The following is a 72,089-nucleotide window of genomic DNA, read 5'->3' on the forward strand; positions in this document are numbered from 1 at the left end:
CTTTCTGCGCCGACCAACGATGTCACAGCAGGATCTTGATCGCTACTGCGTGTCAAACACAACGATATCGCTATCCAGGACGCTGCAACGTCAAGGATCGCTAGCGATATCGTTGTTAAGTTGTCCAGTGTGAAGGTACCTTAAGCCATAAGCTACATCACATATAGGCTATGTGCACACGTTCAGGTTTTTTCGTGTTTTTTTGCGCTAAAAACACTATAAAAAGTCATTAAAAACGCATACATTATGCATTCTATCATTTAGAATGCATTCTGCAGGTTTTGTGCACATGGATGCGTTTTTTTCCGCGAAAAAAATGCATCGCGGTAAAAAAATGAGCATGTTCATTATTTTTGCGGATTTTCTGCATTTTTCCCGCAATTCTATGCATTTTGGAAAAAACGCGAAAAAAACACATGCGGGTTTCTGGCAGAAATGTCCGGTTTTTGTCAGGAAAATTTCTGCAAGAAATCCTGACGTGTGCACATTCCCTTAAGCATCACTCCAGCATTTTTTTTTAATGTGACTGCTGGAATGGCGTGTCAAGGGTATGTGCACACATTGTGGATTTTGCTGCGGTCTGCAGCAGTTTTCCATGCGTTGTACAGTACCATGTAAACCTATGGAAAACAAAATCCGCAGTGCACATGCTGCGGAAAATTCCATGTGGAAATGCTGCCGTTTATGTCAATTCTTTGTGAGGACTCTGCAGCATTTTACGCCTATTCCGTAATAGGAATCCGCAGGTGTAAAAACGCAGGCGAAATCCGCACAAAACCAACAAAATCCGCAGTAAATCTGTGGGGAATCCGCAATGTGTGCACATACCCTAAGAGGCGCAGTTACAGCTGCTGCTCTATACTCAGAGCGGTGACTGAAACCGTGCTGGCGCCGTCCCCGAGGCTGCAGTGAGGAATAAAGCTAATTTCCTCCTGGCAGTGTGACTCTCAGTGCAGGAGACACAGTGTCAGAACACTATTAACTATTATACTGTGTTTTGGGGGATCATTGAGGACATCATTCTATGTATAGGGGAACTCTAATGAACATCATAATGTATGTACGGGAGCTGTGGGCCCATCATACTGTGTATAGGGGAGCTGTGGGGACATCATATTGTGTAGGGGGGGCTGTGGGTTCAAAATATTGTGTATAGGGGAGCTGTGGGGGCATTATACTGTGCATAGGAAAGCTGTGGGCCCACCATACTGTGTATAGTCAAGCTGTACATCAGGGGTGTCAAACTGCATTTCTCGAGGGCTGCAAACAGGTCATGTTTTCAGGATTTCCTTGTACTGCACAGGTGATAATTTAATCACCAACTCATTATTTGTGTAGGTGATTCAAATTATCACCTGTGTAGTACAAGGAAATCCTGAAAACATGACCTGTTTGCAGCCCTCGAGGAATGCAGTTTGACACCCCTGCTGTACATGGAGGCTACTTAGGGGACATTATTAAATGTTAAGTGGGAACTTAAACATTATTGTTATATGGGCACTCAGTACTGAGACCATCAAAATTTCATATGTGGTATTTTTACTTTTTAGAGACAAAATGTGGAGGGCACTAGCACAGGGCATTAATGTTTTCTAGGGGTGACTTTTATTATCTAGAGAGCACAAAAGTCATTATTACTATGTAAGGGGCACAGTGGTGGCATTCAGTGGCGTAACTACAAAGTTAGGGGCCCCGGTGCGAACTTCCAAATGGGCCCCCCCCCCTGCAGCCCTGCCATACAACTCAATGTAACCCCCATAGAATAATGGCCACACATGATGCTCAATACTGTATAACGGCCACCACACATGATGCTGCATACTGTATAATGGCCACACATGATGCTCCATAGTGTATAATGGCCACACATGATGCTCCATAGTGTATAATGGCCACACATTGCTCCATACTGTATAATGGCCAGACAGTGCTCCATACTGTATAATGACCACCCACACATAGTGCTCCATAGTGTATAACGGCCACACAGTTCTCCATACTGTATAATGATCCCACATAATGCTCAATACTGTATAATGACCACAAATGATGCTCCATACTGTATAACGGCCACACATGATGCTCAATACTGTATAATGACCCCCCTCCTGTATGCATGGCTCATCTCCCTCCTATCCCATATACATAGCTCATATTACCCCTCCTGCATGCATGACTCATATCTCCCCATGTATGCATGGCTCATATTCCCCCCCTGTATGCATGGCTCATATTCCGCCCCTGTATGCATGGCTTATATTCCCCCCTGTATGCATGGCTCATATTCCCCCCCCTGTATGCATGGCTTATATTCCCCCCTGCATGGCTTATATTCCCCCCTGTATGCATGGCTCATATTCCCCCCCCCTGTATGCATGGCTTATATTCCCCCCTGCATGGCTTATATTCCCCCCTGCATTGCTCATATTCCCCCCTGCATGGCTCATATTCCCCCCTGCATGGCTCATATTCCCCCCTGCATGGCTCATATTCCCCCCTGCATGGCTCATATCCCCCCCTGGATGGCTTATATTCCCCCCTGCATGGCTCATATCCCCCCCTGCATGGCTTATATTCCCCCCTGCATGGCTTATATTCCCCCCTGTATGCAGGCTTATCTCTCCGCTCCTGCTCGGCGCGCCGGCTTATGTCCTCCTTCATCCCCCGTCCCCCCGGCCCTCATACTCACCTGTCTTCCCACTGCACGGCCGTGCCGACATCCCTCGCGCTCTGTCCCGACTCCAGGCGGCGGCGCCGGCGCAGCACCTTCTTCCTGCTTGAGCGGTCATGTGACACCGTTCATTAAGATCATGAATATGCGCATATTCATGATCTTAATGAGCGGTGTCACGTGACCGCTCAAGCAGGAACGAGCTGCAGTGCAGACGCCGAGACCATCGCTGGAGCAGGGTGAGTATTCAAGGCAGCGGCGGCGGCGGGGGGGGGGGGGGCCCTGGAGCGGGGGGAGGCACTGCCAGTCCGAGCCTGCCTGCCGGGCCCGGGCCCCTGACCTGCCGGGCCCGGTCGCACTGGCGACCGCTGCGACCGCGGTAGTTACGCCACTGGTGGCATTGCTATGTGGGGCGGCACCATTATTGTACCAGAAAACAGGTGCTGTAGGACACATACGGCAACAGCGGCTCAGTATTGGGGTATCAGGTGCAGTAATAGTGACACATACGGCAGCAGCGGCTCAGTATTGGGGTATCAGGTGCAGTAATAGGGACACATACAGCAGCAGAGGCTCAGTATCGGGGTATCAGGTGCAGTAATAGGGTCACATACGGCAGCAGCGGCTCAGTATTGGGGTATCAGGTGCAGTAATAGGGACACATACGGCAGCAGAGGCTCAGTATCGGGGTATTAGGTGCAGTAATAGGAACATATGGCAGCAGTGGCTCAGTATTGGGGTATCAGGAGCAGTAATAGGGACACATACGGCAGCAGAGGCTCAGTATTGGGGTATCAGGTGCAGTAATAGGGACACATACGGCAGCAGAGGCTCAGTATTGGGGTATCAGGTGCAGTAATAGGGACACATACGGCAGCAGAGGCTCAGTATCGGGGTATCAGGTGCAGTAGTAGGGACACATACGGCAGCAGCGGCTCAGTATCGGGGTATTAGGTGCAGTAATAGGAACATATGGCAGCAGCGGCTCAGTATTGGGGTATCAGGAGCAGTAATAGGGACACATACGGCAGCAGAGGCTCAGTATTGGGGTATCAGGTGCAGTAATAGGGACACATACGGCAGCAGAGGCTCAGTATTGGGGTATCAGGGGCAGTAATAGGGACACATACGGCAGCAGAGGCTCAGTATTGGGGTATCAGGTGCAGAAATAGGGACACATATGGCAGCAGAGGCTCAGTATTGGGGTATCAGGTGCAGTAATAGGGTCACATACGGCAGCAGGGGCTCAGTATCGGGGTATTAGGTGCAGTAATAGGGACACATACAGCAGCAGCGGCTCAGTATTGCGGTATCAGGTGCAGTAATAGGGACACATACAGCAGCAGTGGCTCAGTATTGGGGTATCAGGTGCAGTAATAGAGACACATACGGCAGCAGCGGCTCAGTATTGGGATATCAGGTGCAGTAATAGGGACGCATACGGCAGCAGCGGCTCAGTATTGGGATATCAGATGCAGTAATAGGGACACATACGGCAGCAGCGGCTCAGTATTGGGTATCAGCAGAATGAGGAGTTTGTGCAGGTTGGGGATAGATGGGGACGGGGCTGGAAATGTGAGAAGTCTGATGTGTCATCATAATTTCTGCAGACGAGTCCTGGTGGAGAAGTTGTCTTGTTGGGCTGGGCCAGATGGAACAGACAAAAAAAGTGAACGATTCCATCAGAAAGAACGTCATCTGTAAGTTATTATCTATAACTGTGCTGTGATCTCTTATATGGTCTGTAGAACTGGTATCTACCAATATATGGTCCTCATATAATAGTATCAGTGTTTATTTTTGTATATAGATCTATTTTCAGTCACAGTGCGGTCATCTACTGATGTTCCCCTATGCTCACAATTAGGGTGCACCATGTAGCTGTAGTCAGGGGTACCTCGTTAGGGGCCCACTCAGATTTTTCGCCCCCCCTAAGCTGAAACCCTAGCTACGCCTCTGGCGTGCATAAAAACGATGTCAGCCACAGTTTTGTGCACTTCTGAAAAAAGAACATCTCTGAATAAAGGTAACTCTCCTGCCTCATTAAAATGAATGGATCCTTCGTGGCTTTCATCTGAATCACGTCACTTGGAGATGTAGATGGAAACACTAAAGTAAGTGCTCAGCATAGAGCGCAGGATAAATGTGATCCCAAACTTATGTAACATGTTCCCAATAAAAGCTTCAACTCAGGTTCAGAATCTGTCACTGGAAATTTAGTAGGCTTCCACATTACTGGTAGCAGAAAGACTCTGAAAAAGCAAAATGGCTCTCCCCTCAAAAGAAGTTCAGCAAATTCTGCAATCCCAAATCCAAGTGCCACTCTCCTTTCTGAGCCCCAGTGTGCCTAAACCACATTTAGCGTCCACATGTTTTGCATTTCTGCAACAATGAGAGCCCACCTAATTTACGGGTGTGTGTCTCCAGAAGCATGAGCTGGGCACAATCTACTGGTCACTACAATGTACTGGTCACTACAGCGGCAGTTTGAAATTTTCACTCAGCAACATCCACTGCTGCTTGTTTCTGGAAAAATTGTCACTACACCTGTAGATAAATTCCCAAAAGGGTATAATTTACAAAATAGGGTCACTTGAGGGAGGATTTTGCTCTTCTAGCACTTAGGGGCTCTGTATATCAAGTCCACAAACTGTTCTAGGAAAATCAACACTCCAGAAGGCAAATAATGCTCCGTCCCTCGCCATATGGCTAAGCAGTACTGTACAACCATATACAGGGTATTTCTACATTGAGAAGAAATTGTGAGACAAATTTTGGTGCCATTTCTTCCCCATTTTACAGTGTGGAAATGTAAAATCTGGGGCTAAAACAAAATTTTTGTGGTAAAAATGTAATTATTTTTTCTTCACGGCCCAAAGGTATAAAATTCTGTGACCCACTTGTGATGTCAATTTGATCACTACACTCCTAGATGAATTCATTGAAGGTGTAGTTTGTAACATGGTGTCTCTTATGGGAGGTTCTGCTGTTCTGGCACCTCAGAGGCTATGCTAATGTGATATGGCACCCTCAAACCACCCAAGCCAAATCTTAACTTCAATATCGCGCCTATTCCATTCTGAGCTTTGCACTGTGCCTCAAAAGTAGTTTTCGACCATATATTGGGTATTGGCCGTGTGAGGAGAAATTGCACAACAAATTTTGGAGCCCATTTTCTCCTTTTACCCTTGTGAAAATGAAAAATTTGAGGCTAGAATAACATTTTTGTGAAAAAAATGTGATTGCTTTTATTTTTACTACTCTATGTTATAATCTTCTGTGATGCACGTGGGGGTTCAAGGTGCTCAGCACACATCTAGATAAGTTAAGTAAGTGGTCTAGTTTAAAAAATGGTGTCATTTTTGGGGAGTGTCCACCGTTTAGGCACATCAGGGGCTGTCCAAAAGCGACATGGTGTTCGCTAATTATTGCAGCAAATTTTGCATTCAAAAAGTCAAATGGCGCTCCTTTCCTTTCAGGCCCTGTCATTCACCCAAACAGGAGTTTTCCCCCACCTATGGGGTACCGGTGTACTCAAGAGATATTGCGCAACAAATTGTATGGTGCAATTTCTCCTGTTATCCTTGTGAAAATGCTAAATTTGGGGCTAAAAAGCATTTTGTGGGAAAAATTAGATTTTATTTTATTTTCAAGGCTCAATGTTATAAACTTTTGTGAAGCACCTGTGGGGTTTGAGGTGCTCACCACACATTTAGATACATCCTTTGAGGGTTCTAGTCTCCAAAATGTGGTTACTTGTGGGGGGTTTCCACTGTTTAGGCACATGAGTAGCCTTCCAAATTCGACATGGCATTCACTAATTATTCCAACAAATTTTGCGTTCAAAAAGTCATATGGCGCTCCTTCCCTTCCGAGCCCTGCCATGCACCCAAACAGAGGTTTTCCCCTTTATATGGGGTATTGGCATGCTCAGGAGAAATTGCACAACAAATTTTGGTATCCATTTCTTCCTGAAAGTCACTTCAAATTTGTTGTGGTCCCTAAAAAAATGGGTTTGTAATTTTTTTTTAAATAAATGAGAAACCTCTGGTAAACATTTAACCTTTATAACGAAAAAAAATGATGTTTAAAAAATTATGCTGATGTCAAGCAGGCATGAGGGAAATGTTATTTATTAACTGTTTTGTGTGACATAACTCTGATTTAAGGGCACAAGAATTGCAACATTTTCAAAATTTTTGCCAAATTTCTGCTTGTTTTTTTCACAAATAAATGCAAGTCATATCAAAGACATTTTACCTCTATCATGAAGTACAATACGTCACAAGAAAACAGTCTCAGAATTTGTTGAAGCTTTCCAGAGTTATCTCATAAAATGTCACTGGTCAGAATTGTAAAATTTGGCCTGGTCATGAAGATGAAAACAGGCTTGAGGACTGTAAACTTTAATTTTGATAACATTTTCCCAATTAAACATATCAAAGTGTAATGTGTAAGAAAAGTGCACAGCAGGATCAGAGGTGTAATTAAGAATTCTCCTACCATGGTTGTGAACTTAATCAATTTTGCAACCTTAAAGGGGTTGTCCAGGATTGGAACAAAAGGCTGTGGTCTCTCTATGTGACTATATAATGACATTGTGCAGTGCACACACTGTCATTATTCTCCTGTGTTTCTGGTGCAAGCAGACACTAAAGTGACTGCATGTATGCAATTTACATACCTGTGATCATGAACCAAGTAACCTCATCTGGCTTCTATCAATTCACTTTTGTTGATAGGAGGTGAATGTGTCTAGTCGTACGTGACTACAAATATCCAAATTGTTTACATGCAGTCAGGTGACCACCGACAAGCAAAATTAACCGCTTTCCGACATTGGGCGTAATAGTACGCCCACGGTGGAATTCCTCCCTTTGATGTGGGCTCCCGCGCTGAGCCCACATCTTTCCTGGCACATGTCAGCTGTTTTGAACAACTGACATGTGCACCTAAAAGCCGTGGGTGGAATCGCAATCCACCCAGGGCTGTTAACTAGTTAAATGCCACTGTCAATCTCTGACAGTGGAATATAACTCCAGCTTTCCTTACGCGCATCGGAAATCCCACCCATCGGTGACCCCGCCACGTGATTGCGGGTTACTTATGGGTTGGCATGACAACCAGAGGTCTTCAACAGACCTCTATGGTTTTCATAGCCGGTGGTCGGCGCTCATAGCAGATGAGCATTTCTGCTACACACAAGTGATCTGATCACCGCCTGTATGTAGCAGAGCCGATCAGACAACTGCAGCTTCTAGTCTCCCATGGAGCCTATTGAAGCATGCCAAAAGTAAAAACAAGTTTACAAAAATATTAAAAAAATAAAAACAATATAAAAGTACAAATCACCCCCCTGTCAGCCCATTCAAAATAAAACAATAAAAAAATCAAATAGACAGATACAGCTCTGGCAAGCAATACTTTTTGAATTTTTTTATCTGACAAAGAAAATGGTCAAAATATAAAAAAAACAGTGCTTTCAGACCTTAAATAATGCAAAGAAAACAAGTTCATAATCATTTAGAAACAACAATACTAATGTTTTAACTCAGGAAGAGTTAAGAAATCAATATTTTGTGGAATAACCATGATTTTTAATCACAGCTTTCATGCGTCGTGGCATGCTTTCCACCAGTCTTTCACACTGCTTCTGGCACAAAAATTTAAGCAGTTCTTCTTTGTTTGATGGCTTGTGACTATCCATCATCCTCTTGGTTACATTCCAGAGGTTTTCCATTGGGGTTCAGGTCTGGAGATTGGGCTGGCCATGACAGGGTTTTGATGTGGTGGTCTCTTAATGTTTGCCACACCTGTATTTGCTATCGCTGAGTTCAGAATCACCTGATCTATCAATATAAAAAAGAATTAACCCAATCACTAAACAGCGTAACGAGAAAAAAATTCAAAACATCAGAATTATGATTGTTTGCTCACCTCTACATTGCAATTAAATGCAATAACGGACGATTAAAAGATTGTATCTAAACCAAAATGGTATCAATAAAAATGTCAGCTCGGCGCTCAAAAAATAAGCCCTCACCCAACCCAAGATCACGAAAAATGGAGACGCTACAGGTCTCGGAAAAAGGCCTTTTTGTAACCAAACTTTGGATTTTTTTTTCACCAGGGAAATAAAAAAGAACATACACATGTTTGGTATCTGTGAACTCATAATGACCTGAAGAATCATAATGGCAGGTCAGTCTTAGCATTTTGTGAACATGGTTAAAAAAAAAAAACTGTGGAATTGCACTTTTATTGCAATTTCACCGCACTTAGAATTTTTCCCGTTTTCCAGTACACGATATGTTAAAATCAATGGTGTCATTCAAAAGTAAAACTCATCCCGCAAAAAACAAGCCCTCACGTGGGTCTGGGAGGAAGGGGAGCAAAAACGAAAACGCAAAAACAAAAATACCTGTGGTCTTTAAAGGGTTAATATCGAGAAATTGTGACAGCGTGCGCACCTCATGCTGTTACAATTTGGCAGGTTGAAGACTTTTCTCCCAAAACAAACTCTTTAACATCTACTGCGCTGTTTTAGACTGTTTATTAGCTCTTTATTGATGAGTACTATCGCAAGATATCAATCATTAACTAAAACACTGCAGCCAATACTCATAAATGTTCCGCTGTCAATCATTCTATCATATTAATATTCCATGATGATGACATAGTGAAACACTGCTGCTCAGTGTGGGGAGGCTGAATTGGTGCATGGTTTAGGATACATTGGGTTCACTCCACACTTGATCATAATGTCTGTAGAATATTTATGGGAATAGAAAACTATCCAGATGACTCAGCATTGTACGGTACAGTGAATTTCCCGAGGCAGATGTACTGTACTCAAAATGAACAAAAAGAATGTCCTTTTCACATGTGTTTTGGAGAAATATGTCTGGAAGGATTCCTTTATGAGTACTGAAAAGAGTAGGCTACTAGAGGTGACCGGATTATTGGGTGATACATGAAGCATGTCCATTTCACCTCTATCACACTGAATACATAGTATTTTCTATGTCTTACTGTCAGGGATGGCAGATTGCAGTAGATAAATGTAACAGAGAAGTGCAATTGCAACCCAGGGGCTACCGTGCAGAGATGCACACAGCAAGCGATTGCTAGCACGCACTGAATTGAACATCACTCAGTGAACTACACACGAAACTGTATCACTCGCACACAGAAATAGAATAGATGCTCAGCAATTGAGCTGTGTCACTCACACACAGTAACTGAATAGATGCTCTGCTATAGAGCTGTGTCACTCGCACACAGTAATGGAATAGAAATGACACTAGATACGATCCCTGTTAACCTCACAGGGGATTGAAACCCGCACACGGGGTAAATAGCAAAAAGTGGTCACACAGCCAGCAAAAACATTCAGCCAATTCCTCTCAAGAGGTGCCTGAATTCTAATAGCTAAAAGCCATCCCTGAATTCACTCATACAAACTCCTCTCCGGAGGTGCCGGAATTCTATCGGCTTACCGCCGACCGTGAGCACATGCTGACAAAGACCATGCTGTAGCAATGTCTCATACACACAAGTAAAATGGTTGATACTAGCACACCGGTGTGCGCATCTTAGAGCATTTTGTACGTAAAGCTTAAGTCCAGTCAGACAGGACCTTGCCCGTGGACAAATCTGGAGCTGCCACATCACCAGAGCAGCTAACAACTGACCACCAATGAGACGTCGCCACATCACGAGCATGCTCAGTAGGGTGATTTCTGGACTTAGTCTCCTACCGCTGGTTACCATAGGCTTGGCTGAAGAGTCAGCAGTAACCAGACGAATAGCACGAGCCTGAGCAAGATGCTGGGACCAGCATCTATGCTTAGCAGCACCTGCAGCAGCCAAAGCTGGATGGGAGACCGCAGATGCAGTCAAGGCTTGGGATCTACCTCCTGCAGTGGGAGAATCCCAGCACCTAACACTTACTATCCTTCAACAGTCCAGTTCTTCAGATTCCCCCGACCTAGCATTTGTAGTTACAGTAAACTATGGTAGTCACTATTTATATGGTTAATACAGGGGTGGACATATCATTGACGGAACTTGTGCAGGGGTACAAGAGGTAATGCGGCACAGTTCTAAATTCCTCCAAAGCAGCACATAAAGGAATTAATTATTATGATGAAATATTGAACTCCAAACAGACTAGTTCTTACATAGGACCCCACCTCTGTCTCTTTCCACCACTGCATACAAAGATCCCCTTTGTACCTCATATTAGGGATCATTCAGTGCCCATCATTGTTCTTAGGCTGTTGTAAACGAGCACAAAACAATTGTATATGTTTGATTGGTGCTAATTAATGAGGCCCAAATTAACATGTCTAATGTTCTGCAACATATACTGTCCAGCAGAAAATACTTTGGTAATAACATTCCTAGAATTATATTAAATTCTGGTTACATTTGGCTATGTTATTTACTAAAATATTCTCTAGATCTTTTGATGAGTGCACGCTTTGCTATTGATAGTCAACTGACATCTGTTGATCATGGAAAGCAAGGAAAGTATCTGGTATCTGTAAATGCCCCCAATTGTTGTATTTTACAGGATTTCAGCCACAATTTTCCCTACAGCTGTCGTAGTAAATTCCAGCATTTGGTTGCGGTCTGGAAGCACTAGTCTCTACACAGGGCGTTGTGCACTTTTGGAGCTCTGTACACGCCCAAAGATCTTTCGAAATTATGGTCTCATAAAGAAAAGCTTAGCGTCCTGTAATATCCCTGAGATTAGAGGAGATCAGAATAACATTCAGGCCTCCGGGAGGGAATATATAAACCACCTCAACAGCTCGATAATTTACAGAGTTACTTAGTGATTGCCGGCGAAGCCTTAATCATATGTTACTGCTGCTTAATAGGCACATGTGAAAGCGTATGAACAGATTGTCCTTCTGGAAAGGCTCAGGGATAATGCCGGGTATACACTACAGTCTATGGACGAGGAAAGCTGTGTGACCCAGGATCGCATTTTCCAATTCTTCATCTTTGTCATCTTGCTGTTGTTTCCAGCAGCTGCATTCTAGATAAATTGCTTACACTTGCATTATGTTTTCTACAGCCGCGCAAAATCTGTGTCCTTTAGGGTACGGCGATCCTGATATCTCACACAGGGAGTTGAGAACAGAACAGGCTTATTTCATTCTGCCATACTGGAATTGAAAACGTCACAATAATGGCTTGGCTATATATTAGGCTGGGGCTACACGGTGACTTTGGCCATGGCAAAGTTCGCTAGGTATCGCTGATATATCGCAGCGCAGTGCAATTCAATGGAGATGCATTTTGACCCAGAGGGAACTGCAAGTGCGACAAAAGTCAAATTTTTTGTCAAATTTTTTGCAACTTACTTGCCACAGTGCCATGGGGTTCGCAGTCTGACCCCATTCACTTGCATTGCGCTGCAATGTAGCAGCAACACTTAGTGTATGTGCCTTTATGATGTAGCAGAGCTTTCTCCTTATGTTTGCACAATGTTCACATTTCCCTTTGCAGATTCAGTACACAGAAATGGTTTATGTATGTATAGAGTGATGGACGTATTACGTTCTGCCATCAGGATGTTGTTAAGAGTTAACAAAGCAGCCCTGCTTATCATATATAGCCACGAGGTCACATGGTTAGACCACATGACCGGGTCCTGGGCTACCACTGTTAGAGAAGGAGACATTTTGTGTGCACAGTGAGTTGCTCAGGAAAAGTAAAGAAACAGGTAGTAAATGAGCAGAACTCATGTAAAAGAGAAACCACAGCCTCAGCTCAGACAGTTGTGAGATAAGGATTGTGCATATAAGCGGACGTTGGAGCTCAGGAGTTACTGCGCCATTGTTATATCTGCATGAATATATCGGAAAGTACCGGAAAGATTGCCGCATTGGAATTAAATCTCTGTTCAATCATCGTTTGTATGGGTGTATCCGTGTATTCAAGCAACAGGTAAAGTTTATTAATAGCCTCCCTGTTTTCTGGACTATTTGGAGTGCACCACATTACATCACACTGCAAGGATGCAAAGGAAAGTAAAGTGCACCCTGACATCATGAACTTTGTTTTCTTTTATTTTTGTCAAAGCCATAACAAAGTGATACCATCACATGTGTTACGCTCACACCCTGACTGGTGGGCGTGAGCTCGGGGGGTTTGTGGCCCCACTGTGCCACAAACCAGACTACCCTGGAAGGGGCGTGACTATGACAGCTGCCTGGGTTTTCACTGGAGCCTCTGATGGTGAGGACAGGCTTGTGCAGCAGGCAGCTGCCAGGTGCTACTCCAGGGTGGTGTCTGGCTGTGGCTGCTGATCCCACTTGGGAGACAGGAACATCAGGATTGGTGCGGGCATTAGGCAGGACTGGCAGAAGAGCACGGCTGGAACACAGACGAGAAGGCTGGCACGGCTGAGAAAGGGCTGGCAGAGACACGGCAGAGAACTCAGGGCTGGCAGAGACACGGCAGGAAACAGGACTGGCTAGGACAGCAGGAACACAGGCCTGGAAGGCAGGGCAGGACTGGCAGGAACACAGGATTGGGAGGCACGGCAGAGAACACAGGACTGGTTGATGTGGTATATGAAGGAACAGGTAGGGGCCTGTTCACACTGGAGGTGCAGGTGCAGATATATAGTTTGGAGGAACAGGTAGGGACCTGTTCACACTGGAGATGCAGGTGCAGATATATAGTTTGGAGGAACAGGTAGGGACCTGTTCACACTGGAGGTGCAAGAACAGATATGAAATATGAAGGAACAGGTAGGGACCTGTTCACACAGGAGGTGCCGGAAAGGAAACAAGCAGAAAGGAATGAGGTATGAAGAAACAGGTAGAGACCTGTTCACACAGGAGAGGAGTGCAAGACTGCAGATAGGAGTGGAAAAGCAGCAAGAGATAGCGTAGCAACAAAAGCTGAGCAGAGCCACAAAGAATGTGGAGAGAAGCTGCAGCAAGAGATACCGCAGAAGCTAAGCAGAGGTGAACCGCAAGGATTGCAGAGAGGAACTGCAGCAAGAGGTTTCTGCAGCAACGGGAGCGGAGCAGAGTAGAACGGAGGAGAACTGCAGGAGTGCGGAGCAGTGGTAAAGCCACTAAGATACAGAGCAGGCAGAGCCGCAAGAGTGCGGAGTGTAAGCAGACTGAGAACACAAGGAAAAACACAGCAGGGAAGGAAGCCACAGACAAGGAGACCGAGATAAGACTAAGTACAGACAAGGCAATGGAACAAGACACAAGGACAAAGACACAGGGACCAGGATATTCTGCCTCCTGGAGGGCAAACAACAAGATCAAGGCAATAGCACAGAGAAAAGCCTCCAGAGAGGGAGTAACTCAGAGCTAGACCTGGCAAACTCAGAAGCTAAACACTAACTGAGCTAACACATTGCACAGGCCCAGACCACAGGGTGGAGCTGCACTATATACAGGAGGCCTCTTGGTAATTGGTCAGGAACTGATTAGTCAGATGCACCTGATTCCTATAAGAACCAGAGAGTTCAGGCGCCGGCCCCCTATACACATAGCCATGAGGCATGCAGAGAGCAGAGACACAGAACATGGAGCTGGCATGAAACAGAAACCACATCATGACCTGGAGCAGTGGGTAAGATGGTGTGAGAGATGCGAGGCCATGACGTGATGCCAGCAGAGTTGTTACAACATGGAGCGTGACCTATGGCATAGTAGTGCATCATAGCATTACAGTAGCACAACGGGTGTTACCGTGTAGCCCTAGCATTTTGTAGAATTTTTTTCAATGTTTTCATTGGCTTTTTGGGTCAGATGTTACTTTATAGTGAAATATAAGGCACGCTTGCATACAAAGCATTTTGGTTTGTGGAATTTCTAAGGGTATATATTGTTTTAATCCGTTCTTTACATCTACTGTACATGTTCTTGTTTGGAGCAGGCTCAGGAGCTGAGCCTGTACAATTCAAGGCAAATGTCAGTATTGTTTGCTGCTTATCCTTCTACATTCTGCTGTCAGTCTCTGACAGCGACATTTAAGTGGCGCAATCCCAGTGAGCCCCCGAAGCAAATGTACTTCTATAAAGGCCAAGAGTTGTGTGAGAATGATGAATATAAAAATAATTGAATTTAGAAATATTTTATGGTATACTGATACATGAAAGATATATATCTTGGTACTGTGTTAGCCAGTGGATAGAAAAATATTTAGAATTGAGAGTCCTCAGTGGTTGAACTTGATACCTTTTAATGGCTAACTGAAAAGATGGTAACAAATTGCAAGCTTTCAAGACTACTCAGGTCTCTTCATCAGGCATAGACTATAAGAAATTCTGAAGAATCACATATTTATGCACAACACATGACAGAAAAATGCCATAGATAAGACATGTGACATGAAGCAGAATTACCATTATGTGAGTGATAAACAGTTATGTCCATAAATACAGGAACAGTTCAAAGATAAGGAATGTTTTATTGTCCTCTGATTGGGGTCTGGGGAAGTGACGAAGCTGAAAGTACCTGGGATCTTGTAGTCCTGATGTGAATTGCGGATCTTTATCTTGTCCGTGGTCTTTATAAATGCAGAGGTTTTACATTTTTTCTGGTTGCAAGGAAAGGTTCTGCAGCTGTTAGAGAGGACAGCGAGCTTCTGACAATGATACTTCTTAGATTTGGGGGCTGCCTAAAACACAGTAGTGGGGGGTCTGGAAAAATGGAATGTAAGTGGGCATCTTTTTGTAGTAAAGGTTGGGGAGACAAGGCAGAAACTGAGAACAAGGATGAACTCTCATACAATAAGAGAAAAAAGAATGGATCTACCTGTGGCAATACATTTTTGTCTCCCCAATCATAACATTATGGACATGAAATTACTTGTATTAAAAGGTAACTTCAAATCTCAGAGACAGAAAAGTATGGGAATATAAGCTGATGATAACCTTTGACACTCTCAGTGCAGGAATGAATGTGTCGCATGGATTTATGTCTTTTTACATCAACTAAGGAATTTGCCCCTCAGACCATGTGGGGTCATCATAACAGAACCAGACCCCAATCAGAGGACAATAAAACATTCCTTATCTTTGAACAGTTCCTGTATTTATGGACATAACTGTTTATCACTCACATAATGGTAGTTTTGCTTCATGTCACCTGTCTTATCTATGGCGTTTGTGTGTGATGTGTTGCGCATAAATATGTGATTCTTCAGAATTTCTTTTAAGGTACCGTCACACTTAGCGACGCTGCAGCGATACCGACAACGATCCGGATCGCTGCAGCGTCGCTGTTTGGTCGCTGGAGAGCTGTCACACAGACCGCTCTCCAGCGACCAACGATCCTGAGGTCCCCGGTAACCAGGGTAAACATCGGGTAACTAAGCGCAGGGCCGCGCTTAGTAACCCGATGTTTACCCTGGTTACCAGCGTAAAAAAACAAACAGTACATACTTACATTCAGCAGTCTGTCCCTTGCCGTCTGGTTCCTGCACTGACTGCTGGCCGTAAAGTGAAAGTGAAAGCACAGCACAGCGGTGAGTCACACAGCGGTGACTCACCGCTGTGGCTGTGCTCTGCTTTCACTTTACGGCCAGCAGTCAGTGCAGGAACCAGACGGCAAGGGACAGACAGCTGAATGTAAGTATGTACTGTTTGTTTTTTTACGCTGGTAACCAGGGTAAACATCGGGTTACTAAGCGCGGCCCTGCGCTTAGTTACCCGATGTTTACCCTGGTTACCAGTGAAGACATCGCTGAATCGGTGTCACACACGCCGATTCAGCGATGTCTACGGGGAGTCCAGCGACGAAATAAAGTTCTGGACTTTCTTCCCCGACTAGCGATCTCCCAGCAGGGGCCTGATCGCTGCTGCCTGTCACACTGGACGATATCGCTAGCGAGGACGCTGCAACGTCACGGATCGCTAGCGATATCGTCTAGTGTGACAGTACCTTTAGTCTATGCCTGATGAAGAGACCTGAGTAGTCTCGAAAGCTTGCAATCTGTTACCATCTTTTCAGTTAGCCATTAAAAGGTATCTACCACTGTGGACTCTCAATTCTAAAAATTTTTATGCTATACTGTGCAGAAAAAATGTTTCTTGAGCTGAGAGCTAATGGACTGGCTGGTATAACCTTGCCTGTTACAGTTTTTATATAGGTTCATATGTATCAATTATGTGTGCCTTACTATTTTTGTTGCATTTTTTTTATAGTTAATCATACACAGTTTGTTAAATTTATCACATTTAGTATTGGAGAAATTAGGAGTTGTTGGTTTACTTTTATAGCTTAGATTTGAAGTTAGCTGAAAAATGTCAAGAATTTAGTTCATAGAATAATTCTTTATACGTGCACAATTAAATCACCTTATAATATAGAAATCAACGTATATTATAGCATTGTTTTTAATGTATTATATGGTGGCACACTGATTTCTTACAGCTCCATACTGGAAAACTGCACAACATCCATGTGCTCCTATGATTCCTTATAACAGTTATCCCAGAAAGATTGATTTTTCTGACTACTGGATTTGCTGTTTACAAACTGCTAAGCATATAAAAACTGTTCTGGTTTTGTGTATTAAAGCTGAGCATTTCGGTTGTAGGCCAAACTTCTATCTATGGCTTTTGTCCCGGGCAGTTGCTTGTCCTGTGTGTCTCTTTCCAGAGTGAATTCCAATGCAGGGTGTGTATTTGCCTTTAGTCTATGTACATGGTTTCCTTAGATTTTGGTCACTTCTTCCTCTTATCATTTTCCTTTGAAATTACTGTATGAAAACCTACATGAGAACATTATAATTTCCTTAACTGTAACAACTGGGGATTATATGGACATTTTGAATCACACCATTGCTGAAAAAAATCTTTAAGATATAGCCTCAACATTTTTCTTCAGGAGCGTGCTACTCCCTAGCCTCCTGACTCTTTTGTTGCTGGAGGACAGGCATTGCTGAACTGAATGTGCTTCTGTAATAGTCAGTGAGCTTGTTCTGAGAATCCATGGCACAATGCACAGCATTTAATGATCATTTAATAACCTGTTTAAACTGTCAAACCGGGCTGAGGATGCACAGTGAACGATCTATAAAAGTTCATTCTGAGTGCATACGATTGCATTGTACTTGGAAGAGCAAGTCCTGTTTACACAGGAAGTTGCGCTGCCTACCATTTTTATTGTTAGTTGAATTATGGGCAGACTGTTTATTCTGTATAATATAAAACGAGCATTCTTAAAAACACTCGGTCACAATAATTGTGAAGTATACAGTGGGTACAGAAAATATTCAGACCACTTTACATTTTTCACTCTTTTTTCATTGCAGTCATTTGGTAAATTCAAAAAAGTTCATTTTTTTCTCATTAATGTGCACTCTGCACCCCATGTTGACTGGAAAAAACAGAAATGTAGTATTTTTTTGCAAATTTATTAAAAAAGAAAAACTGAAATATCACATGGTCATAAGTATTCAGACCCTTTGCTCAGTATTGAGTAGAAGCACCCTTTTGAGCTAGTACAGCCATGAGTCTTCTTGGGAATGATGCAACAAGTTTTTCACATCTGGATTTGGGGATCCTCTGCCATTCTTCCTTGCAGACTCTCTCCAGTTCCGTCAGGTTGAATGGTGAACACTGGTGGACAGCCATTTTCAGGTCTCTCCAGAGATGCTCATTTGGGTTTAGGTCAAGGCTCTGGCTGGGCCAGTGAAGAATGGTCACAGAGTTGTTCTGAAGCCACTTCTTTGTTATTTTAGCTGTGTGCTTATTGTTTTGTTGGAAGGTGAGCCTTCTGCCAAGTCTGAGGTCCAGAGCACTCTGAAAGAGGTTTTCATCCAGGATGTTTCTGTACTTGGCTGCATTCATGTTTCCTTCAATGGCAGCCAGATGTCCTGTCCCTGCAGCTGAAAAACACCCCCATAGCATGATGCTGCCACCACCATGTTTCACTGTTGGGATTGTATTGGGCAGGTGATGAGCAGTGCCTGGTTTTCTCCACACATACTGCTTAGAATTATCACCAAAAAGTTCTATCTTCATCTCATCAGACCAGAGAATCTCTCTATGTGGGCTGTTGTGAATTCTGTTGTCGGGCTCCCTCCTGTGGTCATGAATGGTACTTCGGCTGGTTCTGTCCATGGACTTCCTCTGGTGGATGTTTCTGAGTTTCACAGGTGACGAGGTTAATTCGTTAGCTGCTGCTCTATTTAACTCCACTTAGATCTTTGCTCCATGCCACCTAGTCTGTTCACTCGTGGATCGTTCTTGTGACCTGTCTTCCCATCAGAAGCTAAGTTCCAGCTTGTATTTCTTTGGTTTGCTATTTTTCTGTCCAGCTTGCTATTTAATTTGTTGTCTTGCTTGCTGGAAGCTCTGGGACGCAGAGGGAGCACCTCCGCACCGTGAGTCGGTGCGGAGGGTCTTTTTGCGCACTCTGCGTGGTCATTTTGTAGGTTTTTGTGCTGATCGCAAAGTAACCTTTCCTATCCTCGGTCTGTTCAGTAAGTCAGGCCTCACTTTGCTAAATCTATTTCATCTCTGTTTGTATTTTCATCTTTACTCACAGTCATTATATGTGGGGGGCTGCCTTTTCCTTTGCGGAATTTCTCTGAGGCAAGGTAGGCTTTATTTTTCTATCTTCAGGGCTAGCTAGTTTCTTAGGCTGTGCCGAGTTGCATAGGGAGCGTTAGGCGCAATCCATGGCTATTTCTAGTGTGTTTGATAGGTTTAGGGATTGCGGTCAGCAGAGTTCCCACGTCCCAGAGCTCGTCCTTATTATCAGTAACTATCAGGTCATTCCGTGTGCTCTTAACCACCAGGTCCATTATTGTCCTGACCACCAGGTCATAACAGTACAGGTGGCCCAAAGTACTAATGCATCTCAATAGAGGGATAAGAGAAGTTCTGAGACCATTTTTTTTTCTTTGCAGTGTGTTTTGTCTCTATTTTCCCCTTTACCTCTGGGTGGTTCAGGACACTGGTATAAACATGGACATTCAAGGTCTGTCCTCTTGGATGGATAATCTCACTACAAGGATACAAAACATTCAAGATTTTGTGGTTCAGAATCCGATGTCAGAGCCTAGGATTCCAATTCCTGATTTGTTTTTTGGTGATAGATCTAAATTCTTGAATTTCAAAAATAATTGTAAATTGTTTCTTGCCTTGAAACCTCGCTCCTCAGGTGACCCTGTTCAACAAGTTAAAATTATTATTTCTTTATTACGTGGCGACCCTCAAGACTGGGCATTTTCCCTTGCGCCAGGAGATCCTGCATTGCGTGATGTTGATGCGTTTTTCCTGGCACTTGGATTGCTTTATGATGAACCTAATTCAGTGGATCAGGCAGAGAAAATCTTGCTGGCTCTGTGTCAGGGTCAGGATGAAGCGGAGATATATTGTCAGAAGTTTAGAAAGTGGTCTGTGCTCACTCAGTGGAATGAATGTGCCCTGGCAGCAATCTTCAGAAAGGGTCTCTCTGAAGCCCTTAAGGATGTCATGGTGGGGTTTCCCATGCCTGCTGGTCTGAATGAGTCTATGTTCTTGGCCATTCAGATCGATCGACGCTTGCGTGAGCGTAAATTTGTGCACCATTTGGCGGTACTATCTGAGCATGGGCCTGAGCCTATGCAATGTGATAGAACTTTGACCAGAGCTGAACGGCAAGAACACAGACGTCGGAATGGGCTATGTTTTTACTGTGGTGATTCCACTCATGCTATCTCCGATTGTCCTAAGCGCACTAAGCGGTTCGCTAGGTCTGCCACCATTGGTACGGTACACTCTAAATTTCTATTGTCTGTTACTCTGATTTGCTCTTTGTCATCCTATTCTGTTATGGCATTTGTGGATTCAGGCGCTGCCCTGAATTTGATGGACTTGGAGTATGCTAGGCGCTGTGGTTTTTTCTTGGAGCCCTTGCAGTATCCTATTCCATTGAGAGGAATTGATGCTACGCCTTTGGCCAAGAATAAGCCTCAGTATTGGACCCAATTGACCATGTGCATGGCTCCTGCACATCAGGAGGATATCCGCTTTCTGGTGTTGCATAATCTGCATGATGTGGTCGTTTTGGGGTTGCCATGGCTACAGGTTCATAATCCAGTATTGGACTGGAAATCTATGTCTGTGTCCAGCTGGGGTTGCCAGGGGGTACATGGTGATGTTCCATTTTTGTCTATTTGGTCTTCCACTCCTTCTGAAGTTCCAGAGTTTTTGTCGGATTATCGGGATGTATTTGATGAGCCCAAAGCCAGTGCCCTACCTCCTCATAGGGATTGCGATTGTGCAATTAATTAGATTCCTGGTAGTAAGTTTCCTAAGGGCCGATTGTTCAATTTATCTGTGCCAGAACACGCCGCTATGCGGAGTTATATAAAGGAATCCTTGGAGAAAGGCCATATTCGCCCGTCGTCATCACCATTAGGAGCAGGGTTCTTTTTTGTGGCCAAGAAGGATGGTTCTTTGAGACCTTGTATTGATTACCGCCTTCTTAATAAAATTACAGTCAAATTTCAGTATCCTTTGCCGTTGCTGTCTGATTTGTTTGCTCGTATTAAAGGGGCTAGTTGGTTCACCAAGATAGATCTTCGAGGGGCGTATAATCTTGTGTGTATTAAACAAGTCGATGAATGGAAAACAGCATTTAATACGCCCGAGGGCCATTTTGAGTACCTGGTTATGCCATTCGGGCTTTCCAATGCTCCATCAGTATTTCAGTCCTTTATGCATGACATCTTCCGAGAGTACCTGGATAAATTCCTGATTGTGTATTTGGATGATATTTTGGTCTTTTCGGATGATTGGGAGTCTCATGTGAAGCAGGTCAGAATGGTGTTCCAGGTCCTTCGTGCGAATTCCTTGTTTGTGAAGGGGTCAAAGTGTCTCTTTGGAGTTCAGAAGGTTTCATTTTTGGGGTTCATTTTTTCCCCTTCTACTATCGAGATGGACCCTGTTAAAGTCCAGGCCATTTACGATTGGACTCAGCCGACATCTGTGAAGAGCCTGCAAAAGTTCCTGGGCTTTGCTAATTTTTATCGGCGCTTCATCGCTAATTTTTCTACTGTTGCTAAACCGTTTACTGATTTGACCAAGAAGGGTGCTGATGTGGTCAATTGGTCTTCTGCGGCTGTAGAGGCTTTTCAGGAGTTGAAGCGTCGTTTTTCTTCTGCCCCTGTGTTGTGCCAGCCAGATGTTTCGCTTCCGTTTCAGGTTGAGGTTGATGCTTCTGAGATTGGAGCAGGGGCTGTTTTGTCGCAAATAAGTTCTGAGGGCTCGGTGATGAAGCCATGTGCTTTCTTTTCTAGAAAGTTTTCACCTGCTGAGCGTAATTATGATGTTGGTAATCGTGAATTGTTGGCCATGAAGTGGGCATTCGAGGAGTGGCGTCATTGGCTGGAAGGAGCCAAGCATCGCGTGGTGGTCTTGACAGATCACAAGAATTTGACTTATCTTGAGTCTGCCAAACGGTTGAATCCGAGACAGGCTCGATTGTCATTATTTTTCTCCCGTTTTGATTTTGTGGTTTCGTACCTTCCGAGCTCTAAGAATGTGAAGGCTGATGCCCTGTCAAGGAGTTTTGTGCCTGACTCTCCGGGTGTTCCTGAGCCGGCGGGTATTCTCAAAGAGGGGGTAATTTTGTCTGCCATCTCCCCTGATTTGCGGCGGGTGCTGCAAAAATTTCAGGCTGATAGACCTGACCGTTGCCCAGCGGAGAAACTGTTTGTCCCTGATAGATGGACTAGTAGAGTTATCTCTGAGATTCATTGTTCAGTGTTGGCTGGGCATCTTGGAATCTTTGGTACCAGAGATTTGGTGGCTAGATCCTTCTGGTGGCCGTCTTTGTCGCGGGATGTGCGTTCTTTTGTGCAGTCCTGTGGGACTTGTGCTCGGGCTAAGCCCTGCTGTTCTCGTGCCAGTGGGTTGCTTTTGCCCTTGCCGGTCCCGAAGAGGCCCTGGACGCATATTTCTATGGATTTTATTTCGGATCTCCCCGTCTCTCAAAAGATGTCGGTCATTTGGGTGGTTTGTGATCGCTTTTCTAAGATGGTCCATTTGGTACCTTTGTCTAAATTACCTTCCTCCTCTGATTTGGTGCCATTATTTTTCCAGCATGTGGTTCGTTTACATGGTATCCCGGAGAACATCGTTTCTGACAGAGGTTCCCAGTTTGTTTCAAGGTTTTGGCGATCCTTTTGTGCTAGGATGGGCATTGATTTGTCTTTTTCCTCGGCTTTCCATCCTCAGACAAATGGCCAAACCGAACGAACTAATCAAAGTTTGGAAACATATTTGAGATGCTTTGTTTCTGCTGATCAGGATGATTGGGTGTCCTTTTTGCCATTGGCTGAGTTCGCCCTTAATAATCGGGCCAGCTCGGCTACTTTGGTTTCGCCGTTTTTCTGCAATTCTGGTTTCCATCCTCGTTTCTCTTCAGGGCAGGTTGAGTCTTCAGACTGTCCTGGTGTAGATACCGTGGTGGATAGGTTGCAGCAGATTTGGACTCATGTGGTGGACAATTTGACATTGTCCCAGGAGAAGGCTCAACGTTTCGCTAACCGCCGGCGCTGTGTGGGTCCCCGACTTCGTGTTGGGGATTTGGTTTGGTTGTCGTCTCATTATGTTCCTATGAAGGTTTCCTCTCCTAAGTTTAAGCCTCGTTTCATTGGTCCGTATAAGATTTCTGAGGTTATCAATCCTGTGTCATTTCGTTTGGCCCTTCCTGCTTCTTTTGCCATCCATAATGTGTTCCATAGGTCGTTATTGCGGAGATACGTGGCGCCTGTGGTTCCATCCGTTGATCCTCCTGCCCCTTTGTTAGTTGAGGGGGAGTTGGAGTATGTGGTGGAGAAGATTTTGGATTCTCGTGTTTCGAGACGGAAACTCCAGTACCTGGTCAAGTGGAAGGGTTATGGTCAGGAAGATAATTCCTGGGTTTTTGCCTCTGATGTTCATGCTGCCGATCTGGTTCGTGCCTTTCATTTGGCTCATCCTGGTCGGCCTGGGGGCTCTGGTGAGGGTTCGGTGACCCCTCCTCAAGGGGGGGTACTGTTGTGAATTCTGTTGTCGGGCTCCCTCCTGTGGTCATGAATGGTACTTCGGCTGGTTCTGTCCATGGACTTCCTCTGGTGGGTGTTTCTGAGTTTCACAGGTGACGAGGTTAATTCGTTAGCTGCTGCTCTATTTAACTCCACTTAGATCTTTGCTCCATGCCACCTGTCAATGTTCCAGTATTGGTCTGTTCACTCCTGGATCGTTCTTGTGACCTGTCTTCCCATCAGAAGCTAAGTTCCAGCTTGTATTTCTTTGGTTTGCTATTTTTCTTTCCAGCTTGCTTTTTAATTTGTTGTCTTGCTTGCTGGAAGCTCTGGGACGCAGAGGGAGCGCCTCCGCACCGTGAGTCGGTGCGGAGGGTCTTTTTGCGCCCTCTGCGTGGTCTTTTTGTAGGTTTTTGTGCTGACCGCAAAGTAACCTTTCCTATCCTCGGTCTGTTCAGTAAGTCGGGCCTCACTTTGCTAAATCTATTTCATCTCTGTGTTTGTATTTTCATCTTTACTCACAGTCATTATATGTGGGGGGCTGCCTTTTCCTTTGGGGAATTTCTCTGAGGCAAGGTAGGCTTTATTTTTCTACCTTCAGGGCTAGCTAGTTTCTTAGGCTGTGCCGAGTTGCATAGGGAGCATTAGGCGCAATCCACGGCTATTTCTAGTGTGTTTGATAGGTTTAGGGATTGCGGTCAGCAGAGTTCCCACGTCCCAGAGCTCGTCCTTATTATCAGTAACTATCAGGTCATTCTGTGTGCTCTTAACCACCAGGTCCATTATTGTCCTGACCACCAGGTCATAACAGCGGGCGTTCATATGTCTTGCACTGAAGAGAGACTTCTGTCGGGCCACTCTGCCATAAAGGCCCGATTGGTGGAGGGCTGCAGCGAACTTTCTGGAAGTTTCTCCCATCTCCCTACTGCATCTCTGGAGCTCAACCACAGTGATCTTGGGGTTCTTCTTTACCGCTCTCACCAAGGTTGTTCTCCCACAATTACTCAGTTTGGCTGGATGGCCAGGTCTAAGAAGACTTCTGGTGGTCCCAAACGTCATCCATTTAAGGATTATGGGGGCCACTGTGCTCTTATGAACCTTGAGTACTGCATACATTCTTTTGTAACCTTGGCCAGATCTGTGCCTTGCCACAATTTTGTCTCTGAGCTCCTTGGCTAGTTCCTTTAACCTCATGATTCTCATTTGGTCTGACATGCACTGTGAGCTGTGAGGTCTTATACAGACAGGTGTGTGCCTTTCCAAATCAAGTCCTATCAGTTTAATTAAATACAGCTGGACTCCAATGAAGGAGTAGAACCATCTCAAGGAGGATCACAAGGAAATGGACAGTATATGACTTAAATATGAGTGTCTGAGGAAAGTGTCTGAATACTTATAACCATGTGATATTTCAGTTTTTCTTTTTTAATAAACTTGCAAAAATTTCTATATTTCTGTTTTTTTCAGTCAAGATGTGGTGCAGAGTGTACATTAATGAGAAAAAAATGAACTTTTTTGAATTTACCAAACGGCTGCAATGAAACAAAGAGTGAAAAATTTAAACAGATCTGAATACTTTCTGTACCCACTGTATATATGCTAAGCCTTACTTCCCCACACATATAGAATATATAGAGCCAAGCACCACTCCCTGGCTAAAAACCTGACATTTTAACAGGCATGTTTAGATTTTATACATTTGCTGTATATATACTGTCTTGACATTTTTACATGGTTCTTTAAAATCTAAAATCGAGGTAAAATAAGAAGTGAGTTTAATTAGCATTTGATTGTGTTATTGCATATACAGACTGCAATGTCTGGATCGACTGATTGTCTCCTGAACTTAACTCAATAGCCTAATTTATGCTTATGACTTTTGAGCTGTTAAGTATTGGTCACGAGGCCCATGGTTGCAGGAAATATGGCCATCTAAACCCTGCCTAAGGCCAGTCTCACACGTCCAGATAATTCCGTTACCGGAAAAGTCAGTACCGGAATTATCTGTGTCCGTGTGCTTACATTGAACATCAGTGTGGCACACGTGCGGCAGCCGTGTGCCGCCCGTGTGCCGACTGAGGACCACACAAAACGTGCAGGAGACAGCGCTAGAGTTAAGCGCTGTCCCCTGTGTGCGGTGCTGAAGCCGGTATTCATCCCTTCTTCCCAGCAGCGTTCGCTGGAAAGAAGGAATGAATAATCTTTTTTTTATTTATTTTTGTTTTTAAAATAAAGTTGCCGGTAATCTGCCCCCTCCCACCCCCTGTGCTTACCCAGCTCCTCGGCGCTTACATCCTCTCAGCGTCGCAGCTCTTCCTGTAGGAGCGGTCACTTGGGGCCGCTTATTACAGTAATGAATATGCGGCTCCACCCCTATGGGAGGTGGAGCCGTATATTCATCACTGTAATGTGCGGCACCACGTGACCGCTTATACAGGACAAGCAACGACGCTGAGAGGATGTAAGCGCCGAGGGAGCCGGGTCCATTTCCTCGCCCGCGGTGGCTTACACTTTTTATTACACCCTTCTCAGCTACATTTACCAAGAAGCCATGGTAAATATGCACATATACCAACAGCGCTTGGTTAAAGGCAGATGTTCCATCTTCACACCAGATATTTCTGACCTTTACCAACGCTGTTGAGAAATGTTAACATTTACCAAGACTTCACTGGTAAAAGTCCAATTTTACTTTTCATTTTGAGCTTTTACCGATGGCCTCGGTGAATGTCCAGATTGACCAGTAAATCCTAGGTTTTACCGTCCTTCTGACTTTTACAGTAACATATGCATTAGAAAACTATCAATAAGCGTTTCCACAGGGTTTTATCTTGCAAAAGGTGCTCCAATCATGATCTCTCAAAAATCCTAAATTATCACATTTTTATAAACGGGCGCATTTGTAATATTATATTCAAATGCTTCTTTAGAAAATACTCAATAATGTCCATTACAACAGAATGGCATCAGATAGTATAGATAAATAATCACCTATGTGTATTTCCAAGGAATTTTCCTTTTGCTGCAAAATTTTAGAGTTTGCAGACGCTAAAGTCAACATAAGCTTCTGCATCTGTAGCGATGATTCGGGACATGCACCTTTCTCAAGCTTGTGGTTTCCAAGTTCATTAAGGGTTTAAATCGTAAAACCCATGTGACCACCTCCACCAATAAAAATATTCCAGATAATTCTAGTATAACCATTTGAACACTATATATACAGATCAAATACTTAATAATACTAGAGAAAACCTTTTTCGAACAGTATTCCCATAGTGATTACACTATTAATATGTTCAAGTAATAATCCTATACTCTAAAAAAAGAAAAAGGAGCGCACAAATGCAAACTACAGTAAAAAGCGGAAGATCCATGTTTTGTGACAATTGACAGGTCTTTAAATATTGTAAATTAAATAGCACTATAAAGGTGGAAATATGTGTTTATTATCACTCCAATTAAATTTAATAGAGGGAAATTAATTTGTAATTTTAATCACATAATTATATTACTACAAAGCGCAATTTATGTCCATTGATAAATCATAGAATTGTATCATGCAGAATATGTTAATATTAATTCTTTGCACTGCTGATTTTATCTTCTGTTATTTCTCATCTGATATGAATGGTCTCACAAGTCTGATCTTCATGTGTTTATCCCTGTGTCTCCTCCCTACACTGTCAGTTCACTTGCAGCAGTAGATGCGAGGATAGGATTAGGCATATTACCAGATTGGGAAAGGTTCGAGTGTGGGTTGAGGTCAGACCGGGGACACTGACTGTCAGTATAGCAAGACTGCCCTAGTTTTAATTATTGACTACATGAATTACCAAGAGCATCTACTGTTAAGAATTCAATGTACAGACGCTGCAACAATATTTGTTACACATCAAAGCCAATCTAAACCAAATATTTGTATGACTGTTATTTTACAGGTTGTTTAATTCAATGATATGAACTGAAGTGTTATTCTACAGAAAATATAAGTATACACTGTGCAATCTGTATAGGTAATTCAGATTTTACAGAATTAATTACACATAAAGGGTTTGGGTTTTGGGGATTTTCTTTAAGAAGTTCTCCGTGAAGAAGGAAGAGAAAAAGAAAATAAATAAAGAAGATGTCATTATAAAAATATCCTAAATACCTTTAACTGATATATCCCACTCTTTATTTTTAGGGAGGTAATAACTCTATGATTAAAATTGCCAATGCATTGTTACACTGAAGTAAACCTGCCCTAGAATATTAATAGATCAGGTGACTGTGAGCATGCACAGTTGGAAGTTTCTTCCCCCTCAGTTCCTCCATTCATGTGTAGGCAGAAGTGCTCCTAGTGAATATTCTAATCTAGTAGAGGAGAAACCTGGGTGCTGAGGTAAGAAGAGGCTGCTCACATTTATAACCATCCAGTCTTTCTCATCTAACACGGGAGATACCAGGGATGATGTGGTAAGAAGAGGCTGCTCACACTGCTGTCCACCCTATCTGATCTATTACTGGAGATACCAGGAGTGTTGAGGTAAGAAGAGATTGCTAACACTGTTGTCAACCATGTCTTTCTGATTTAATATTGGATATTTCAGAGGTGTTGAAGTAAGAAGAGACTGCTCACACTGCTGCCCACTATGATATTCTGATCTAACACCTCAGATACTAGGAGTGCTGAGGAAAAAAGGGCAACTCACACTGCTGTCCACCACCATATCTTTCTTATTTAATATTGAAGAGATACCAGAGGAGCTGAGGTAAGAGGCTGCTCACACTGCTGTCCACCCTGTCTTTCTCATCTAACACTGGAGATACCAGGGATGATGTGGTAAGAAGAGGCTGCTCACACTGCTGTCTACCCTGTCTATCTGATCTGTTACTGGAGATACCAGGAGTGTTGAGGTAAGAAGAGACTGCTCACACTGCTGCCCACCTGTTGTGAATTCTGTGGCAGAGTTCACTCCTGTGGTCACAAGTGGTACTTCGGCTGATTCTCTCTGGGATCTTCCGTTTGTGGAGGAAAGTGGTACTGCAGCTTCTGAGTTTCCTCCCCCAGGTGATCTGGTGAGCTCGTTAGCTTCTTCTCTACTTGACTCCACCTGATGCTTTGATCTATGCTTCCTGTCAATGTTTCAGTGAGGGACTTGTTTTTCCCCTGGATCATTCCTGTGGCCTGCTGCTCTGCAAAGCTAAGTTTTGCTTATGTTATTTTGTTGCTATTTTTCTGTCCAGCTTGCTTTATTGGTTTTTCTTGCCTGCTGGAAGCTCTGAGACGCAGAGGGACCACCTCCATACCGTTAGTCGGTGCGGAGGGTCTTTTTGTCCCCTCTGCGTGGTTTTTTATAGGTTTTTGTGCTGACCACAAAGTTATCTTCCCTATCCTCATTCTGTTCAGCTAGTCGGGCCTCACTTTGCTAAATCTGTTTCATCTCTATGTTTGTGTTTTCATCTTACTCACAGTCATTATATGTGGGGGGCTGCCTTTTCCTTTGGGGAAGTTCTCTGAGGCAAAGTAGGCTTATTTTTCTATCTTCAGGATTAGCTAGTTTCTCAGGCTGTGACGAGGCGCCTAGGTTCTGGTCAGGAGCGTTCCACGGCTACCTTTAGTGTGGTTTGATAGGCTTAGGTATTGCGGTCTGCAGAGTTCCCACGTCTCAGAGCTCGTTCTATTATTTTGGATTATTGTCAGTTCACTGTATGTGCTCTGACCTCCATGTCCATTGTGATTCTGAATTGCCTTTCATAACAGTACAGGAAGCCAAAAGTGCTAATGATTCTCAATAGAGGGAAAAAAGAAGTTCTGAGACCATTTTTTTTCTTTGCACTGTGTTTTGTCTTTTTTTCCCCTAGACATTTGGGTGGTTCAGGACACAGGTGTAGCAATGGACATTAAAGGTCTGTCTTTATGTGTGGATCAGCTCACGGCAAGAGTTCAAAATATTCAAGATTTTGTGGTCCAGAATTCTTTGCTTGAACCGAGAATTCCTATTCCAGATTTGTTTTTTGGAGATAGAAATAAATTTCTGAGTTTCAAAAATAATTGTAAACTATTTCTGGCTTTGAAACCTCGCTCTTCTGGTGACCCAATTCAACAGGTTAGGATCGTCATTTCTTTTTTGCGCGGCGACCCTCAGGACTGGGCGTTTTCTCTTGCATCAGGAGATCCTGCATTGAGTAATATCGATGCGTTTTTCCTGGCGCTTGGGTTGCTGTACGATGAGCCTAATTCAGTGGATCAGGCAGAAAAAAATTTGCTGGCTCTTTGTCAGGCTCAGGATGAGATAGAGGTATATTGTCAGAAATTTAGAAAGTGGTCCGTGCTCACTCAATGGAATGAATCTGCGCTGGCAGCAATATTCAGAAACGGACTCTCTGAAGCCCTTAAGGATGTCATGGTGGGATTTCCTATGCCTGCTGGTCTGAATGAGTATGTCTTTGGCCATTCAGATCGGTCGACGCTTGCGTGAGCGTAAACCTGTGCACCATTTGGCGGTATTACCTGAGCTTAAACCTGAGCCTATGCAGTGTGATAGGACCTTGACCAGAGTTGAACGGCAAGAACATAGACGTCTGAATGGTCTGTGTTTCTACTGTGGTGATTCCACTCATGCTATCTCTGATTGTCCTAAGCGCACTAAGCGGTTCGCTAGGTCTGCCACCATTGGTACTGTACAGTCAAAATTTCTTCTGTCCGTTACCTTGATCTGCTCTTTGTCATCATATTCTGTCATGGCATTTGTGGATTCAGGCGCTGCCCTGAATTTGATGGACTTGGAATATGCTAAGCGTTGTGGGTTTTTCTTGGAGCCCTTGCAGTGTCCTATTCCATTGAGAGGAATTGATGCTACGCCTTTCGCCAAGAATAAGCCTCAATACTGGACCCAGCTGACCATGTGCATGGCTCCTGCACATCAGGAGGTTATTCGCTTTCTGGTGTTGCATAATCTGCATGATGTGGTCGTGTTGGGGTTGCCATGGCTACAAGCCCATAATCCAGTATTAGATTGGAAATCCATGTCGGTGTCCAGCTGGGGTTGTCAGGGGGTACATGGTGATGTTCCATTTCTGTCAATTTCGTCATCCACTCCTTCTGAGGTCCCAGAGTTCTTGTCTGATTACCGGGATGTATTTGATGAGCCCAAGTCCAATACCCTACCTCCGCATAGGGATTGTGATTGTGCTATCAATTTGATTCCTTGTAGTAAATTCCCAAAAGGTCGATTGTTTAATTTGTCCGTGCCTGAGCACACCGCTATGCGCAGTTATGTGAAGGAATCCCTGGAGAAGGGGCATATTCGCCCGTCATCGTCGCCATTAGGAGCAGGGTTCTTTTTTGTAGCCAACAAGGATGGATCGCTGAGACCTTGCATAGATTACCGCCTTCTTAATAAGATCATGGTTAAATTTCAGTACCCCTTGCCATTGTTATCTGATCTGTTTGCTCGGATTAAAGGGGCTAGTTGGTTCACAAAGATAGATCTTCGTGGTGCGTATAATCTGGTGCGAATTAAGCAAGGTGATGAATGGAAAACTGCATTTAATACGCCCGAGGGTCATTTTGAGTATCTCGTGATGCCGTTCGGACTTGCCAATGCTCCATCAGTGTTTCAGTCCTTTATGCATGACATCTTCCGAGAGTACCTGGATAAATTCCTGATTGTGTACTTGGATGACATTTTGATCTTCTCGGATGATTGGGAGTCTCATGTGAAGCAGGTCAGAACGGTTTTTCAGGTCCTGCGTGCTAATTCTTTGTTTGTGAAGGGATCAAAGTGTCTCTTTGGTGTGCAGAAGGTTTCATTTTTGGGGTTCATCTTTTCCCCTTTTACTATCGAGATGGATCCTGTTAAGGTCCAAGCCATCCATGATTGGACTCAGCCGACATCTCTGAAAAGTCTGCAAAAGTTCCTGGGCTTTGCTAATTTTTATCGTCGCTTCATCTGCAATTTTTCTAGTATTGCTAAACCATTGACCGATTTGACCAAGAAGGGTGCTGATGTGGTCAATTGGTCTTCTGCTGCTGTGGAAGCTTTTCAAGAGTTGAAGCGTCGTTTTTCTTCTGCCCCTGTGTTGTGTCAATCAGATGTTTCTCTTCCGTTCCAGGTCGAGGTTGATGCTTCTGAGATTGGAGCAGGGGCTGTTTTGTCGCAGAGAGGTTCTGGTTGCTCAGTGATGAAACCATGCGCTTTCTTTTCCAGGAAGTTTTCGCCTGCTGAGTGTAATTATGATGTGGGCAACCGAGAGTTGCTGGCCATGAAGTGGGCATTCGAGGAGTGGCGTCATTGGCTTGAAGGAGCTAAGCATCGCGTGGTGGTATTGACTGATCATAAGAACTTGACTTATCTCGAGTCTGCCAAGCGCTTGAATCCTAGACAAGCTCGTTGGTCGTTGTTTTTTGCCCGTTTTGACTTTGTGATTTCGTACCTTCCGGGCTCTAAAAATGTGAAGGCGGATGCTCTGTCTAGGAGTTTTGTACCCGACTCTCCGGGTTTATCTGAGCCGGCGGGTATCCTCAAGGAAGGAGTAATTGTGTCTGCCATCTCCCCTGATTTGCGGCGGGTGCTGCAAAAATTTCAGGCTAATAAACCTGATCGTTGCCCAGCGGAGAAACTGTTTGTCCCTGATAGGTGGACGAATAGAGTTATCTCTGAAATTCATTGTTCGGTGTTGGCTGGTCATCCTGGAATCTTTGGTACCAGAGAGTTAGTGGCTAGATCCTTTTGGTGGCCCTCTCTGTCGCGGGATGTGCGTGCTTTTGTGCAGTCCTGTGGGATTTGTGCTCGAGCTAAGCCCTGCTGTTCTCGTGCCAGTGGGTTGCTTTTGCCCTTGCCGGTCCCGAAGAGGCCTTGGACACATATCTCTATGGATTTTATTTCTGACCTTCCCGTTTCTCAAAAGATGTCAGTCATTTGGGTTGGTCTGTGATCGCTTTTCTAAGATGGTCCATCTGGTACCCTGGTCTAAATTGCCTTCCTCCTCTGATTTGGTGCCTTTGTTCTTCCAGCATGTGGTTCGTTTGCATGGCATTCCAGAGAATATTGTTTCTGACAGAGGTTCCCAGTTTGTTTCGAGGTTTTGGCGAGCCTTTTGTGGTAGGATGGGCATTGACTTGTCTTTTTCCTCGGCTTTCCATCCTCAGACTAATGGCCAGACCGAGCGAACCAATCAGACCTTGGAAACATATCTGAGGTGCTTTGTTTCTGCTGATCAGGATGACTGGGTGTCCTTTTTGCCTTTGGCTGAGTTCGCCCTTAATAATCGGGCCAGCTCGGCTACCTTGGTTTCACCGTTTTTCTGCAATTCTGGGTTCCATCCTCGTTTCTCTTCTGGACAGGTTGAGTCTTCGGACTGTCCTGGTGTGGATACTGTGGTGGACAGGTTGCAGCAGATTTGGACTCAGGTAGTGGACAATTTGACCTTGTCCCAGGAGAAGGCTCAACTTTTCGCTAATCGCAGACGCCGTGTGGGTCCCCGACTTCATGTTGGGGATCTGGTTTGGTTATCTTCTCGTCATATTCCTATGAAGGTTTCCTCTCCTAAGTTTAAACCTCGTTTTATTGGTCCGTATAGGATTTCTGAGGTTCTTAATCCTGTGTCTTTTCGTCTGACCCTTCCAGATTCTTTTTCCATAATAACGTATTCCATAGGTCATTGTTGCGGAGATACGTGGCACCTATGGTTCCATCTGTTGAGCCTCCTGCCCCGGTTTTGGTGGAGGGGGAATTGGAGTATATTGTGGAGAAGATTTTGGATTCTCGTGTTTCAAGACGGAAACTCCAGTATCTGGTTAAATGGAAGGGTTATGCTCAGGAGGATAATTCCTGGGTTTTTGCCTCTGATGTCCATGCTCCTGATCTTGTTCGTGCCTTTCATGTGGCTCATCCTGGTCGGCCTGGGGGCTCTGGTGAGGGTTCGGTGACCCCTCCTCAAGGGGGGGTACTGTTGTGAATTCTGTGGCAGAGTTCACTCCTGTGGTCACAAGTGGTACTTCGGCTGATTCTCTCTGGGATCTTCCGTTTGTGGAGGAAAGTAGTACTGCAGCTTCTGAGTTTCCTCCCTCAGGTGATCTGGTGAGCTCGTTAGCTTCTTCTTTACTTAACTCCACCTGATGCTTTGATCTATGCTTCCTGTCAATGTTTCAGTGTGGGACTTGTTTTTTCCCTGGATCATTCCTGTGGCTTGCTGCTCTGCAAAGCTAAGTTTTGCTTATGTTATTTTGTTGCTATTTTTCTGTCCAGCTTGCTTTATTGGTTTTTCTCGCCTGCTGGAAGCTCTGAGACGCAGAGGGACCACCTCCGTACCGTTAGTCGGTGCAGAGGGTCTTTTTGTCCCCTCTGCGTGGTTTTTTATAGGTTTTTGTGCTGACCGCAAAGTTATCTTCCCTATCCTCGTTCTGTTCAGCTAGTCGGGCCTCACTTTGCTAAATCTGTTTCATCTCTATGTTTATGTTTTCATCTTACTCACAGTCATTATATGTGGGGGGCTGCCTTTTCCTTTGGGGAATTTCTCTGAGGCAAGGTAGGCTTATTTTTCTATCTTCAGGATTAGCTAGTTTCTCAGGCTGTGACGAGGCGCCTAGGTTCTGGTCAGGAGAGCTCCACGGCTACCTTTAGTGTGGTTTGATAGGCTTAGGGATTGCGGTCTGCAGAGTTCCCACGTCTCAGAGCTCGTTCTATTATTTTGGATTATTGTCAGTTCACTGTATGTGCTCTGACCTCCATGTCCATTGTGATTCTGAATTGCCTTTCATAACACCCACCATGATATTCTGATCTAACACCTCAGATACTAGGAGTGCTGAGGAAAAAAGGGAAACTCACACTGCTGGCCACCATATCTTTCGTATTTAATACTGGAGATACCAGGGGAGCTGAGGTAAGAAGAGGCTGCTCACACTGCTGTCCGCCATGTTTTTCTGATCTAATACTGGAGATACCAGGGATGAGGTGGAAATATGAGGCTGCTCACACTGCTGTCCACCCTGTCTATCTGATCTAATACTGGAGATACCAGGAGTGTTGAGTTAAGAAGCGTTTGCTAACACTGTTGTCCACCATGTCTTTCTGATTTAATATTGGAGATTTCAGAGGTGCTGAAGTAAGAAGAGACTGCTCACACTGCTGTCTAGCATGATTTTCTAATCTAATACTGCAGATACTAGGAGTGCTGAGGAAAAAATGGGCTACTTACACTGCTGTCTACCATATCTTTCTTATTTAATACTGGAGATACCAGGGGTGATAAGGTAAGAACAGGCTGCTCACATTGCTGTTCACTTTAACTTTCTGATCTAATACAGGAGATGCCATGTGCTGAGGCTGACAAAAGGTTGTTCATATCATTTTCTACCCTGTCTTTCTGAATGCTAAGTGGCTACTGTGACCTGGTGATATCCTATCCTACATACTATCAAGCTTATGTGGTGCATGATTTGTCTCTATATATGTACACAGGAATATTTTGCAGAACTAATGTATTGAGTACAGCATAGGCCATCAACTGTATGCACTATATGCTTGTTCTCTGAATATACAGTATATGGGAATCTATTTAATATTGAGTACAAATGTTTAGAACTATGGCTCTATGTATACTTGAATGTAATTTTGGATGTGTAAGATTCCACAGATCGTATGTTTACGGCGACTGTATTTAGGGAATACACATTAGATCCTGTATTAACTCGAACACGGAACTAAGACTCTACTTCTGGCAAGGAAAAGTTGAGAGTTGTGTAGAAGAGGCCAAACAGTATACTAAATACCAGATAGAAGGTTATACACTGCTACATGGTCTTACTTGCACTTTCTTTGTTTTGGCCCATTTGCACTTTAAATGTCTTGTATTTTGGGAGTTTTAAGAGTAACTCAATAAAGGTTTATATTTTAATTAGCCCCAAGCTGCTCACACTGTTTAATTGTTTTGGGTTTCAGTACTACCCCGCTGTCTATACCATTAGTAGCGCCTGCTCTCGCTGTTGTCAGCGACAGCAGGTGCAGGATGATGAGAGTAGTACTAATCCCCACTTGATGCCTGTGGCAATCGGTAACCTTTATACCGCCGGTCACAGCTGCTGGCTCATGCTGTCATTTGACAACGGATGTTCAAGCCCGCCATTAATCTGAATGTGTTCCGGGTTTGGATACCGTTCTGGTACCCAAGCATAACTTTTTTTTTTAGATGTCTGGCTGAACTCCCCCAGACCAAAATATCCACGGGTTTGTCCATCACTAGTCATATTTAACATTGGGGTACAACATGAGTCAGTATTGGGCTTTCTACTTCTTAATATATTTATGTTTTGACCTTTTTAAAATTTGCAGTTGATACTAAACACTGCAGGGTAATCAATTCAGATGAGGACAATTTAATATTGCAGAGGGATTTATGTAATCTGGATGCTTTGGTGAAGATATCATATGACAATTGAGGTTCCAAATAAATAAATGTAAGATTATGAAGAATTAAACTGTATTATATATTAAACTGTAAAGCACTGGGAGAAACTCAAAGAAAAAGAATTGTATCGGTATACAGCTAACTTAATTTTAGTGATCTGCGTCAGGCAGCTGCCACCGAGGCAAGTAAATTCATTTGATGCATTAAAAGAGGTTTAGAATATAGTTTTACCGCTATACAAGTCACTAGTGCAGCCACACTTAGAATATTATGTACAATTTTGGGCTCCAGTTTATAAGAAGGGCATAGCTGAACTCAGGGGCATACATAGAAATCATGGGGCCCCATAGTAAAAGTCTGAATGGGCCACAAAAAAAGAAATAAATAAAATAATCAACAGATGCACTTAAATCCAAGCTTGCATGTTATAGATATAGACCAAACAAGAAAGAGACTGCCTTGAAATAGAAGACACACACATATTTGAACACAGTCATACACACTGACATACACATACTGTATATTCACATCATATATGCGCACACAAACACACATTAGAAATATTTTTAATATGGGGATTGGGGAAGCTTGCAACAAGCCTCGCTCACCTGCCCCCAGCATGTGTGTCCCATCCAGCTCCTCAGGCATGTGGTAGTGCAGGACCGCCACAGTCACAGACACGGCCCTGGACCATCAGAGGGGTACACTCACTGTCGAGGCCCAGGCCGCTCTCCCAGTGTTTGAGTGCGGTCACTTCAACAGACATGGTGGCACGCAGTGCGGCTGTGTCTGCTAGTAATGACGTAGCCAGGGTGACACACAAGCACAATTAAATGTGTAGTGTCGCCCTTGCATGTGCAACTACTTCCAGCCAGGCACAGCATACACTGCTCTCTCTGGCTGGAAAGCTACGTCAGCCATGAGGCGTGGCATCCTTATGCAAGTCCATCCAGAGAGTTCATCTGGGAGCAGTGCAGGAATAGAAAGGAGGAGTTAGGAGGAGCCAAGTACAGAGTGTCGGAGGCAGGCACATTTAATTAAAAAGCACACGGCACAGCACAGCCATCGCAGTCCAACTCTGGTGGCCGCAGTCCACCTCACCCCTCAGGGCCCCATAGCAGTCGTGTAGCCTGTCACCATTGGCGGCACGCCACTGGCTGAACTACATGGGCGCAGAAAGGAGCAACCAAGGTTATTAAGAGAATGAATGAACTTCCATACCAAGACAGGTTATTAAACTTGGGACTACTCAGTTTGAAATAAATGAAGGCTTAATTGTGATCTTGTTTCAGCGTTCAAATATATAGGGGGACAGTACAGAGATCTTTCCAATAATCTTTTTAGAACTTGCAGAAATTCGGGATGTCATCACGAACAGGAGGCAGATCAAGAGTTAACAGTTTTATTTAACAACAAATCACACTCCATGCAGGGAGTGATAGGTGGCAGGGTAATGATGGGTTGGAGGGCAGTGGTAAGGAGTGGGATGGGATTTGAGAAAGACAAATCAGAATAGGAATGAACGTTAATACAATAACTAGGGAGATGAAACTTATCGGACTGTAGCCTTCTTCTGTACAGCGTCTCAGTGTTCCAACGGAGGCACCGACAACAGCGGCACATGATGTCTCAAGGTGGTCTGTGATGAGCGGTGATCCAATGATGGCACTGACAACAGCGGCACGTGATGTCTCGAAGTCATCTGTGATGAGCAGGGATCCAATGATGGCACCGACAACAGCAGCACGTGTCGTCTTGGCGTAGTCTTTCTGGAGGCAGTCCCTTTCCCGTGCCCATGTGTGTCTGGCAAGGTACTAGGTCAACATATGAGACCGCTGGAGCAAGACTTTGCTCCGAGGCGTACACTGGTCCGGAGTGACAGGGCTCGGGCCTAATCGCCTGCCTCTCTCTGCGTCGCACCCCTGTCATGGTTCCCAATGTCAAGGCTGAGTCTCTTTCAGTCACGGAGGATGGCGGGGGTCTGTCACCTAGTAGTTTATCTGCAGTGGGCCTGTGTGGAGGAGTACTGTCAAATCGGACTGTATGTACAGCATGCTCTGCCCTGCGAGCAGACACTGCACTCGACTCACCGCTCAGCTTTCCCACCCTGGGTCTCAGTCTTTTCCTGCACACTGTGTTACTTATATCAGCCCCGCCTACTACAGTCGCATGCAATTGTCCATCCTGGAAAGAATGTCTTCCCCCTGCAACATGGGTGACAGCCCCGGCAGTTCCGGAGCCAGCATGGGAAAGGTACCCCCATACTGATTCTTCCTCTTACATTCCCCCTCTTTTTTAGCTTGCCATTCCATGGGCGAGAGCTTCTTTATTTCACAACGACATTCTTCCAGAACTTGAACTTTCTGTCGCCAAACAAACTGATCTTGATTGTAGCAAATAGGGGGTGCACCAGCAGTGGAATGTTTGGAGTGTTGTAGAACAGAAAGAGTAGTAGATTCCTTTGGAACAACTAAACCAGGTTGTCTTCAAGGACAAATTGTCAACGTCGGATTCTTCCTATTCGTCTCCCATGAGAAATGTCGGAACTTCATTTGGAGCATCCAGTATCTCTTGTTCAGGGTTGGGATCCCTCGATAAGCAAGGCCATAGCATGTTTCGGTGTACTATGCGAGTAGGTTCACTGTCTTTCCCTTCAGGCTGAATTTCATAAACAGGTCCCTTAGCATTGACTCTTCGCTTCACCCGGTATGGATTCTTCACACACCGGGACTCTAGCTTGTCACAAAGACACTTTTCTCAAACTAGGACACGGTCCCCAGCCTGTAGAGCTGTCCCACGCAGGGGAGTAGTTCTGGGATGTTCCAGTTCTTGGAGCTTGATCTGCACCAAACGATGTAAGGTCTGCAACCAATGTCGATGGAACAGGATCCTTGATGCAAACAACTGGCTAAGACGATGGTGCAGACAACAAGGATTCGGATTCCTGGACCACGGTGTGAATTACTTGTACGATGGACTCCTCGCCAGAGACGGACTACACCTCAACAAACCTGGGAAACACACATTCGCCAGAAGACTCGCTACACTCATCAGGAGGGCGTTAAACTAGAAGAAGAGGGGACGGGAAGAAAAACATTAGACTTGAACAAAGAAGATCCAGGAAAACATACTCAGAAGGGAGGTAAGAACATTTCTAAAACAATCCACAGCGAGGAGATTGGAACAAAACAAAATCCTCTAAACTGCATGCTCGCAAACGCCAGAAGCCTGACAAACAAGATGGAAGAACTAGAAGCAGAAATATCTACAGGTAACTTTGACATAGTGGGAATAACCGAGACATGGTTAGATGAAAGCTATGACTGGGCAGTTAACTTACAGGGTTACAGTCTGTTTAGAAAGGATCGTAAAAATCGGAGAGGAGGAGGGGTTTGTCTCTATGTAAAGTCTTGTCTAAAGTCCACTTTAAGGGAGGATATTAGCGAAGGAAATGAGGATGTCGAGTCCATATGGGTCGAAATTCATGGAGGGAAAAATGGTAACAAAATTCTCATTGGGGTCTGTTACAAACCCCCAAATATAACAGAAACCATGGAAAGTCTACTTCTAAAGCAGATAGATGAAGCTGCAACCCATAATGAGGTCCTGGTTATGGGGGACTTTAACTACCCGGATATTAACTGGGAAACAGAAACCTGTGAAACCCATAAAGGCAACAAGTTTCTGCTAATAACCAAGAAAAATTATCTTTCACAATTGGTGCAGAATCCAACCAGAGGAGCAGCACTTTTAGACCTAATACTATCTAATAGACCTGACAGAATAACAAATCTGCAGGTGGTCGGGCATCTAGGAAATAGCGACCACAATATTGTACAGTTTCACCTGTCTTTCACTAGGGGGACTTGTCAGGGAGTCACAAAAACACTGAACTTTAGGAAGGCAAAGTTTGACCAGCTTAGAGATGCCCTTAATCTGGTAGACTGGGACAATATCCTCAGAAATAAGAATACAGATAATAAATGGGAAATGTTTAAGAACATCCTAAATAGGCAGTGTAAGCGGTTTATACCTTGTGGGAATAAAAGGACTAGAAATAGGAAAAACCCAATGTGGCTAAACAAAGAAGTAAGACAGGCAATTAACAGTAAAAAGAAAGCATTTGCACTACTAAAGCAGGATGGCACCATTGAAGCTCTAAAAAACTATAGGGAGAAAAATACTTTATCTAAAAAACTAATTAAAGCTGCCAAAAAGGAAACAGAGAAGCACATTGCTAAGGAGAGTAAAACTAATCCCAAACTGTTCTTCAACTATATCAATAGTAAAAGAATAAAAACTGAAAATGTAGGCCCCTTAAAAAATAGTGAGGAAAGAATGGTTATAGATGACGAGGAAAAAGCTAACATTTTAAACACCTTCTTCTCCACGGTATTCACGGTGGAAAATGAAATGCTAGGTGAAATCCCAAGAAACAATGAAAACCCTATATTAAGGGTCACCAATCTAACCCAAGAAGAGGTGCGAAACCGGCTAAATAAGATTAAAATAGATAAATCTCCGGGTCCGGATGGCATACACCCACGAGTACTAAGAGAACTAAGTAATGTAATAGATAAACCATTATTTCTTATTTTTAGGGACTCTATAGCGACAGGGTCTGTTCCGCAGGATTGGCGCATAGCAAATGTGGTGCCAATATTCAAAAAGGGCTCTAAAAGTGAACCTGGAAATTATAGGCCAGTAAGTCTAACCTCTATTGTTGGTAAAATATTTGAAGGGTTTCTGAGGGATGTTATTCTGGATTATCTCAATGAGAATAACTGTTTAACTCCATATCAGCATGGGTTTATGAGAAATCGCTCCTGTCAAACCAATCTAATCAGTTTTTATGAAGAGGTAAGCTATAGGCTGGACCACGGTGAGTCATTGGACGTGGTATATCTCGATTTTTCCAAAGCGTTTGATACCGTGCCACACAAGAGGTTGGTATACAAAATGAGAATGCTTGGTCTGGGGGAAAATGTGTGTAAATGGGTTAGTAACTGGCTTAGTGATAGAAAGCAGAGGGTGGTTATAAATGGTATAGTCTCTAACTGGGTCGCAGTGACCAGTGGGGTACCGCAGGGGTCAGTATTGGGACCTGTTCTCTTCAACATATTCATTAATGATCTGGTAGAAGGTTTACACAGTAAAATATCGATATTTGCAGATGATACAAAACTATGTAAAGCAGTTAATACAAGAGAAGATAGTATTCTGCTACAGATGGATCTGGATAAGTTGGAAACTTGGGCTGAAAGGTGGCAGATGAGGTTTAACAATGATAAATGTAAGGTTATACACATGGGAAGAAGGAATCAATGTCACCATTACACACTGAATGGGAAACCACTGGGTAAATCTGACAGGGAGAAGGACTTTGGGATCCTAGTTAATGATAAATTTACCTGGAGCAGCCAGTGCCAGGCAGCAGCTGCCAAGGCAAACAGGATCATGGGGTGCATTAAAAGAGGTCTGGATACACATGATGAGAGCATTATAATGCCTCTGTACAAATCCCTAGTTAGACCGCACATGGAGTACTGTGTCCAGTTTTGGGCACCGGTGCTCAGGAAGGATATAATGGAACTAGAGAGAGTAGAAAGGAGGGCAACAAAATTAATAAAGGGGATGGGAGAACTACAATACCCAGATAGATTAGCGAAATTAGGATTATTTAGTCTAGAAAAAAGACGACTGAGGGGCGATCTAATAACCATGTATAAGTATATAAGGGGACAATACAAATATCTCGCTGAGGATCTGTTTATACCAAGGAAGGTGACGGGCACAAGGGGGCATTCTTTGCGTCTGGAGGAGAGAAGGTTTTTCCACCAACATAGAAGAGGATTCTTTACTGTTAGGGCGGTGAGAATCTGGAATTGCTTGCCTGAGGAGGTGGTGATGGCGAACTCAGTCGAGGGGTTCAAGAGAGGCCTGGATGTCTTCCTGGAGCAGAACAATATTGTATCATACAATTAGGTTCTGTAGAAGGACGTAGATCTGGGGATTTATTATGATGGAATATAGGCTGAACTGGATGGACAAATGTCTTTTTTCGGCCTTACTAACTATGTTACTATGATGTTCACGAACCCAGGTAGACACCCCCATCCATGGGTAGTCTTCCTCAGGCTCTAACTCCAGTTCCATAATCCCTTTCCCTGGACGACCGAACAGAAGAGTGTAAGGCGTGTGACCGGTGGTACTGTGTTTTCGGTTGTTGTATATCCACACTAGCTCGGCCACATATTCAGGCCATTGGGCCTTCATATCCTCTTCCAAAGTTCCAAGCATCTGCGTTAGGGTGCAGCTGAACCGCTCACAAGCCCCATTTACCTGGGGATGGTAAGGTGTCATCCAGGACTTCTCAATCTTATACAACCGATGCAGTTCTTCCATCACTTTTCAAAGGAAGCAGGCACCTTGATCTGAGTGTATGCACTTTGGACATCCATATGCCTGAATTAGATTCTTACAGCTGGCATAGGCGGCTGATTCGGACATTTGGTCTCGTGTGGGAGTCACAACCGCAAACTTCGTGAAGTGGTCATCATCACTAAGCAATGTTCGTATCCTTGATGTGCTGGGCGTATGGTCAGATAATCTATTATTAGCAGCTCCAGCGGAGTAGACATCTTTATGGCCTGTATGGGAGCCCTCTGTTCAGGTGGCTTGGCCAACTCGCAGTTCCGACAACGTTGACAAGCGTCTTCTACTGCTGATTTCAAATGAGGATGGTATACTAATTGCTGTAACCACTGGAAGGTTTTCTCCGATCCGAAATGAGCTCCCTTTTTGTGCACTTCAGTGGCCACCTGGGACAGCAGGATCTCAGGGATCACCGTCTGCCAGTTGACGTTCAACTCTCGTGGCAGTAAAACTTTCCGGTACAGAATCCTATCATTCAATTGCAGATCTTCCCAATGTCGCAGCATCCATAGGATACCGAGGGACAGCGCATCACTTTCTTGCCGGCTGGGTAACTGTCTGGAAGACACCCATTGTCTAAGCTGAGCCAGTTCTTTGTCCTCTTGCTGTACTCGGACCCATTCATCACGGGACTATCCCAGTAGACATGCTCAAGTGGCCATCTGCGTCTGTTCCAACATTCCGCTTCCAGTTCTTCATCATGATTTGGCCCCGAATTTCCCAAGCTTATAACCTTGGCGACAAACGGTCGCACTACGTGGACATACCACTCCTTTATGCAGTGGACCCTTATAATCCAGTATATTCTGATGAAGGCCCAATGATGGGATGAAAACATTTAAAAAATACATTGTCTAGATGCAAAATAAATGGACACAAAATAATATTTTTAAAGCTTTGAGTGCCAAATTTATTTTGACTATTGGATACTACGGGCTGGACACCCTACTTGTGCACCTACAACTATTCCATACAGAGTGCTGTGTTTTCTCATATAGTCCTGCATGTGCATGTTAAATGTCACTGAGTTTGACAGTAGCATTTAACATGTTAACAGCATCGGGTGGATCGTGATTCCCCTGCAGATGCTAAGGGCACATGAGAGCTGATCAGATCAGCTGTTGTGTGCTGGAAAAGGTGCGGGCTCCGGCGATGGGGGAGGCGTCCAATGTCGAATATATTCATCACTGGACGTTAAAGGGTTACAGAAATTGTGTATTTTGGAAAACACATTTTAAAATAAACATTATTCATTTATTATACTTTGCCTATATAGCACCATCATATACTTCAGCGCTTTACAGACATCATCATCACTGTCTCTATTGGGGCTCACAATCTAAATTCCCTATAAGTTTGTCATTGGAGTGTGGGAAGAAATTGTAGTGCCCGGTGGATGTCCACAAAATCATGGGGAAAATATAAAGACTCCTTGCAGATGTTAGTATCAAATATAAATAGTAAAGCCGCACCCTATAATGGCAATGTCTCTATGGACAGCAGAGTGCACGTCCTCACCAGGGGATCCATCCCAGTAGGTAAATCCAGAAGCACATGAAGAAAAGGACAGCACCACAGCAATTGTGAAAAGACAGCTCCAAAGTTTATTCTGCCATCTGCAACGTTTCGGTCCGTGGACCTTTTTCAAGCAGATGTTGTCCTTCGTGGGATTTGACCCCAGGAACCCAGTGCTGCAAGGCTGCCTTACTAACCACTAAGCCACCGTGCTGAATATTAGGCAATTATAGAGTGAGTTTCCTAGTTCAATAACTCCATTAATTAACCACAGTGGAGAATAAGTAAAAGAGTGTTTCTCTTACAAATAACTCTCAAAAATAATTATTTCAATTGGCACCATGTAAAGCTTAAGTTTCTCTATGGTGGAGTTGAAGGTAGAGCTACCAGATTCCCGTACAAATATTATTATTATTATTTATTTATATAGCACCATTGATTCCATGGTGCTGTACATGAGAAGGGGTTACATACAAGTTACAAATATCACATACAGTAAACAAACTAACAATGACGGACTGATACAGAGGGGCGAGGACCCTGCCCTTGCGGGCTTACATTCCACAGGATTATGGGGAAGGAGACAGTAGGTTGAGGGTTGCAAGAGCTCCGGTGATGGTGAGGCGGTAGCTCCGGTGTTGGTGAGGCGGTAGCTCCGGTGTTGGTGAGGCGGTAGCTTCGATAGTGATGAGGCAGCAGCGGTGTCAGTGCAGGCTGTAGGCTTTCCTGAAGAGATGAGTTTTCAGGTTCCGTCTGAAGGATCCGACTGTGGTTGATAGTCGGACGTGTTGGGGCAGAGAGTTCCAGAGGATGGGGGATATTCGGGAGAAGTCTTAGAGGCGATTGGATGAGGAGCGAATAAGTGTGAGAAGGAGAAGGAGGTCTTGGGAGGACCGGAGATCACGTGAGGGAAGATATCGAGAGATTAGTTCAGAGATATATGGAGGAGACAGGTTGTGGATGGCTTTGTAGGTCAGTATTAGCAATTTGAACTGGATACGCTGAGGGAATGGGAGCCAGTGAAGAGATTTGCAGAGGGCGGAAGCGGAGGAGTAGCGAGGAGAGAGATGGATTAGTCGGGCAGCAGAGTTAAGGATGGACTGGAGAGGTGCAAGGGTGTTAGCAGGGAGGCCACAGAAAAGGATGTTGCAGTAGTCAAGGCGGGAAATGATGAGGGCGTGCACAAGCATTTTAGTAGATTGGGGGTTGAGGAAAGGACGGATCCTGGAGATATTTTTGAGCTGGAGGTGACAGGAGGTGGAAAGAGCTTGGATGTGTGGTTTGAAGGACAGGGCAGAGTCGAGGTCCCTGCAGAACGCCTTGCAAGAAATCCTTACAACAAAAAGGAAATGTCCAAAGCATGGAACCTTTTTAAGTTTGGATGACGCTTAACATTTTTTGAGTAATTCCTTACATTGGCACAGACCACCAATTAATACATGTGTTGGCTGGTGATTTAGTAGGCCTATGATTGTAGACAAAATGATGGGCTGATTCATGGAAGCAATATTATGCAGCATCTGTGCAATGTGTTCATTACTTTCAGCTCATCTGAAGTTCGTTCTGAACCGCCACAGCAATCACAGTGATTTGGCTTGATTTTGATTGACAAGATACATTATCAGCTTTTCCTTTCCATTCCCATCAAATCATAATGTAAATATCACTCCGTGAACCAATCTGCTGCAAATGCTTCCAAGCTTTATAATCTTAACCCACATGATGATAAGTCATTGAATAAACGTATAAAAGTAATTCCATCATTATTCACTTATCTATTTAATAATCTGCATTTTGGCCATAAGCACAAGTCCTTCTGTGGCGCACGATCTCACAGAACAGTAATATACTTCTGTTTTGAAGATAAAGAATATTATTACTTAAAATAGCATGGACTTGGCAAGACCTAATAGAAGAAACTAATGTTACATTTATTTTTAGGCTCTTATCCAAAGCCGCACACAGTTAAAGCAAACATGGAAAATACTTGGAATACTACAGTGGAACAGTTCCTGCTGACAAATGTGTGAGTAATTTGGGAAAACCCTTCCTTGTTTCTGTCATGTGCAACATCACTAAACAACAAACTTAGAACCAAAATTTATTCCAGTCTGTGTGTTTGAAAAAAAATCATGTTTTGAATATTAGGCCGGAGTCACACTTCAGCGAGTCTCGCAGGTTAAAACCAAGCTCGGACACCGGCACTCCAGAGCGGAGCGTGCGGCTCCATGTATTGCTATGCGGCCGCACGCTCTGCTCCGGAGTGCCAGTGCCAGAGCTTGGTTTTAACCTGCGAGACTGGGCCGTATCTCGCTGTGTGTGATCCCGGACTTAGACAGGTACTGGCTCTCATTGAAGGGATGTTCGGCCTTGGGGTACAAGTCTGCAGTCACACTATGTGACTGCAGAATTCTGAATCCTCACACCACGCACATTGTGCGCTCTTTGCATTCTCCAGTGCTGTGAAAGCAAGTATGTGATTTGCATACTCCCAGTCACATGCCAACTAGATGGCTGCAGCCTGGCTGAATGCGAATGTACTGAGCAAGGTTGGATAAGTTTAGTTGGAATGTGACCAGAAACATGCAAATCACATATTGGTCATATGGTCATATGACTGCCCACTTCCGCCACTGGAGAATTCTCACTCCCATCAGTGTGATGTGAAGATTCACAAGTCTGCAGTCACATAGAGTTACAGCAGACTTGTACCCCAAGGCCCGACAACCCTTTTAAGGAGACTAGTTATGTATGGAGACAATGCTCCATGGAAAATATGGAAATTAGCTTTCCAAGAGGCATGAAAATTGTCTTACTATTGCCACCAACTCCTATAGATTGAACAAGTAGGATACTGCAGTTTCCTTCCCTTTGGGAGAGAGACAAAATTGAATGGTTTGTAAAAGGGTTATAAAATATTTTTATAAAATACAAAATAAAGGTAACATTCATAATTTACAGTTGTGCTCAAAAGTTTACATACCCCGGCAAAATGTTTGCTTTCTTGACCTTTTTTCAAAGAATACGAATGATAACACTAAAACTTTTTCTCCACTCATGGTTAGTGGTTGGGTGAAGCCATTTATTGTCAAACTACTGTGTTTTCTCTTTTTAAATCATAATGACAAGCCAAAACATCCAAATCACCCTGATCAAAAGTTTACATACAGACAAGCATCAAAACTTCTGAAACAAGGTAACTGGGAGTGATGATACCAACATTGAACAGTGACACCATTCCTACTGTAAAGCACAGAGGTGGATTGCTGATATTTTGTGGATCTGTGAGCTACAAAGGCACAGGAAACTTGGTCAAAGTTGAAGGAAAGATGAATGCAGCACGTTATCAGCAAATATTGGAGGCAAATTTGCAGTCATCAGCCCGGGAGCTGCGCATGGGACGTACTTGGATGTTCCAACATGACAACAATCCAAGGCCAAGTCGACCTACCATTGGCTACAGCAGAACAAAGTGAAGGTTCTGGAGTGGCAATCTAAGTCTCCTGACCTCAATATCATTGAGCCACTCTGGAGAGATCTCAAGCACGCAGTTCATGCTAGACAGCCCAGGAATTTACAGGAACTGAATGATTTTTTGCCCAGAAGAGTGGGCAGCTTTACCATCTGAGAAAATAAAGAACCTCATCCACAGAAAAGACTTCAAGCTGTCATTGATGTTAGAGGGGGGCAATACACAGTATTAAGAAATGGGGTATGTGAACTTTTGATCCGGGTCATTTGGATGTTTTGGATTGTCATTATGATTTAAAAAGAGAAAACACAGAAGTTTGACAATAAATGGCTTCACCCAACCACTAATCCATGAGTGGAGAAAAAAGTTTTGGTGTTATCATTCATATTCTCTGACAAAAGGTCAAGAAATCAAAAATTCTGCCGAGGTATGTAAACTTTTGAGCACAACTGTATACCTTATTTATACTGCTTTGCTGTTATGTCTTTCACTGGTGCCTCCGCATGCTGACCCTGTGGGGATGATGATGTACTCATCGCCCCTGCCACAGCACCACCCTAGTTATCTTCTTCCTTCCTCGGCGCACACCGCACAGTATCCCGGCGGTGCACCTAGTGCACGCACTCCCCTGCTCTAAAAGAGGCATCGCGCATGTACTAAGTGCCCCCAGCTAACAGCTGGGAGGCATTTAGTTTAAGTGTTCACTTGCAAGATGTCTCCCAGCCAATAGCTAATAGCGAGGTGCCTAAGCAACCCCTACAGTTATTATTAGTGGTGTTGGTGTATGCAAATTTATGTTGCCAGTTCTTCTGTCCTTTCTGCTAAACTTATCGTATCCTGTGTTCCCTTTAGTATAGTATAGTTTGTCCGTCTTTCTGTGACAGCTTCGGCGGTATTTCAATTCTGAAACCACATCTGCGGTACCTATACCCAATCTCCTGGACCCGATGCAGTCGGCCTGAGTCAGTTGTCTCAGGTCCTAGTGTGCCCAGCTCCAGACCTGTTTCCTGATAACTATGTATGTGAACAAGAACCTATCTTCAATGTCCAAGTTATCAGTACAGTCTGTTAGTCTCCATTTCCTGCTAGTCAGTGACCTCGGTCACGTCTTCCCGTCTCAGTGAACCTGACCCCTGGGATCAGCAACTGCAGTGGTGGCGACTGCCTAAGAGTGGTACCTGGCCGCTACCTGCAGCCTAGTGTGTCTCCACCATCAGGAGCGCCAGTGAACACCGGTTAGCCTCTTAGTTACACCCCTTCCTATGCATGTCCTGTGGCAAAGTGGGTCCACAAACCACGTGAGCCACCTTCAGGCATGACTGTTGCATATTATTTTCTAGTTCTCTAAATGTAGCCAGCATTAAATGATGGTTGCTTTATTCTTGATCTTCATTAGCATATATGGTATATACAGTACGTGTGTGTGTGTGTGCGTGTGCGTGTGCGTGTGTGTGAACCTCTAATAAACCAGACTATATTTTGGCATTTTACAGACACTTTTTCTTGTAATAAAAGTTTGAATAAGAGAATTATAATCACTTTTTCTTGTAATAACATTTTTATCAAAACAAACACAGTTGCAAGATAAATGTATATGAAGCCACTCTCTCCACTTATAAAATGTGGGTGGGAAAGTGGGCATAGTTGCAATTAGTGATTACTATACAAACTACAAGTCTCTTTGCAAAGTCAATGCATGGAGAGATGATTTCTGTAAAAAAAGTTTGATCACAATAGATCTCACTGATTATAATAATCTTTTTGGGGTTGACAGTTGACAATAAAAAATAGAGTTGCACTCTGTATACAAGCTAACGAGTCATCTCCAGTCCATGTGACTGCTGTAAAGCATATCACAGGACAGAGCCCCATAATCATGCACAGAAAAAAAATTGTTCTACATTGACAAAATAAAAAAGTTAGAAAAAAGAATATTTTTAAATCAATAGTTGGCTGTTAGTAAAAAGTTATATGTTCAATATAATGCTACCAGGACAGGGTTGGGCTCATGATGTGCTTTTCCTCTCATCTACACTTCTAGCTTTGTTACCTATTTTGTTTTTAAGGTGAACTTTTCACCAGGTCAAAAGAGGCTAGACTTTGCTCTTATTTTATTATGGCTGATGAGCTGAACATGCAGTTTTTTGGGTTTTTTTAAATTCACCTTACGGTTCCAGAGATATGGGCCATTTTATTTGGTGTTAATTGTTATTATCTTTATCAATGGGACATCACTCACAGAATTCTCTAGGGGAGTATCTCTAGGCTGCTTTGCATTATTACAGTTAGTAAATATTATATGAATTAGTACTGAATAAAAAGGTCCATAGCTCTGGAACATTATGGCAGATTTAAAAAACAAAAACAACATAGTCAGTGGAGAAATGGGAATAAAATAAGATAAAAAAAAACTGCCCATTTTTATCTGGTAAATGATCCCCTTTAAATATTCACCAAAGTCTGACTGCTCTAACTTTACTCCTATTTATCTGCCGGAATCGCCTTTCTTCCACCCGTAATGAGTGCTCCCTAGTCCTTTGTATGGGCTTTGGAAGGAATAAATCATGTGCCAGTACTGACCACACATATCTACAGTGCCTTGCGAAAGTATTCGGCCCCCTGGAACTTTTCAACCTTTTCCCACATATCATGCTTCAAACATAAAGATACCAAATGTAAATTTTTGGTGAAGAATCAACAAGTGGAATACAATTGTGAAGTTGAACGAAATGTATTAGTTATTTTAAATTTTTGTGGAAATTCAAAAACTAAAAATGGGGCGTGCAATATTATTCGGCCCTTTTACTTTCAGTGCCGCAAACTCACTCCAGAAGTTCATTGTGGATTTCTGAATCATCCAATGTTGTCCTAAATACCTAATGATGATAAATATAATCCACCTGTGTGTAATCAAGTCTCTGTATAAATGCACCTGCTCTGTGATAGTCTTAGGGTTCTGTTTGAAGCACAGAGAGCATCATGAAGACCAAGGAACACAACAGGGAGGTCCGTGATACTGTTGTAGAGAAGTTTAAAGCCAGATTTGGATACAAAATGATTTCCAAAACTTCAGACTTCCCAAGGACCACTGTGCAAGCGATCATATTGAAGGAGTATCATACCACTGCAAATCTACCAAGACCGAGCTGCCCCTCTAAACTTTCATCTCAAACAAGGAGAAGACTGATCACCAGAGATGAAGTCAAGAGGCCCATGATCACTCTGGATGAACTGCAGAGATCTACAGCTGAGGTGGGACAGTCTGTCCATAGGACAACAATCAGTCGTACACTGCACAAATCTCGCCTTTATGGCAGAGTGGCAAGAAGAAAACCATTTCTCAAAGATATCCATAAAAAGTGTCATTTAAAGTTTGCAACAAGCCACCTGGGAGACACACCAAAGAAGATGCTCTGGTCAGAAGGTGGAAGAAGGTGCTCTGGTCAGATGAAACCGAAATCAAATTTTTTGGCAACTATGGCAAACGATATGTTTGGTGTAAAGGCAACAAAGCTCATCACCCTGAACAAACCATCCCCACTGTCAAACATGGTGGTGGCAGCATCATGGTTTGGGCCTGCTTTTCTTCAGCAGGGACAGGGAAGATGGTTAAAATTGATGGGAAGATGGATGGAGCCAAATACAGGACCATTCTTGAAGAAAACCTGTTGGAGTCTGCAAAAGACCTGAGACTGGGATGGAGATTTGTCTTCCAGCAAGACAATGATCCAAAACATAACACAAAATCTACAATGGAATGGTTCACAAATAAACGTATCCAAATGTTAGAATGGCCAAGTCAAAGTCCAGACCTTAATCCAATCGAGAATCTGTGGAAAGAGCTGAAAACTGCTTTTCACAAATGATCTCCATCAAACCTCACTGAGCTCGAGCTGTTTGCCAAGAAAGAATGGGCAAGAATTTCAGTCTCTCGATGTACAAAACTGATAGAGACATACCCCAAGCGACTTGCAGCTGTAATCGCAGCAAAAGGTGGCGCAACAATGTATTATGTTAAAGGGGCCGAATAATATTGCACGCCCCACTTTTCAGTTTTTGAATTTCCACAAAAATTGTCCTTTTTCAAAATGTGGAGCCCAAAACTGGATTCCGTATTCTAGATGTGGCCTCACCAGTGATTTATAAAGGGGTAATAATATGTTGTTGTTTGCTTTTGTGGCTGCTGCTTGACATTGAGTACTACTGCTCAGCTTATTTGTAACCAGAATACCCAAGTCCTTCTCCTGTTCTGTAGTCCCAAGTATATCCCTATTTAATGAATATGCAGCAATAGGATTACTCAGTCCAAGGTGCATTACTTTGCATTTATCTACTCATTTGCCAAGTGTTTGCTCATTCCGTCATCTTATCCAGATCATTTTGCAATATTGCAATGTCATGGTCAGATTTTAATATCCTACATAGTTTAGTGTCGTCAGCAAAGACTGACACTTTACTCTCAACTAGGGATGGGCGAACCCGAATTGTAAAGTTCTGGACTCGCACCGAACACGTAGTGTTTGGTCAAAAAGGTCCCGAACATGGGAAACCCGTGTTAGAGTTCGGATTCAGTTCGGGTCCTGGGCCTGTAAAAGCATAAACATTATAATTATACTTACTTGTCCAGCGATGCATCCTCCTGTCCCGCTGTCTCCCGGCCGCATCTGCTTCCGGGGCCGCTCATTAACTTCCGGCGGTATTCGCTGCACTCGGCAGTCTTCATTTTTTTCTGGCAGTGTTCATGCTGTGAGTCATGTATCTGTCATCTCCTGGTTTACCCATGTCAGTCTGGTGTTCCCCTGGGCTTCTCTAGCCCAAACTCCGGTGCCCGGAGTCCGGGGCTTGTCTCCGCCACCTGTCACTCCCCTTTGTGATCACGTGCTTCAGGTCCCTTTTATCTGAAGCACGTTTCCCCACCATGGCCGTCCAATTCCTCTGGAATCTCTGGGCACCATTCTCTCAAATGAGGACACGCGCACTGGCCCGGTCAGCAAGGGCAGTGCGGTGTTCTTTACATATTCATCCTACAAGAAGAGTCAATACTTCAAACAACAGTTTATTATAATGGGTCATACTGAATTTACATCTGGCATAATTTAGATGTGATATGTCATCAGAGTACACTAGATGTCACATAAGGAAATGTATAAAAAAGGACTAGAATGAAGGCTGATTATATTATTGAGAAGTATGATTACTGTAAGATTAAATATTGCAACGCAAATACATCTGTACTGTAATGCAATTATATACGCACACAATAATACCCCACTAAAGGGTCACAATCCTTGTGTAAAGCCAGAGACAGAATGCAACGAACAAGAGACACAAGGTGGGAACACTCAAGGAACGATTTATTCCTTTCCGATATAGCGGGAATTCACATTGGTCAGGGAACAGCTAATAATATGAAACTAAACAGCAGTAAACCACACAACAATAAACATACAATGGATTTTTGAATACAATTAGAATAATAGAAAAGTCTCTCAAGAATTATACTTACAAAGTTGTTCCTGGCAGCTAATGCGTTTGCTCTTCCTGCAACAATAACCCTAGCATGGTCACCAAGTTTTGTCGCTAGGCAGCAAGGCCTTCTGACAAAGTCTATCATAGAACGTTGAGCTTCCTCTGTACTAATCAGTCCCCATGCCACCTGTTGTCTTAACCCAGGCTGACTCATGTAACATACATTTTGACTGGATGTGATGTCCTTCTGTAACCGCAGGCATCCTCCTCTCGTCGATGTCTCGTCTGGTCAAGATCTTCGGTGGTTGACCAACTTCGACTGTGTCCCAGACTTGGGGAAGAGAGGACCGAAGTCATGGCTCTCAACCAGCATCTTCAGGACCCTAAGATTTTGACTGGCATACTGCGAAGGCTCTGAGCTTGACCGGCGCAGTCTGCGCTCTTGGTCTGGATCGGCACTGGTTGGGTCTTCTGGTCTTGACCGGCATAGTCGGGTCTTAGGGTTTCAACAAGTGCCATCTGGGCCTTGTCTGACAGCGGCAAAGACCCAACTGATGCATGCTCTCTGCTGTGGCCTGTCACACTGGCTTCATCGTCGTCTCTGGTCCGCATCAACACCGCTCCTCGGTGCTAAATCCATTCATGATTTGGCGCACAGGACTTTTATATCTGGAAACTCTGTCATCCAAGGCAACTGACCAGGTCCCGCACATGAACTTTCTCCCTCTGCAACTCTTCTGGTGCCGGTTGGTTCCACATGGTTTTATCCAGCAAGCAGATGGCAGTCTTTCCTCACTAATGCCATGTCATGCATGACCTCTTCAGGGGTTCCATCGCTTGCAAAAACTATAGAGAAACAGAGTCTTGCTACACAGATCCTCTACAAGTTAAAACTGCTTTTGGCGCACATATCAGCCTAAAATGTCTAGGAGCTGACCATATTCTCATGTTCTGTTACTTGCCATCACCTCTTTTTTCAATGGGTGGTTCTTCATCAGCATTCTGCCAACACTATAGATGTTAAAACTTCCCATCCCGACTTTCCTTTGATAGATAAAAGGGGCAGAGAGGCAAAGACCCATCTCCATTTTATTAACCATAAGAAATGGGACACATAGTGGCCGGCATTTTGTGGTGATTTTCTGAAGTGATTTGCAGATTGCCTATTTAGCCCATTATCTATTAAAAGAAAATAAGTTGCTAGAAATTATCATCGATAGCGACTGGATCCGGCTGCATAAAGACATGTGAACTTGTATATTTCACCCAATGTATTCCACTTACTTTAAAGGTCACATAAATTAGAGAAATTAAAATAAAATTGATTTGCCCTTTAAGTGCAGTGCTGTATATTTAGTAGAGAAATTGAATCATTGTACAACACAAAAAATGGAAAGTAAAGTAACAGTGTTTTACAGGACTTTTATGTTTTGAGAGCATAATTTTTACTGCCTCATCTGACCTCTTGTTGGTTGTACTACAGTTTGTGATTTTTGTATTTGAATCATTTTGTAAATTCATCCCAGAAGCCAGAAAGTTCAGATGGTCATCAGATAAACACCTACATTTACAATGAGGAGCCGAATCCTGTCGTAAGGCACTGTATATCAAATATATAAGTCACAAGGTAATCTATAGTGTTATATCTAAGTAAACCTCCTATATAGAATGAGTATAAAAATAGGAATCAAACTTAACGAGGAATGATAAATACCCACATATCTCCAAGACTGCTGCAAGCTACTCAGGGGGTCCTACCGCACCTGTCGTGTGTTCCGTAAGGAATTCTTCATCCAGAGTTGGTGGATTATTGTAGTATAGCCTGTTTAAGCAAAGATAAACCAACGGGAGCACATCGTTACTTACATATCACCTGTGAAGAGAATTTAAAGTTCAGCGTTTTCGGTGTAAGATTTGCGTGCTGTTATCCACGAAGTGGGCAGGCCATTGTAAGTTAAGACATACTCGTCATGCCCCATGTGATCAAAAAAAGACACATGTGACCACCGTGATGTACGCATCTAAAGCATCGCACCAAACAAATGAAGGGGTAGGTTACAAGGATGCGGCATCTGGCATATGAAAGCCTTGGTAACTAGCACGCGGATATAGCATGTGACCAGAAGCTCCTATATGATAAATCACATAACTGCCCAAGTGACAAAAAAGTTCTAAAGTAAATAACAAATTGCATGACTACCTGAATTGCATAGCAACTAAAGTGTAAACCAACATATAGCAACAAAGAAAAATTAAGGGAAATTTAGTAGTATAAAATGAATGAAGAAATATTAGGATGCTCGAATATGACAGTGGGGGAAATGGAAGCCTTACGTGAGCTAGCACAAAATGAAGAAATAATTATAAAAAAGGCGGATAAGGGAGGTGCAGTGGTTGTCTTAGATAGAACTGAATATATTGAGGAAATTAAGGGACAATTGGAGGACCCGGGGGTGTACGAGAGATTGTCTCATGATCCTAAGTTTGATATAGCAAGAGAAATCAAGACAATCTTAGAGAATTCTGTACATAAACAAATTATTGACCAGGATTTATATGATTTTCTGACCATTCAATTTCTATTGACACCGGTAATATACACGCTACCAAAGATCCACAAATCTCTCATGCACCCCCCGGGTAGACCAATAGTGTCAGGATGCGGCTCTATTTTTTCAAATATTCGGGATTTTTCTGGATAAAATCCTTAACCCAATTGCTGGTTGCGCGGAATCATTTGTTAGAGACACCACTGATTTTTTTAGAAAAAATAAGGGATTGAGGTGTTTGGCGAAGTGGTTTTGGCATCGTTCGATGTCACTTCGCTATATACCTCGATTGACCATGCTCGGGGGCTCGCCGCAGTGAATAAAAAGTTACTAACTACCCACTATTCTAGCGAGGCCAGGGGTTTTGTAATACAGCTGTTGGAACTAGTGTTGACTAGAAACTATTTTTTATTTGGAGACACTTTTTATTTGCAATTACGCGGGACCGCCATGGGCGTGAACATGGCACCCGCGTATGTAAGTATAGTTATGAGTGTCATCGAGGAGGACTTCGTCTATGTGTCCCACCACTTCGGCCAAGTGGCCGCGTGGTGGAGATACATAGACGATGTCTTCCTCGTATGGACGGGTACAATAGAGTCCTTACTTAAATTTCATGATTACCTGAATACAATTGATAAAACAATTAAATTCACCCTTGTACACTCATGTACTAACATACAATTTTTGGATGTTAATTTTCAAATTGAGAATGGTAAATTTACTACTCAATTGTTTACTAAAGCCACAGATAAAAATGATTTATTGCTTTTCAATAGTCAACACCCCAGAAAAACTAAAGAGTCAATCCCATACAGTCAGCTTTTGTGGGTCAAAAGAATTGAAAGTAATGAAGATTCTTTAAAAAAATCTATGGAAGGGACATGTAGGAAATTCTCTGAAAGAGGTTATCCAAAAAAATTGTTGCAAATACAGAAGAATAAGGTTGACATATTACCGAGAAAAGAATTACTACAGAAAAAACCTAAATTGAAAGAATTTGATCGTATTCCTTTTGTAACGTCGTATTGTGAGGAGAGTGGCAAAATTGCTGACATTATATGCAAACATTGGGGAATGCTATATAAATGTTCTCCCGAAGTGAAGGAGTTCTCTAAACCACCAATTTTCTCATATAAACATAGTCGAACTATTGCGTCTACTCTGGTGAAGTCCGTTATAGGGTCATTCAAAAAATAGGGTCAGGCCACACTTACTGGCAACAGTAGGAAAGGTTGTTTTCCATGCTTGTCCTGTATTAAATGTAATTTGATGCTCAAGGGGTCTAATTTCTTTCATCCCATCACCAGTGTCTAAACATTTCACGGAGAAATGTCATACTGAAAACAACTGCGCTTCCGTATTATTGATATGGTACCGGTTCAGAGAAGGGGAGGTGACCGTATACGGTTACTTAAAAAGAAAGAGTTGGAATGGATAAAAAAACTCAATACTTTAAAACCTTATGGTCTTAATGTGGATTTCAAACTTAATTCAATTATGTAAATGTGATAGTGGTTATATTCTCTCCTAAGTGTATATTTTATATATACATATTTTTTATGTTTTAAAAGAAACTTATGGAGTTTTTTGTCCTTTTTCAGGTGTCCTATCTTACATACCGAGATACTATATGGTGGCTACGACTTTGAACAATGGACGATGGATCTGTACTGATTACTCTATAATGTGAATTATTTTGCTTTCCTTTTTCCTTGATCTCTGCATCTCTCTTGATATTTTGATTAATTTTGGATATATAATTACAGAGAATAAAAGCTTGAATTTATAAACATAGGAAACTCCCCTGCTTTGGTCATTTGGTTTTTTATGTTTCTCTAGGGATGTTGAAGATGTAGCCAAAGATTGGGTCATGTGTGTCATACTGTAGGGGTTTGGAGAAACGCGGGGGGTATCCGCCCCCAAAGGTCTCCGTTTCCTTACTCAGGGTCAGGATGCCCCACTTTAATAAGGGGGGCTTCCTGGACCTTGGTGACGTATTACAGACTTATGTCTGGATCCCTTTAAATACGGCGGCACATCGAGTATGTTCCAGAGTAGAGAAGACTATTCTTATACATATGACCGTGTATGGAGCAGTTTAATCTTGTACATAATTTTTTTTTTTATATATATATTTTTTATGTTTTTCATATTCTGTACAGTAATTCCTGATCGCTACTGTATTTTTTATATTGCTATTGCAATAGTTATGTGGTTCCGTCCTCCGTGTGGGCAAAGCCGCCCCTAGCTAACATGGCGCCATGGTCCTCGGAAGGCTCTGAGCAGCTGCAGGGCAGAGCATTGTGGGTCCCTGACTGTGATGTCACGGACATGTGCAGTAGGCACTTGGGAACGCCGTGATCATGGCTGCCATTACTGAGCTGTGTATGTAAGTGTACTTGGATTATAATATCGTTAGTAAGGACACCTGATTTGTTTTTAATAACAATTGGCCATTAAGCTATTTTTAATTATTTTCACGCAGTATGTTATTCATAATACCCGTCAATAGCTGTGGTTTGATGGGCTGAGTAACTTGCACAATTGCACTCTTACACTGATGATGTACAATAACATTGTTTAATATTATTGACTTTATTATATTTAATGATTTTCTAATGAAATATGTATGTGTTGGATATAAAATGTGGTTTAACTCTTGTATTCATTGCTTGACAAAGGATAACACATCCGAAACGTTGCCACGCCGTTCAGGCATTAAAGTCCACTTTTTTTCAATTATTTTGTGCTGCTTTTCCATTTTTTGAGTTTATTACTTTTTCACCATTGGATTGCTGGTCGGAAGAGCTCTGCATGCCTTGTAAGGTAGTAATTTGATGCTGTTCCAATTTTTTCACTATATATATATATATAATCAATTAAGACAAAAAGTAAAACAAGTACCAATAAAAATCTGTGTATAAAGAGTAGTAATAAAGATGGTATTCATAAATAAATTCAAGAAGGACTAATGATTCTATCATATTGGTTCATAGTGTTCATCAACTCAAACAATAAAAGTGAGAATGAAAAGAAAAGAAAAAGAAGAAAAGTTAAAACAACAACAAACCTCACAATGCATAAAATTATAAATACAACATATTTATTGAATAAAAGCAATAAGAATAAAAATGGCCCATGAAAGTTGTGGATTACAAATAGTACAGAATAAACTGTACATATGGGTGAAACATTAACATTATTACAGTGGGTACAGAAAGTATTCAGACACCTTTAAATTTTTCACTCTTTGTTTCATTGCAGCCATTTGGTAAAAGTCCTTTTTTTCTTATTAATGTACACTCTGCACCCCATCTTGACTGAACAAAAAACAGAAATATCACATGGTTATAAATAAGTATTCAGACCCTTTGCTCAGTATTGAGTAGAAGCACCTTTTGAGCTAGTACAGCCATGAGTCTTCTTGGGAATGATGCAACAAGAATTTCACACCTGGATTTGGGGATCCTCTGCCATTATTCCTTGCAGATCTTCTCCAGTTCCATCAGGCTGGATGGTAAACATTGGTGGACAGCCATTTTCAGATCTCTCCAGAGATGCTCAATTGGGTTTAGGTCAGGCCTCTGGCTGGGCCAGTCAAGAATGGTCACAGAGTTGTTCTGAAGCCACTCCTTTATTTTAGCCCCATTTAAGGATGGAGACAAATGGGGCAAGGACATGGGGCAGGATTGATACAGATGGGGCAGGATCATGGGGCAAGATGGAGACAGATGGGGCAGGAACATGGGGCAGGATGGAGACAGATGGGGCAGGAGCATGGGGCATGATGTAGACAGATGTGGCAGAATGGAGACAAATGGGACTGGATGGAAACAGATGGGGCAGGATCATGTGGCTGGATGGAGACAGATGGGGCAGGATAGAGAAAGATGGGGCAGGAACATGGGGCAGGATGGAGACAGATGGGGCAGGATGGCGACACATTGTACAGAATCATGGGGCAGGATGGATACGATGGAGACACGTGAAGCAAGATTATGGGACACATGGGGTAATATCATGGGGCAGGATCATGGGACAGATACCGCAGGATCATGGGACAGATAAGGCAGGATTATGGGACAGATGAGAAAGAATTATGGGCCAGGATCATGGGACACATGGGGCAGGATGGGGAGATCATATGGGGCAGGATGGGACATCACATGGGGCAGAAAGGATACTCATGAGGGCAGGATGGTGAGAACATATGGCTGGAGCCAGGAATGAGACACATGGGGCCCTAATGTGGAACATTATTACTGTAGGGGTTAATTAAGGGATAGTAATACTACAATGATGTATTTTATTTTTTGAGGATACCGTTTTCAATGGAGGGGGTCCTGTTACTGTGCAGAGCGACACTATGTTGCTTGTTTTTCTTCATCTCGTGTGTAGAAGTTGGTAATTAAGTAATGTGCTCTGTAGGCGGTGCTCTAGATAACTACGTTATTTCCTGCAGAGATGAGTCCTGGCTGGAAGAAGTGATGGCGATCTGTGCTGGATGAAGATGAAAAGCGAAGATGAAGGACTTCTAGAAACATCACTGGAGAGACAGTGTATTACATGTACATGCACACTATACACTATTTAATGTATAGGAACAGGTATGGAACATACAATACAAAAAATACCCGGAGGGCCAGAATAATACCCTTAATCCTTATTTTAGATTAAGGATTAAATATGCCACCACTATACATCAAGGGAGGAAAATCTAATGCTTTCGCCCCTCGGAAGAAGCTAATGGCGAAACGCGTGCTGGGGCGACAGGGGAACGCTGAATTACCCGGTACCATAGGATTCTTAGCCTCCATAGACCCACGTGTCACAGGTAATATGCACTTTGGGATCTGTGCTTGTATATGAATGCAATTTATGATGTATTCCCTTTTTGGGTACTGCTGAATGTTCAACTTCTATGTTCATGTACCTGGCAGATCTGGCAGTATTTAGTGTCTCACAGCACTTGCCAAATCTTAATAGCATTAGATTTTCCTCCCTTGCTGTATAGTGGTGGCATATTTTTCTAAAATAAGGATTAAGGGTATTATTCTGGCCCCCTTGGTATTTTTTGTATTGTATGTTCCATACCTGTTCTTTCTTTTAACTTTTTTGCAATAAATTGAGATATTTTATCGGTATTCTGTGGTTCTCTTCATTGGACTCAGGGGTTAATTCCACTGAGGTTCCTATCTGTTGTTATACATATTAAGAAGTGTCATACAGTAATCTAGGACATCCTGTTGAATTGACTATTTAATGTATACAGAACTCCTGTGTATAATGTCACTGTTGATCACTGTATTACCTGTACACTGACACTGTATACTGTGTACAGATCTTCTATATATAATGGCACTTATGGTAATATTAGTATTGTGGGTTTTTTAATTATTAATGATCATTATTGTAGTATTCGGTCACTATGTGGTGGTATTATGTGATCTAATCATGGTGTGGCGGTATTTGTTCCTTTCATGTGTTATTATTCGGTCACTGTGGTGGTAATATGTGGTTGATCATGGTGCGGTGGTATTTGTCCCTTGTATGTAATATTATTGGTCATTTAAAAAATTGAAAAATAAAAATATATCTAAATTGTATTGGATATTTTAACAAATGTTTAATAAGTTACAGAAGATAGAGCCCGGCCAAAACAGTCTACCTGGTCTTGGTTTTAAGCCAAAGTAAAAGATGCTGGTTATGTATGTGATCTGTTGATATAAATTGTTTATGTGTGATTCGTGAGGATGTGGTGCAAAAGTGTAGTTTTTCCAAGAGAGGGTGGTGGGACTGTGGACGGTTCTGGGGGTGGAGCCTGGGCTGAGTCTCAAGGAGGGCCTCAAAAATGTTGCCAGTATGGGGCCCTGAAATTCCTAATGGCAGCCCTGTTTACAAAACCCACCATAGAAGAAAAATTATATTACTGAATGAAAATGTCTTCTCATCCTGCAAAGAATGTGTGGCCCATATAACTAGCCGAGTTTGAGACCTCTGGTCTTTTACTTGCTGCAGAATGAGTTAACTGAGAATCTACCAGTCAGTCTGCTGTGATAGTCTGACAGAAGAAATTATAAATCTTTCATCTTTTCTGTTTCTGAGCTCTTCTTTGTTGATTTATGACCACAAACAGCAAGGTTGAATGTGCAAGGAAAGAAATAGTCTGTAAAAGTTACAAAATTTGTAAAACACCACCCCAGCATTTTTTCTTTATTTCACAGTTGGAGTAGCATCGCTAATGTAAGTTCCCCAACCCTAGTAGGAATATACTTTCTAGCCACCATCTTAATCAGTTATTGGGGTTGCTCTGGTCGTCTTCTGCAGGTTGTGACCAGAGTTACAACTCTCTGTAAATCTATGAGAGCTGGAACCTTAGACTTTGACCATTGAGAACTTGTGACTGTTACCTCTGACTGTCAGGATCTGCGGTCATAGGTTGCTGGATCAGGACCAAAGCGGCACTGGGAAGAACAGAAGATGACTGCCTAGCATATTACTAGAGGCAGGAAGTAATTTGGAGTGGTGCTTCAATGAAACTCAAATGTAAAAATGATTTTTAGCCTCAAATATAAGTATTTAAGTAGAAAAAAATGTCCTAATGCAAAAATTACACAAATAATATACGGAAAGCTACCTCAACAAGAGGATCAATGACCAGCAGAAATATTATTTTGTGGCTGGTTATAGAGCTTCTATGTGATTCTGCTGATTGTCAAGTGCCAGAAAACCCACCGTGGTCAGCACTCCAATTGTGACCATCCATTACTACAATGAAAGATGCCGGCTAGAAGCAGAAGACATGACATCAGATGAACTGGTTTTGGTCCTACAGTATTTTATTCCTCCTACTCCATTGAGTATGATCTTTTTTGTCTTTTAAAATCCACCATCTGTCCCAGAGATATAGATCTTTTTTATTCATGGATCATTTTTCTTGTCTTTACCAAGGTGAGTTGCTGACAGGATAATTATGCAGAACAGTATAAAGACAGGACCCCCAGAGAATCCTGTGAGCACAGCCCCATAAAGACCATAAAAATTAGCACTAGATTAAAGAGGCCCACATGTTTAGAATTAAAAAAAAAAAAGAAACAAAAAAATTGTATATTCAAAAAAACTTTTCATTTTTGACCTGGTGACATGAAATTGTCTAGCTACCCCTCTCCTAGATGAATTGAAGAGAAAGAAAGATTTTCAGTAAAAAATAATGTCTCACAAAAAATTGCATCATCATTTAGATGAAATCTTTTCAGTTCTGATTTTGACAAGTTCAGTTGATTAAATTTAAATATTGGCAAAGAGAAATGGAGTGAATACGGCTGTGTATGGTACTGATCAGTTTTAAGTCCCGGGATTTGTGCCTGCCTGGGACCCAAGCAACAAGCAATGTGCTCAATTATGCAGCACTAAGTTCATAGTAACACTAGTCAAACAAGCCTTTGTAGAGCAAATCCCATAGCAGAGCACAGGTTTAATATTATCTCTGCCAGTGCAAGCAAAATACAGGTCCCTAAGGCATGGTCAAGAGCTGTAGATTGGCAGTCCTGAAATAGATGTATAAACCTGTGAGGAATTACAGATACCTTAGGAATGTGATTTTTAGGGATCCTTGAGGACTCACCAAAAGATGGAATGTTTTGATGACCCAATCTCCATCTTTACAGAACCTATCCACATCCACTTTTAACTAAATAAAAATTCCTGCATTTTCATATCACGCAAAGGACATATCATCTTCCCGATCTATTAGATTATTTGTCAATCATCTTATCTTACACACTGGTCCCAGGTAACCCGAGTTCTGTTTCTTTCCCCTGGATCCACTGCTCTTTGCTTCCTGACGGTTTTTGCAGGTTGCCCGGAGTGGATCAATGACTTCATCTTCATAGACCTATTTAAGGCATTTAGACACAATTGTGTTTTAGGATTGAGACTCTAGTCCTAGGTTGATGTGCTCTACCATCTGTGCTTTGTGTTTTTGCTTGCATTCATTCCTGTTGGGTTCCACTTTATCTATCCTGGTGCGCCTGAGATTCCTCAGTATGCCAAGTCCTTACCGCGATCGTGCATTTCTGCTTGCTGCATCAACACCTGGGGTCCATGCGCCCACCAGGACCTAAGTCTAAAGGCCCCTTCACATTTAGCGACGCTGCAGCGATACCGACAACGACCCGAATCGCTGCAGCGTCGCTGTTTGGTCGCTGGAGAGCTGTCACACAGACAGCTCTCCAGCGACCAACGATGCCGGTAACCAGGGTAAACATCGGGTAACTAAGCGCAGGGCCGCGCTTAGTAACCCGATGTTTACCCTGGTTACCATGCTAAAAGTAAAAAAAAACAAACAGTACATACTTACCTACAGCCGTCTGTCCTCCAGCGCTGCGCTCTGCTTCTCTGCTCTCCTCCTGTACTGTCTGGCATCCGGAAAGCAGAGCGGTGACGTCACCGCTCTGCTTTCCGGCTCACAGCCAGTACAGGAGGAGTGCAGAGCGCAGCGCTGGAGGACAGACAGCGGTAGGTAAGTATGTACTGTTTGTTTTTTTTTACTTTTAGCATGGTAACCAGGGTAAACATCAGGTTACTAAGCGCGGCCCTGCGCTTAGTTACCCGATGTTTACCCTGGTTACCAGTGAAGACATCGCTGGATCGGTGTCACACACGCCGATCCAGCGATGTCTCCAGGGAGTCCAGCGACGAAATAAAGTTCTGGACTTTATTCAGCGACCAACGATCTCCCAGCAGGGGCCTGATCGTTGGTCGCTGTCACACATAACGATTTCATTAACGATATCGTTGCTACGTCACAAATAGCAACGATATCGTTAACAATATCGTTATGTGTGAAGGTACCTTTAGAGGATCCTCCTCTTCTGCTGAGGTTAACATCTTATAAGAAATAGACTCTTCTGTAAAGTGATTGTCTAAGTATTCAAATTTGTTTTTAATCCACTATATGGTTCCAGAGATAAGAGAGTCTTTCCATTTAGTGTGTATTTTTATTGTCTTTATCAAGGGGGCGGTGCTCACAGGATTCTCTGGGGAAGTGTATTTAGGCTGCGCAGAATTATTACCCAGTGATTGACATCCCCTTAGTTAAAACTGTAAAAATTAGCACTACATGAAAAGGCCCAAATCTCTGGAACTATATTGTGAATTTTAAAAAATGGCATACTCAAAGGAGCAGCGGGAGTAAAATAAGAGCAAAATAGGTCCAACCTATGACCTGGTGACATGTCCTCTTCAAGTGATAAGATTACACTAAATCCTCAACAATTGTACAGTAAGTTGAAGAACATTTACAAGGTGGTCAGTGAGCTGATTCCTTTATGTCCCACCACTAGAACCCCCTTTCGCTATCAATCAGATAGTATTTGTGAGGAAATCCTGCAGTGAACATTCAAATTCCCTGTAGCGCAACCATAGGGAAAGTGAAGGATTACACACAAAACTAGGGCATTGCTAGGGTCTTAAAAGATTTGGGGCCCATGCCTCAAAGTACATGTCACCCCATACAACTTCCATCACAATGCTTAAAAGATGACCTACAGTGGGTACGGAAAGTATTCTGACCCCTTTATATTTTTCACTCTTTTTCATTGCAGCCATTTGGTAAATTCAAAAAAGTTCATTTTTTTCTCATTAATGTACACTCTGCACCCCATCTTGACTGAAAAAAAACAGAAATGAAGTAATTTTTGCAAATGTATTAAAAAAGAAAACCTGAAATATCACATGGTCATAAGTATTCAGACCCTTTGCTCAGTATTGAGTAGAAGCACCCTTTTGAGCTAACGCCACTTTCATACTTGTGTTATGTGACGTACGTCACAATGCGTCATTTTGGAGAAAAAACGCATCCTGCAAATGTGCCCGCAGGATGCGTTTTTTCTCCATAGACTTGCATTAGCGACGCATTGCGACGAATGGCCACACATCGCATCCGTCGTGTGACGGATCCGTCGTGTTTTGGTGGACCCTTGGCACAAAAAAATGTTACATGTAACGTTTTTTGTGCGTCGAGTCCGCCATTTTCGACCGTACATGCGTGGCCGAAACTCCGCCCCCTCCTCCCGACATTACAATGGGGCAGTGGATGCGTTGAAAAACTGCATCCGCTGCCTCCGTTGTTCATTTCTTTCACAACGTGCGTCGGTACGTGGGGCCGACGTATGGTGACCGCCCCGTACCAACGCAAGTGTGAAAGTAGCCTAAAACAGCTGTAAGGAGGTGGAACACAAGAAGAGTCTGGGGGCGGTTACCTTCTCTGCTCCATGCCTGTACCCATTGAGCTGTGCTACAGGGGCAGACTTAGAGACTGGGACAGGAAGGAAGCCGGGCAGAGAGTGGGAAAGGCACGCGCAAGTGGGCAGAGCAGCATGTGCAGCGGTCAGGGCAGGACGCAGCTGCGCTCCGGGGAGGAGAGAGAGCTCCCGGTCAGAGGACAAATGCAGGAAGATTGCCCAGAAAGACTGCATCTTGTGAGTACATGAAAGCAGACTCTGCTCTGACTGGAGGGGGGCACCTTGACACCAGTGCTGAGACAGTAGCCGTGCAGAGACTATGACCCCTGGTACCCACGGTGTCAGTGCAGAGCCCCTGATTCCTGTTAAGAGACTTAATAATAGACTGAGCATCGTTTTCCCGGGATAGGCTGTGCTGCAAAAGACTCAGAGCCTGTGCATAACACATTAACTCCCGAAACCCCAGCCAGCGGGCTCCTAGAGACTACTCAGCCCACGGACAACAGAGGGATGACAAGTGCCACTGTATCTCGGTGCCTACGTTGGAAAAGATGACCCTTCAAGCAAGTCCTCATCAGACTGATAAGTGTTCTTTTCCTCAAGAAATCCCGCTTAATTCTGTTACTTTGCAGCATTATCTTTTTAGTTCATTTTCTACTGTTTTTTCCCTGCGAGGAGAATATTGTCCCTGTTAATAAATTTCGCCCAACAGTTGGTCTGTCTGTTCCGTGGTGACATACTCAACCCTGTACCCTATTACACAGCCATGGGAATGATGCAACAAGTTTTTAACACCTGGTTTTGGTGATACTCTGCCATTCTTCCTTGCAGATCCTTTCCAGTTCCATCAGGTTGGATGGTGATTGTTGGTGGACAGCCATTTTCAGGTCTCTCCAGAGATGCTCAATTGGGTTTAGGTCACGGCTCTGGCTAGGCCAGTCAAGAATGGTCACAGAGTTGTTCTAAAGCCACTCCTTTGTTATTTTAGCTGTGTGCTTAGTGTCATTGTCTTTTTGGAAGGTGAACCTTCAGCCAAGTCTGAGGTCCAGAGAACTCTGGAAGAGGTTTTCATCCAGGATATCTCTGTACTTGGCCGCATTCATGTTTCCTTCAATGACAACCAGTCATCCTGTCCCTGCAGCTGAAAAAAACCCAATAGCATGATGCTGCCACCACCATGTTTTACTGCTGGGATTGTATTGAGCAGGTGATGAGCAGTGCCTGGTTTTCTCCACACATATCGCTTAGAATTATCACCAAAAAGGTCCATCTTTGTCTCATCAGAACAGGGAATCTTATTTCTCATAGTATGGGAGTCCTTCATGTGTTTTTTAGCAAACTCTATGCGGGCTTTCATATGTCTTGCACTGAGGAGAGGCTTCTGTCGGGCCACTCTGCAATAAAGGCCGGACTGGTGGAGGGCTGCAGCAATAGTTGACTTTGTGGAACTTTCACCCATCTCCCTACTAGTGCATCTCTGAAGCTCAGCCGCAGTGATCTTGGGGCTCTTCTTTACCGCTCTCACCAAGGCTCTTGTCCCACGATTGCTCAGTTTGGCTGGACCTCCAGGTCTAGGAAGACTTCTGGTGGTCCCAAACTTCTTCCATTTAAGGATTATGGAGGCCACTATGCTCTTAGGAACCTTGAGTACTGCAGAAATTCTGTTGTAACCTTGGCCAGATCTGTGGCTTGCCATAATTCTGTCTCTGAGCTCCTTGGCCAGTTCCTTTGACCTCATGATTCTCATTAGGTCTGACAAGCACTGTGAGCTGTGAGGTCTTATATAGACAGGTGTGTGCCTTTCCAAATCATGTCCTATCAGTTTAATTAAACACAGCTGGACTCCAACGAAGGAGTAGAACCATCTCAAGAAAGATCACAAGGAAATTGACAACATGTGAATTAATTATGAGTGTTCGAGAAAAGGGTCTGAATACTTATGACATTGTGATATTTCAGTTTTTCTTTTTTATTAAATTTGCAAACAATTCTACATTTCTCTTTTTTTAGTCAAGATGGGGTGCAGAGTGTACATTTAGGCTATGTGCACACGTATTCTGGTCCACTGCGGATTTTTCCGCAGCCGATTTGATAAATCCGCAATGGAAAACCGCTGCGGATTTACCGCATTTTTTCTGCGGTTTTCACTTCAGCTTTACAACTGCGGATTTCTATTGGAGCAGTTGTAAAACCGCAAAAATAAGTGACATGCTGCGAAATGTAAACCGCTGCGTTTCCGCTCGTTTTTTTCCGCAGCATGTGCACAGCGCTTTTTGTTTCCCATAGGTTTACATTGAACTGTAAACGCATGGGAAACTGCTGCGGATCCGCAGGTGCGGAAACGCTGCGGATCCGCAGCAAAATCCGCATCGTGTGCACATACCCTAATGTGAAAAAAATGAACTTTTTTTAATTTAAAAATGGCTGCAATGAAATAAAGAGTGAAAAATTTAAAGGGGTCTGAATACTTTCCGTTCCCACTGTATACATATACTGTATAGTTATTGTATATCACTGCTAAACATAAACACACTATACAAAGATCAATATTACCAAACTTACTATTATTCAAGGCCAAAAAATACTGCACAATGTCCATTACCACTACACATAGAATGCATAATATTATAATATGACCATTATCTTTTTTATAACAAACCACACTGTACAAAGATCAATAATAATAACACATTACACCTTGCACTACATGATGACTGAAGTACATTAAGCTGTTACTCAGAGGCAAATCTACGTTTTCCAGTACGAGTGGCAAAAATTCATTTTTATGCCACCTCCTATACACAACTTAAGCGGTTTGAGTAGTAGTCTTGTTACTGCTCTTATTTGATTTCCAGTTACAGTTATGTGCCGATTAGCTGATCTTCCTAATTCTGACAATATGCAGTGCAAAACTATAGCCCATGCTAAATTGGGAGAAGCAGGAAGAGAAGTTAGCTGGCATATAACTGTAAGTATGAAAATTGCATATGACCAGTGGTCAATGGTCATGTGATAACCGGTGGAACCGGCAAACAGAACCAAATTCTGATAGTGAGTATATAACATGCACTAAGTACTTGTTATATCACAGTGCTTAATGGTATAATTAATGATCCTAACATAATTACAGATGTAGCAACCTTTAACTTGTTTGATGGCACAATACTTTATTAACATAGCAAGATATGGATTGGTATATGTATACATGATAAGAACCAATAACAGTACAGAAATACAGAATCAGCATCAGTACAGAAATACATAACCAGAATCACATGACTACATTACCAGAACCATCATCAGTACAGGAATACATCACCATAACAACAACAGGACAAAAATACATCACCAAAACCACTATCAGTACAGAATTACATCAAAAGAACCATCATCAGAACATTAATACATTCCCATATTCATCATCAGTACAGGAATACAACAGGAGAATAACCATCAGTATACGAATACATCACTCACCAGAACCATTATTAGTACAGAAATATATCACCAGAACCACCATCAGTACATGCATACATCGCCAGAACCATCCTCAGAAGATTAATACATCACCAGAACCACCATAAGGCCGGGGTCACACTAGACCGTAATACGGACGAGTGCAATGCGCTAAAAAATCGCATTGTGCTCGTCCCAATGTTAATCTATGGGGCAGCTCCCATCATCTGATATTTTCTCGGCCGTATTCAGGATCCGAGTGAAATTGCAGCATGCTGCGATTGTCAGCGTATCTCGGCCGAGAATCGCCAATGAAAGTCTATGGGTGCGAGAAAAAATCGGATTACATACGGACCATGCGTGTGCATTGCGAGAAATATGGAAGACTTCTCCAGGTGACAGGAAATTGAATCATCCATTATCAGGAAGCTTTGGCATGCTAATTTCTGGCCCACGCTGGATTGCAAACCAGGAAGCACGCCTCCATGGAGTGTACTGTTGTAGCAGCATGGCCAGGCATATTAATGTGGAGATGCTGATTGCTCTGGTCCATGATAGACCCGAATTATGGAACCAACGCGACGCACATTATGCGGACCGTGCACGTAAAGACGCAGCATGGAGGTCAATATGTCGGCACATGTTCCCCCATTTTGATGAGCGACCTCAAGAGGTTCAGCAAGAAATATGTAAGTACCATTCTTCACCAAAAAATGTGGTTTAATAGTGGGTTCATGATAAAAATAAGCATGAACCCATCATATGTGTTGTGTTTATGATGGTAGTAAATGATCCATGCTCTTTGTTGAACATGCCAAAACATTAGCAAGACACACAAATATGGATGAAATGTATTAGCTATAGTCCGTTAATATAGGGCCTAAGGAATTTTCTGTCCCCCTAGCCTCCTGGGCCCATGTGTTCTTGCAAACCCTGTAACGGTTGGAGTTATGTGTGTGCTATTTATATCCAATATTTTGTATATTTGCAGTAAATGATGTCAATAGACGCTGGCGGAGTTGCCGGGACCAATATCGGTGTGAGCGTCAAGTTCATGGGCGGAGTGGTGATGCAGCCCCCAAAAAAAGGAAATACCTTTATTATGATCGGCTTAATTTTCTTGCACCGGTGATGGAGCTCCGACCGTAAGTGCATGCATGTCTCCAAATATTGTAGACATCTTATTACGTGAATATGTATGTATGTTTTAATAAAAATAATATTTTGTGAAATACAGAACAGAGTCCAATCTGACAGAAAGGGAGACTGGATCGAACTCAGAGTTGGTGATTGACCCTGTTGGTGAAGATGCAGAAATGGCTGGACCATCTGGGCAAGAAACAGGCAGCAACCAACCACCACCACAACCAGCAGCAGCGTCTTCTGCTACACAGGAGGCAAATCCTGAGGTTGATGAAGGAGCCCAGAGCAGCAGTCCAACCTTGGCTCTGGATACATCACCACAGCCTACTACAAGACCAAACCGTGGTCGGCGCAGAAGGGTGGCTTCGAACATTGGCACCAGGAGGCAAGTGGATACAGGGGTGTTGGACTATTTGTCACGAGCTGCCCATGACGATGGTGAGGAAGCATACTTCCGCAGTCTTGCCCGCTATTTACAGCCCATTCCATGCTCGCTCAGGCCGCGGACCAGAGGTTGCATACAAATTTTGATAGATGCGGCCACACCCCCAAACTACCCCACTAATATTTTTAATTATCTTGAACGGCGGCAAATGTCAGCTACCAACCTTCTGGCGGTGCAAGACCTTCCACAGGACCAATCACAAACTGTGTCCGCACCACCCCTGCAACCTATAGCTCCCCAACAACAGCCTGCACAAAGCACACAACAACCCCAAAACAGGGCAATTTATGATTTGTCTGCAAATGCCCAATATGACCACTTGAACAGACACATGTTTGGAGGCTGGTCCCAACATGTGTCTGCTCGACATGGCCATATTGGGGGGTCTGACCAACTGGGTCAATCCAGTACTCAGGACTTGATGCCCTTCTACCCTCCACATCAAGTGTTATCTCATACACATGATCGCAACTTGCCACAACAACCTCAATTTAGATCTGCAATAACACAGGTTGACAGTGTGGTTGGTCAACCACCCAGGCAAAGTTCCGCACATGCTGGACACCCGCCATCACCATCACCACCCCCAACCTACCATAACCTGTAATGTTTTAGTTTTTACTTTTGGCCTGTCATTTGGGCTTTTTTGTGGCCTAAGTTTTTTGTTACCTTGGCATGTTAAACTGTGTTGTTTATTTGGCTCAAATTACATATGAGAATGAAAATATGTTTTTTGAATACATATATATATATGCGCTGAGCAGTAAAAATTTGTTCAAAAATCAGAGTGTTATGTATTGGTCCAACTACATACATGATTTATAATAATATAAATATTCTGAAGGTTGATCCTATCATGGTTAAGTTTCTTCCCAATAATCCTTCCATCACGTTTAGACGTGCGAGAAACCTCCGTGATCAACTGACACGCAGTCATTATGTGGGGCAAGGTATGCCCACTTTCCTGGATGTGGCGCGGTCGGGGGGTGGATGTGTCCCGTGCGGCAGGTGTGTCGCGTGCCCTAACGTTGATAAATGTACCTCCTTCTCCAACTCGGAGGGGACGAAACAATTTACCATCAGACAACGCATTACCTGTGTTTCCCGATACGTGATTTACTATGCTACATTTCCGTGTGGTCTGATCTATATTGGTCTGACCACACGGCAATTAAAGGTCCGTATTCGGGAATACATTTTAGGTATTATTGTGGCTGCCTCCTGCACGGATGCATCCACCCTCAAGACTATACCGCGCCATTTCTGGGAATTTCATCAT

General features: G+C 43.3%; 1 long non-coding RNA gene across 1 annotated transcript; it reads left to right on the forward strand.

The window, feature by feature from the left end:
- The first annotated feature begins 14,207 nt into the window (after positions 1-14,207).
- Positions 14,208-57,261, forward strand: LOC138674015 (uncharacterized). Its single transcript, XR_011320430.1, has 3 exons — positions 14,208-14,287; positions 45,971-46,055; positions 57,124-57,261. It is a non-coding gene; the product is annotated as an uncharacterized lncRNA (long non-coding RNA).
- Positions 57,262-72,089: the final 14,828 nt, after the last annotated feature.

This window comes from Ranitomeya imitator, chromosome 4, assembly GCF_032444005.1.
Source record: "Ranitomeya imitator isolate aRanImi1 chromosome 4, aRanImi1.pri, whole genome shotgun sequence".
Classification (NCBI taxonomy): domain Eukaryota; kingdom Metazoa; phylum Chordata; class Amphibia; order Anura; family Dendrobatidae; genus Ranitomeya; species Ranitomeya imitator.